We start from the raw sequence: 72,089 nt of genomic DNA, 5'->3' as shown, positions 1-72,089 counted from the left end.
GAGTGTGAGCAGGAGAGGAGCAGAGAGAGAGGGAGACACAGAGTCGGAAGCAGGCTCCAGGCCTTGAGCTGTCAGCACAGAGCCAGATGCAGGGCTCAAATTCATGGACTGTGGAATCACGACCTAAGCTGAAGTCAGACGCTTAACCGACTGAGCCACCCAGGTGCCCCGTATACTTAAATATTCAGTGTAGCATAGTAAGGCTCATGACAATGCAATAGTATTCTAATACTCTATTCATTTGAATTCCATGAATTCAATCATATCGGCTCTACAAAAAACAGAAAGAGAATTTTTCCCGGTTCAAGTTAAACTGATCTCCATTATCCCGCAGGAGACAAAAACTAAAATGCAAAGGGAAACAGAAATAATTTTTGCCTTTCACTTTATAAGGGTTTAAATCCTAAAAGTTTAAAGGCAGCACAATAGATGTTGACTGGTAGTTTTGAGTCTGCAAAATTTTTGTCTTACTTGCTGACTTTAGAACCCACTCCCTGTTTAAATGTAACTTCACTGAAAATGTGTTCCAGAAGCTCAAATATTCCATAGAGTGTCCACTCAAGGAAAGAGATTAAATCCTATTATAGTTAATATCAATATAATCTCTGGATATGCCTACATTTGACTATCAGCACCCTGAATTGCAGCATTCCCCTGCCCCAATGTTGGCAATAAGAGATGTACCTTTTGATTCTTGCATCCATCTAATTAGAGAGAACCCACCTTGCAGATGAGTGTGGTAATGCTTTTCTCTGTTCTGTGCCAACATATTTGTAACATCCTTCTAGTTCTTTTGTTACAAAGACTGTGATCACTAGATGACTTATTATATTGAATTGAACTAGGAATATTTTCCCCCCCAAAGGTGAATAAATACCTAATATTTGCAAGCCAATTCTTTATGATTAGGGATAAAATTGGCTCTGTCTGGCTAGATACACCACTGCATTATCTGATGTCATTTTATTTCTCTTCATACTTTTATTGTGTTCTATACACAGATAATATATGTATCTGTTGATTTGCTTTGTTAGAGACTGTAAATGAAACTTCACAAAACCATCTTGAAAATCATGTAGCGAAATAAGAGTTGGAAACATTTTTTTTTCTCCTTATCATCAATGTTGCTTTCAGTTGAATAAATGTACATTTCTTGCTGACTGCAAAAAAAGCCATTAAAAAGCTGTTGCCAGCTAAAAGGTTTCAACACATAGGGAATTATATCACTTGCTTTATTTTCCCCCCTTAGCAGAGACAGACATGGTTATAACAGCCAAATCAAAGAACATTTGTTGGAATGATCTGTAATCAGCACTGTTGCTGTCCATGGAAGTTGTGAACAGTTCTACTCCCTTAAAAACTTGTACTTGGAAAACAGTGTTGCTTTCAATTGAAGCACAATTATTTTAATGCTAATATTAAAATAAAATAATGGATACATATCATATCATTAAGTCTGTCAACTGAATGCAATATGATGATTGAAAATGCAATCTGAACAACAAATATCAATACAAATGGTAGAAGAGAAACAAACAAAACAATTATTAAGTTCAGTGGAGAACTCAAATTAGTGACATTATCACATGATTCTTTCCCCTCTGAACTGCACAGTTTCCTGATAGAAAATTCAGGTTCATGTTTCTATTTCTAACACACTGCTTAAACTCCAATTTTAAAATAATGAAAGAATTTTATAACCAGTGTATTTCTAATTGTGATTCAGTTACTCAACTTAAGAAAAAAATTAACTTGGGTTGTCAAGCAACTGATCTATTTTTACTCTGCTCCAGATACTGTACTCATGTAAGTTATTCAGAAAGAACAATAGTATTTGCATGGCACTTTAGAGTTTACAAAATGCTTTCACCTAAATTCTCATTGTATCTTCGCAATAATCTTGTGAAGTCGTCAGGGAGGTGGTCAGAGCCATGGCTTTCAGGAGGATAATATGTAATTGATTTATCATCATATACTCTGTTTCTCTGCCAACTTGACTTCTTTGAGCCATTCTTTTTCCTAAAAGGTAGAGACTTTCCTGGAAATGAACATTCATCCATCGGGACAGTTTCCCCTTAGGTTACTTCTCAGTGTGCAGCAACATTGATATATACATTTCTCTTAAAATACAATATGAGCAAAAAAAACCTGTAAGCCAGATCTCTGGGAAAAGTTGAATAACACAAGCACAAGAAATACCTCAGTTGTGCAGATTTGACAGGAAATAGGATATGTTTCTATGCAAGAAATTTTCTAAATTAACACCTTCTAGTTATCAGATATTATGGTGCCATTGAATTTAGGAATGGTAAGAGGAGAAGAACTCAGTATTCTCAATCCATTACAAAACGTATTTATTCTGTTATTTGAATGTTTTTTTAAATTAAAGTGAAATTTGTACTAAGAAAATAAGCAATTGTTTAGAGTAAGAGCTACAGTGCTATGGCTGGATGCCTTATTTTTCATCGTGAACTCAGAATGCTGACCACAATACTTCCCACTCGAGAAAAATAAAATCAAAAGAAGGTTAACTGGTTGGGTTTCATAGAGATTAGTGTGGGTGGAAATGAATGGTTTGGAATTCAGTTTAGGTTTAGGTAAGCAAAACGGCTTATCTTAAGTCTCAGGGGTCGGCTAAATTTGGTTTTCTTTAGCTCCAATTCCATTTGGAATCAGGAAACTTAGAAATAAACGTTTGTATAATCACACACCAACATACATTTAAATTAATTACAAAGGGGAGGCAATATTTTATGAACCTTAAAAGTGGAACTTGAAAGTTTCAGTTTATTCTAGCTTTATTCAAAACTGCTTCCATAGCACGATGAAGAAAAAATACAAAACCAGTTTACAATTAATCACATTTGTCAAAACATAAACAGTATTATTTTTTTCTTTTTACAAAAACAATACATTATTTTGTGAATATTTCAGGGAATATGAAATAAATGTAAGCAAGGTAAGTATATAAAAGTGTAAAGAAGAAGTAAATCACCAATAATCCCACAATGTAGGAATAACTTCTGGTAACATTTTAGTACAGTTCTTCCAACATTTCTGGGGCTCCCACACATTGTAGTTGTCTCACTGAATCACAAGCGTTAATATTCACAAAGCAGTAGAGGACAATAAGAAATAGAAATGGAAGAAGCAGAAGGGAGGCCAGAAGTAGCAGCATTTAAAGCCAAGACAAGTTTATGTTATAAATCAAGCAAGGGTTTAGAAGCAGTTGAAGGTATGGTACCATCTGCTCTTATTCCAGATGTATGCAGGTAAGAAACAAGAAGTTCTACCTTGTGAATGTGAAATGTCAGAGAGCACATAAAGCTTAAGTCAGAGAAAAACTCCAACCTCACAACATTTTAAACAGGGGGGATATACCATTCTATTCCTGCGCATTTTAAAATTCACAAACCACAGACTTAGTAAAGCGTTACCTAATTTTATTTTCCAAAAAACTACCTATGCTTAGCGTTTGTCAATGTATGTAGGTGGAAGCACATGTTCCAGAGAGACAGACAATAGTCTCCTACCTTATGGTAAACTCCTAAGCAAGTGTTTAACTAGATGGCTTTATTCTCAAAGTTTTCATTTTCCCTGTGATAGTCAGCTAGTCCTTTCCTAACTTGTAGTTGGTTTTATCGCTTTCTGGGCACTATACCACCCCCCAGAGTGCCTCAGAAAGGAATTTGCCCTTCTTCACGATGCTCCAGCTGCCTTCACCTGCTCCTCCTTCAGTCATATTGGCAAGTGAACTAATTCTTCCCACTAAATGGGGGTGCATTAATTACTTGAGTTGAAATTGTCAATTAGCTATCCCCTTCACTTTCTACGTAGTATTTTGTGTATGCTAGAGAGGAATAATAGCATAGTGTGGTCACATGGTTTTTCCCATATTTGGTGTCACAACTGGGCAGATCATTAGCTGATATAGAGTATGAGGTCAAATATTGATCCTCGAGGATTACAAAGGATGAATGGACTATCACAAAAGAAAGAGCCTCAGGGAATAGCAGGACGTGGTGGCTAGTTTTGTAATCAGAGACAATTTAAAATGTAGGAAGTCATAGGACTCTTATCAGTCATTGGTGAAGGTTTTTTTTCAGAGCCAACCATAGACTCTTTTGGACTTGGTTTATAACTGGACTTGTGGAAGGAGATACCCTGAATTATTTTACTAGTAATTCCTTGATTCAGATATGTAGCAAAAGTAATAATATTATAAATGCAAATGGCACTAATAGAATGGAAAATCACCATTCTATTATCAAGAAGGCATCTTTTGCCATTGGCACTTTTCAAACTATTATTTACAGATATGTCTGAGAGGAGAATGGACCAACTGAAGGATGCTGTCAGTTTTAAATTCTACAGGTTACAATGTAGTCCATCCCTTTTACCCATTAAAAATACTGTTCACTCCATTTGTGAAGGATGACTTAGTTACAGAAAATGTCTCTGCTCTCTGAATACAATGTGCCCCTCCTCCTTTTTGAAATGAATCCCTCACCTGCACTTTTATTTCAATACCACGTACATCCTTAAAGATTTTGTTCCATGATTGTGCACTTCATTTTGTATCTTTAACCTTTTCCTCTTCACAGGTCCCATTTACTATATCTGTAAATATGTCAGGTTTCCCTTTCCCTAACAAGCCTTTTTCCATAGTTCTCTTGAGGTACTATCTTATGTCTCACCGTGTATTCACCATGCTTCTAAGCAGAATGCTTCACAGTCATTGCTTGGTTCTTGGTCTTCTTTGTGGCTGATGAATTCTTGCTGGTTTTGAGACCTGGCACGGCACTGGATTTGCTCCTCTGAAGGTCACTTATGACTGTTGAACACCAAATTTAAGACTGTACTTGCTCCTCACCCTCTGTGAACTGCTTGTGGTGTTTGACACTTCAACTAACCCCTGCTTTTCTTCTCCCTTGGCTTTCATGAACTCACACCTTTGAGTTCTCCTCCTGTCTCCCTGGTTAGTCCTCTTCTCTATTACTGATTTCTCTGCCAATCCCATACTTGTAAACCTGTAAGAAATCATCACTTGACTCACCTTTATCTTCTGGCTCTCTCGTCTTCCTGGGATATCTTGGACAAAGGATTTTCACCTTTAGCCTTATGTAGATGGCTTCCAAGTCAATAAGTTTAGTTTCATTCTGAACTAGATATGCATGTATGTGTACATACGTGTGTGTGTACAAACATGCCTGCACACACACATACATACACTTCCAACTTTTGGCTACAGTACAGATGTATTATTTTCCAGCTCCCCAGGTCAGCTTACTCTTTCTCTAGGTTCCTAGTCCATCTGTGTTAGGGGCTCCTCTGTCACTCCAATAGCCCACACTTAAAAATTAGGAACTTAAAAATTAGGAACCATTCACTATTATGTAGGCCCCTAAGTACAACCAAGACTAAATCCTGACAACATTCCCTTTCTCTTCTGCTTCCTTTCCATCTCTGTTATAATGCCCTTGTGAAGTCCCTCAGTACTCCTTACATGACCTAAATATTCTGTCAACCACCTAATCAGTCTTTAGGCCACTTTCTTGACCTTTGCTAGTTGGTCCCAAATACCACTAGTAGATCAAGATCTTAAGTGTGACTGGGCTCTCTTCATTTTCCTACTCAAAAATTTTCAACTGTCCTCCATACCTACTGAGTTCTTTAAAATCCTCTCATTTCATGTTATTTACCTCTTCTAACGTTCCCCCTACCTCTTCTGACATTTCATTTGATGATGAGACTCCTATGACAAATATCTCTTTTTACCATGTGTTATAACTATCTATATCTGTGTCTTATTTTTCCTACTAGAATGGAAGTTCCTTAAGGAAAAAGATCAGGATTTTTAAGCTTTTTGATCCCTGACTGTACCTAGCACCATTCCTTATTCAAAGCAAACATTCAATAAATGAGAGATATGTATGAAGAATATTTTACACACCTAGAGAGTGGAAAGTGGACCATAGGCTAGAGAGCCTTTAAGTATGTTCTTTGTCTTATTCATGTCTGAATAAAACTTTGACAAATGGAAAGCAAGTGTATTTTCTGATCTACCTCATTCTATTTATTCTATACCTGATGCCTGAAAATAAGTTCAATTTTTTTCACAATAAAAAAGCAGATTAAAAGGAGATACTTAAAATTTGTTTTTAATGTTTATTTATTTTTGAGAGAAAGAGAGAGAGAGAGAGTGAGCATGATCAGGGGAGGGGGAGAGAGAGACACACACACACAGAATCTGAAGCAGGCTCCAGGCTCCAAGCTGTCAGCACAGAGCCTAATGAAGGGCTTGAACTCATGAACCGTGAGATCATGGCCTGAGCCAAAGTCAGCTGCTTAACCTACTGAGCCATCTAGGCGCCCCACAAAATATTTTTAATTAGAAATAGATAATCCCAGATATTGATGATGATTTCAGAATATGACTACTTTGTTACAATATTGATGGGGAAATGCTTTGGTGTAAATTTCTTGTGTAAATTTATAACAATATATTTGAAAAGCTTTAAATATAAACTCTCTGCTTGACACAGAAAATTCACTTCTATGAATGTGTCCTATGAAAAAAAGATTGTGTTCAAGCATTTACCTTTCAAAATGTTTGGCATAACAATGTCAATAACATAAAATTATAAAGGAAAAATGAGAGGCATAAGGATTGAAAGGGAAGAGATAAAACTGTCATTATTTGCTGGTGACATGATCAGCTATGTAGATAAACTTTTAGTTCCAGTGAAAAAATTGACCAAGCTTACTTAATATAAGATCAGGTAACGAAAATCAATGGCCTTCTTCTCTGGCAATAGTAAAAATCATAACTAGCTAGAAAATATGGTAGACAATGCAATGTCATTAACAACAGCAAGATAAACTGCAACAAAATAATGAGTCAAATGTTTATGGGAGAATTATTTGAAGAAATATAAATATATTATGACTCACCCTCAGATAATGAAGGACTCTACAGTTGTAGTACAGGCACAATACTGGAGAGAATAGACCAAGAAGCAAAACAGAGGATTCAGAAATAGACCCATTTACATGGGAAGTGCTTACTTGTAAAGGTGGCAAGACAACCATAAGGAAAGAAATTATTTAGAAGTTAGTATTGGAAAAGCTGGCAGGGAAAGTTTGAATCCCTTTCTTGTATCATATACAACTGTGTACTCCACATGTTTTAAAGACCTAAGTGTTAAAGAAGAAAATTATGAAATTAAAAGAAGACAATATGGGAGGATATGCTAGCAACCTTGAAGTGAAAAATGATTTCTTAGAAAAGAGTGCAAAATTACACATGTTAAGGAGAAAAAACTAGTTGATTTAGCTATATCAAATTAAATATCTCTATTCAATGAAAGACACCTGACACAAAATTAGTAGATGGTTATAAATAAGGAAAAGTTATTAGTAATGTCTAAGAACAACAAAAGGTAACTACATAAAATACACAAAGAATTGTCTACGAATCAAGAAGATAGTAAACTCAGTCAAAAAATAGAGAAAGGATATGAATTGGCCATTCACAAAAGGAAGATACTAACTGGCTAAGAAGAATGTGAAGACATGTTTAGATGCACCAATAATCCAAACATACAAATTATAGTAATGGTGAAACACCACTTTGTACCTATCAAATTGTAAAACTTTGAAAAATGGACAAAATGAAGAATTATCAAGTATATTTTGAAATAGAGACCTTCCTATACCACTGGCTGTATCGTTCTGGATCACAATCTGGATAGATTTTGTGGTATTGCAATAATCTGTGATCTACAATACATATCGGAGACTCTTGCATAAATCCTTAATGGGATACATAAAGATATGTTCAGCCTGAAATGTTTGTGGAAGCAGGTAATTAGAGGCAACCTAGATTATCCATGACTCCAGGAATAGATAACTAAATAGATGTGGATGGACACTATGGAATACTACAAAGTAAAATTAGAAGGCATTAACTAGAAACACCTACAGTCATATACACAGCTGTAAAACAATGATGTGTGAGTAAAGTTTGAGAACAGATTCTTTAACACCATACCACCTGTATAAATTAATCAGTATATATTTTATAATGATGAAGATATGTCTTAAGATATATAGTAAACAGAGTGAGTACAATGGGAAAATGGGAATAAAAATTGAATTAGGTATAAAATAAATTTTTTTCATTTCCTTTTTTAAATGTTCATTTATTTTTGAGAGAGAGAGAGAGAGAGAGAGAGAGCGCATGTGAGTGGGGAGGGGCAAAGGGGAGAGAGAGAGGCAGAGAATCCGAAGCAGGATCCACACTGTCAGCACAGAGCCTGATGCGGGGCTCGAACTCACGAACTTGAGATTATGACCTGAGCCGAAACCAAGAATCAGATGCCTAACCGACTAAACCACTCAGGTGCTCCTAAAATAATTTTTTTTTGAGAAAGAGGAGTTTTGCATGCATTGGTTAGAACTATGAATGGAGTGTGATAAACTCAATTTTCTAGTTGATGTGCTATGTAATAGAAAATTCAGCTGGCTGTTGCCCCTGGCTTTTGGAAGGTGGACTTCAAATTCTTAGGATTTCCAGAGTGACAGGAGTGTTTGTTATTCATGGTGGGACCCTAGATAGTTTATGCTAATCAGTTGTCAGTAAGATCAGTCATGTGTTTACAGGGTTAGGACTTTGAGCTTTGTGACATGACCTCAACCTCTTGGGTGAGAAGTGGACTGGGGATGGAGTGTAACACCATAGCCATTCATTCAAGCAATCATGCCTATCGAATGAAATCCTGATAAAACTCAGATGAGCTTCCCGGTCAGCATTATTCTGTATATTGTCTCACACTGATATGTCAGGAAGGTCATATGTCCCTGAGGATGACAGAATCTTTGGAGTAATCCCAGATTTTGCTCTATGTGTCTCTCCCTTTGGTTGGTTCTGATTTGTATCCTCTTGTTATAACAAAACTGTAACACTAAGTATGGTGCTTTATGGAGTTCTAGACATCATTAGAGGTGATTATGAAACCTGAGGGGACATTGGGAACTCCTAATCGTGTAGCCTGCTGGTCAGAAGTGAAAGTGGCCTGGAGACCCCAAACTTGCAGCTGGTGCCTGAAATGAGGGCTGTCTCGTGAAGGACTCAGCACTTCTCCTGTGAAGTTTGGCCTAACTTGGGTTGTTGGTGTCAGAAATCATCACAGACATAGACAACAAGCATGCAACCTCCTATTTATTAACAATAGAGTCTTGTTGAAATAGACAGAATATCTTCTTTTGCTCAGAATTAAGATGATATGTAATATTATAGAAGAATCATACCCTTGTTTTTTGCAGCCTTACTGAGATAATATGATACTAGATATGTAAGTTTAAGTGTACAACATAATGATCTAATGCACATATATATTGCAAAATGATTACCACAATAGGGTTAGTTAACATCTCTATCCTCTCATGTAATTATAATTTATCTTTTGTGGTCACAGCGTTTAAGATTTACTCTCAACACATTTTAAGCATATAATAAAGTATTGGCTTTTTAATTTTTTTTATTTAAAAAATCTTTTCAAATGTTTATTTATTTTTGAGAGAGACAGAGACAGAATGTCAGTGGGTTGGGGCAGAGAGAGAGGGAGACACAGAATCGAAAGCAGGCTCCAGGCTCTGAGCTGTCAGCACAGAGCCTGACGCGGGGCTCGAACTCACTGATGCGAGATCATGACCTGAGCCGAAGTCGGATGCTCAACCGACTGAGCCACCCAGGAACCCCTAGCATTGTTAATTATAGTCACCGTGCTGTACACTAGATCCCCAGGTCATAATCATCTTTTAGCTAGAAGTTTGTAATCTTTGACCAACTTCTCCCCATTTCTTTCACGTCCAGTCCCTGATAGCTACCATTCTACTCTCTATTTCTTTGTCTTTTTAAGATTCCACACATAAGTATCATATAGTATTTGTCTTTTCTGTCTGACTTATTTTACTTAGCATAATGCCCTCAAGGTCCATCCATATTGTGGCAAAAGACAAGATTTTCTTTTTCTTTTTTATATATCTGAATGATATCCCATTATATGTGTGTGTGTGTCTGTGTGTGTGTGTGTGTGTGTGTGTGTGTGTGTATAAAATCACACTTTCTTTATCCGTTCATCCCCACTGATGGATACCTACGTTGTTTCCATGTCTTGGCTATTGTGAGTAATGCTGTAATGAACATGGGGGTGCAGATAACTCTTTGAAATAGTGATTTACTCCCTTTGGATGTACCCCTAGAAGTGGGATTGCTGTATCATATGGTAGTTCTAGTTCTAGTTTTTCTGAGGAAACTCTGTATCTTTTTCCATAGTGGTTGCACCAATTACATTCCCATTAACGCAGGGTACCCTTTTCTCCACATCCTTGCCAATACTTGTTGTCTCTCATGTTTTTGATAATAGCTATTTTAACAAGTGTGAGGTGACATCTCATTGTGATTTGGATTTTCATTTCCCTGATGATTAATGATGTTGAGCATCTTTTCATGTACCTATTGACTAGTTGTATGTCTTCTTTGAAAAAATGTCTATTCAAGTCCTTTGTCCCCTTTTCAGTCAGATTTTGTTTTTGTTATGGGTTTGTATGAGTTACTTATATATTTTGGATATTAGCCCCTTATCAAATAGTTGGTTTGCAAATATTTTTTTTTCCATTCTGTATGTTGCCCTTTAAATAAGTATAAGAATGATACGTTAACATGCCATTCTAAATATACTAAGGGACAAAAACAATGAACTATTTCTGTTGATTCTATTTTATTAAAAAATACATATGTATCTCTTGTGGTAGTTTGTGAAATTATTTTTCCTTCTTTTTGTTATGTTCTAGTTTTTCCTCATTAATCTTGTACTTTTCTAGGAAGAATAAAATTCAAATCTCTGAATTTTTAGAAGTACATTGTTATAAGAAAACCCTTCATTGTGTTCCTAATTTTATAACACGTTTTTTTTCCCATATACTGACTATTACTAACATAAGGTCTAACAACACCCTTTGTTGAGCTCTAGGCCCCACCAAAATGTTGCCTGATCGCGGTGCTCAGCCTCAGACCCTTGCTTACTTGTCTGCTGTCAAGCAATTTGGGCTTGTGGCATGATCCACTGGATTTGACCTTTACTCCTTCTGTTTTTTGGGGAACTTGGCTGTCAGCTCTCAGAGCTCCTGCTCAAGATGCACTCTGCCAGTGTGACTGATCTTATTGTTCAGGTGGTGAGAGCCCTCAACAAAAAGGGCAATGGATTCATCTCCGACTACCCACACCTGTGAGGCAGGACTTGACCCCACAGAATCTAGAAAAGGGCTACCATATAACCCAGTGTGAAAGGAATAGTCAAGGGCATGGAAATTCAGGCCTGAATACACCTTGTGACATCATTCCAAGTGACATAAATCCACCTGGGGAAGAGTGGGGCTATGGCCCCAGTTTGTTTGTTTTATTATTGGTATGCTATTCCCATTTAGACAATACTGCTCTGTGTAAATAACAAAAACAACCTAAAATTTAAGGCATCAAATATGAGGTCACTTTTTTCCCTCCACATTTTTTATCTTAAAGACAAACTTGGCTATTAAGGAATCATCTTCACATAGAACCATGTGTAGGCTAATTCTTCTGATTTTGTGAAAATTTTCATTGCCTGATACTAATAAACTTTTACAGTTTCTTAAACAATGACATTCGGTGGTCCATAAACTATCAGGTTTAAACTATTAGCCAGCAGGTAATTATTTTGAATAGCAATGTGGGAAAGGATTCCATAGAACTTCTGTATATGGTGCTTACATCATAGAATTTAATAGGACAAATATATGTATTTCATTTTCTTATCTTTAAAATATCACTTTCTAAAGATACTGTGTGAGAAAACAGAGTCCAGAGGTGTGAGCTTGTGCTGTAATTGGTAATTTCAGACCCCTTTCTGGCCCTTGTTGTAACAAATTGCAGCAGGGGCACTTTTTTTTTTTTTTTTTAAGAAAATGATCTTGGCAAAACTTTTCCTCTCTGTGTTCTGCCCTTTGTTGGTTAATAAGCTATTAATGATAATGAGCACTGTACTAGGTGCTGTGGAGAGTCACAAGAAAGAAAGACTCACTGTCCACCCAGAAGGGGCAACGGTCATGATTTAAATGCTGCCTGAGACAAACAGGCCTTCTTATGTCTCTACAGGATGAACTGTTTTAGTCTGAGTCCATGGATATTCAAGAACTCTTTTTAATGAGAGATCTTTTTCCTTCTATGTTTCTTTTATGCACATCACCCCCCACCTCCAATCCATTCACATTTCGTTTTTCTTATTCATTTCACTCTGCTGCAGGAAGGGATGCATAGAAAAAGAAGAAGGAGGTTTGAAGAAGATGAAGGAATTCATAAAGAAGTATACAAAGTTGTACTCTCATTTTTATATTCCTAAATCAGGATTTGACCACAAATATTAAGTCAGTACTGTAGCTATCTATGCATTTTTTTGGTTGATATGGGTTTCATTCTTTAACACCACCAGGACCTCCAATTCATTGACTCCTCCACATTTTCACTGTCATGTATCCCCTTATCAATCTTGGATTCTATAGTTCACTATTATAAAGATTTCTTTGAATGAACTCTCTTGCTAGTAGTTTCTTCCCAAACAATATCTGCCCAGCAAAATCCCAACTCTAGTTAAATCCAATTCTTAAACTACTTAGTCTTGTGTCTACATGGCTGATGTTGCTACAGAGAAACATATTACTGACCATCTTACATTAAACTCTTGACCTTAAGTGGGACCTTAGTACTTGGTGCCTGAAAGACAACCCCATTGAACATTTCCAGATATCTCATTTTCCCTTGTCCCTTAGACAATAATTTCACATCTCTTCCTTTCTCTTCAAACCTTTAACACTTCCTACTTCTTGACAGTATCAGACAATGACGTATTTCTTGCTTCATTCAGAAAATGAGAGTAACAGGAAAATTTACCTGCTGCTATCATTTTGTTTGCCAAATGTCCAGCATCTATACCTGAAAATACCCTCACTCTTGTTATATGTATGAACTATTAGGCTTCTTATCAAAAGCCAATTCCACTCCTGTTTTCCTCTTACTTATTCAAAGATTTCATGTCTGCACTGTCCCTCCTCCCTCTGAAGTCATTGATTTTCCTTCACTACAGGGTAAGTCCCATCATCTTGCAAACATGTGCCATTATCTTTCATTGTACTCATGTCTTTTTCCATCCATTGCCCTGTTAGTCCTCCTCCACCTCTATGGAAAAACTTCTTGGAAAGATTGTCTAAATCCTAGGTCTTATACCTTTATTCAATCTTAAAAGTTATTTTATTGTGAAACATAGCACACATGTAAAACACTGCAGAAAACATAGTACAAATGAATAATGTATATGAACAGGTATAAGAGAACTACTCCTGTAATCAACACCTAAGATAAGAAATAGAGGAGCACCTGAGTGGCTCAACTGGTTAAGCGTCCAACTCTTGATTTCAGCTCAGGTCATGATCTCTCGGTTTGTGAGATCGAGCCCCAGGTCAGGCTCTGTGCTGACAGTGGGAGCCTGTTTGAGATACTCTCCCTCCCTCTCTCTCTGCCCCTCCACTACTCATTCTCTCTCTCTCCCTCTCAAAATAAATAAAGTATTAAAAAAAAAAGAAAGAAATAGAACATTGTTAGCATCCTGGCAGCTCCTATGTATCCTTCCTTAGTCACTTTCCTTTTCTTCCTCCCAAGAATCACTATATTGACTTTTATGGTAATACTTTTCTTGCTCTTATTTATAGTTTGACTATAATATAGGCATTCATAAATGGTATTATTCTTCATAGCTTTGAACATTTAATACATGAAATCATGTGATACATACTCTTGTCTTGCTTTTTTTTTTCTCAGTATTATAATTAAAAGATCGATCTGTATTCTTGTTTATACCTCTAGTTTGTTCATTTGTATTCCTGTGTAATATCTTACTATCTGGCAATATCCCAACTTACTCTTTTTTTTTTTAGTTAAAAAAATTTTTAACATTTATTCATTTTTGAGAGACACAGACAGGGCATGAGCAAAGAAGGGACAGAGAGAGAGGGAGACACAGTATCTGAAACAGGCTCCAGGCCCTGAGCTGTCAGCACAGAGCCCGACATGGGGCTTGAACTCATGAACCAGGAGATCATGACCTGAGCCAAAGTCGGACACTTAACCAATTGAGCCGCCCAGGCGCCCCTCCCCCCAGCATATTCAATCTGCAATTTATATTTCTGTTGTTTGCTGTTTCTCTTTATGCAGCTGCATCCATCTGGCTGTAGTCTTCATTTTGGCCCCAAACTGCTCTGTTTAAAGTTTCAGGTTTCCAAAGTCAATGATCAATTTCCAACCTGATTTTACTGGACATTTGGGGTAAGATCTGATATGATTTATTAACCTCCCTCTTGAAACAGTGTCTTCTCTTGGCTTCTGGGATATCACTCTGTCAATTTTTCTTCTGTGGCTGCTGTTTATCAGTGCCTTTACCAGTGCTGGCTCCTTCTTATATTCTACATCTTTAAGTGCTGGAATGCCCCAGGAATCAATCCTAGGACACTTCTTTCCTTCTGTTTACACTCATGCTTAAGTAATCTCATAATCTCATGTAGTCTATGACTTTGAATATCAAATATATGATCACCTCCAAATTTATTTCTCCAGCCTGAGTCTCTCACCTGAATATGTGACCTTGCCAATTAAATGACTCTATTATAGAAATTTGTATAGAAGTTTCTAAAATCAGACTCTCCATTCTTACCCTCTACCTCACCCTGCTCCAGTGAGACACTTCCTTAACTCTGAAAATGGTAACAAAATTCTTCTGAATGTTCAGACAATAACCATGATGTTATCCTTGACTTTTGTCTTTCTCTTACTTATGTTGAAGCATAATTTTTCAAAGTAATAGGCATGGCTTTCATGTAAGCATATAATGAACATGTATAAAAGACATATTGATGAAGGAAGCAGTAAGATATAATCTATAAGCATGCTAAATAAGAAATATTAGAAAAAGATTGCCATGTTAGATATAAAAGTAATTAATATCCCACAGAGCATAAACTATAACTTTTGGGGTTATGTTTTCCACTAGAAAGGAACTATTTGTATCTTTTCTGGACAGAAGTCTACAAATTTAACATGTAACTTCACTAAGCCTAGGACCTTTGATCCAAACAAAGCACATACACCTACCTAGGTAACAGTTATGTGGGCCTTTGTCCTCATAAAATACATGCCATCTACTTTCTGCCTTATTTACAAGTTTAAAATTTTTTTCTTAATATGCCACTGACAATTCATCAATAAATCCTGCTGGCTGTAAAATATTGTCAGGATTCAAACACTTCTTACTATTTCTTTAGCTACTGTACTGGTCTAGGTCATCATCATCTCTTGCCTGGATTTTTGCCGTTGCTCCCTAACTAGTCTTTCTCTTCTGCCCTTGCCAGTTTCTCTCTCGCTCTCCTCTCTCTCTCTCTCTCTCTCTCTCTCTCCATCTCTGTATGCCAAAGGCAGCATGAACCCAATCTGTTCAAATCATTCCAATGGTTTCCTATCTCACTCACAACAAAATTCAAAGTGTTTGCCTTGGTCTACAAGACATGATGCTATTTTTCTAGCTAATTCCCTAGTTCTATCTCTTCCATTTTACCTTAGCCTTCTTGCTTATTCTCTAGGAAACAATTATCCTGCCTTGGGGATATTCTTACTTAGACAACTCTATTCCTAGTTTTCTGACTCTCTTCTTCACTTCATTTGGGTTTCTCCCAAATGTTACCTTATAAACTAAGCTTTCTCTGGTTTGCTGCTTAGTGCACTCCCACTCTTGCCCTCATTTATTATTCCTCACAGCATTTATCACTACCAACATATTCTAAAGTTATGTTTGTTTATTGCCCGTTCCTCCTTTCTAGAATGTAGATTTCATGGGAGCAGTGACTATGTCTTGATAACTGTTATAAAACCTATAAAACAGGTCTTCATAAATATCTGTTGAATCAATCGATCAATCAATATATGAATTCTTCCTTGGAAATAATCTCATGGGGAGGCTTTCATGCCTTCAATCACCAAACCTATTGATCACCTATTTTATCCCTTCCCTGTACACACATAATCCCACTTTTGCAACTGTATACCTGTGGATCATAACTATAAAAGCCACCCCTTCCCAAGTAAGTCTCAAAAGAGCCATAGCTTTGGTTTTGGCATAACTCTTAAAGAGGTATTAAAGTCTGGAAAGAAGTAAAAATAATAGTGCTTAGTGTTGAGAAGGGAAAATTTTCCTCTACCCTTTGAAATTCTTCTGGCTGGTCTAAGAATTAAATTGACATGAGACAGATTAACAGGAGGAAAAACCCCCACAAAGTTTAATTATGTGTGGACAGAGGCTCAATAATAGAGCTAAGACCTAAAGAAATGACCAAGACAGGCAGCTTTTATGCTTTTTAGACAAAGAAACAATAGATCTATGAGGAATTGACAAGACAAAGAAAATTTATGTTTGGGAGCTTCGATTAGTAAGGATTTCCAAACAGAATTTGGGTGGAGTTAGTATTTTAATAGAAGCAACGAGGTGTGTCTATAAAGACTTCTTGGCTCTGAATTTCTTGTCTCTAGTGATAAGGATGTCTCTTTACCTCCTGGTATGAAGGGGAGTCCTTTTCACATGGGAGATTTATTCCCTGCTTTTTGGAGACAAAGGAATTAGAGTCTTCTTATGCTGGCTGTTTCTTAAGTAACTTTAATTCAGTATAATTAATATAGTGGCACATTTGGGGTGGCCTGCTCTTGGCCCGCACGCAAAGAAGCAGGGGAGATGACTCCCCTAGTACTTACCAGGATTTCATTAGTCCAAGTATCACCAGCCTGCACTTAAGGAAGTTCCCAACCTCTTGCTGATGAACCTCTATTTCCTCTTCTCCAGCGACATTACTGAGACTAGTGGTTCATAAAGTGCAGTTCCAGAGCCTGCAGCATCTGCATCTCCTGAAATCCTGTTAGAAATGCAAATTTTCTGCCTCAACCCAAATTTAGTAAGTCAGAAATTCAGGGGATTCAGCTCTTCCATCTGTTTTTTAACAACCCTTCCAGGTGATTCTCTTGCTCACTTACAATGAGAACTACTGCCTCGGGTAGTTGGCTTCTATATCTTATGAGGCAGTGGTAAAGTTAACTGGCTTGAGTCAACTGCCTCAAATCAAATCTTGGTTTTACTCCTTCCTGGCTGTGTGACTTAAGCTAAGTTACTTAATTTCTCTGTGTCTCATTTTCTTTGTGCGTGAAGCAGAGATGTTATCAGTACTGTCCTTGTAAGTATATTTTGAGGATTAAATTAATACACCCAAGCAATATAGGACAATGCATGGCACATAATAGGAATCAACTACGAAGTAGGTAAGCATATGTCACTATATTCATTAGTTATCTCTATTACTGACTGCTTTTGGTTATGTTTTCTCTATTAGCTTATAAACTCTTTGAGGGAAAAAATTCTATTTCTATATCCTCATAGAATTGAGCATATAATTATCAATATTACAATTACTGAGTGCCTACTATGTGCCATGGAATGTGCTAAGAGCTGTAATTTCATTTAATTCTTGGAACTCTACTAATTAGATGTCATTATCATTTTATAATAAATATATTTAACTGGTTGTTTGAAGTATTCTGCTGCTTACTTAACTGAACAAAAAATCTGGATTAAATTGTCCTCTGCAATTATTTTTTCATTACTTCAGAAACTTCATAAATAACATAACTGCTAATGAGTCTCAATAGTTACTCTTATAAAGATAAACAAGTTACACAAACTATAGATCTTTTGTAACCTAATAATTTGATTATATAGACTTTCTGTGCACCCATTTATATATCTTATTAATTTGTTACAAAGAGCAAAAAATTATAAATGTTAAGTCAAATTGTCTGTAAATGACTTAAGGAATATGTTAATGATCTTTCTCCAAATGAATAATTATAAAGCAGGTGCACTTGAGATATGATCATTTAACTGACAGCAAACAGCTTCTAATGGCTTCAATAACCAAGATAATGGTGATATCAGAGAAATCTGTTAAGCTCATCGTTCATACCATCCATTTAATACACAAGAGAACTTCAGCTGGAATCTCCCTGTAGACCCATTGTCCTGCTTATTTAAATAGCAGTTAATTTAAACACACACACAAAAGCCAAACTCCATTATTTCTAACACACCTCTTCCTAATAAACTATATTCCCTGTCATAAAATCCTGGCTGAAAGAGACACTTCTATATATTTCTACGGGCATTCATTGTCTTTTGCTGTTGAAATTTATTCCCCAAATTTACAATACCATTAGTGGTGAAAGGCACAGGAAATGTGGAAGCCTGGAAGTACAGGTTTCTGACCAAGGCCCTAAGAGGTTGCTGTTACCATGTCCTCCGGGTTCAAAAGAAAAAGAAGCTAGTGGATATCAGCAAAGTTGACAAAATTTGATTTGCTGTGTCTAGGATGCTTAGTTGAGATAAACATGACTCACATTCTAAAAACAAACTAAATCTAGAACCAATGCTTACAAACATAAATATAGGGGGAAAATTGATGTTGGTTTCTAGCTCATTTCATTTGAACCTCAAACTTTGTGTTCTCAGCAGGACCCTACCTACGACTGAGAGGAATCAAACTCCAAATAGTGAAGCAGAAATGGAAATTTATTGACTCATATCTGAAAAGTCCAGATTGTTTCTCTTCCAGACAGGCTTTCTCATAAATGGGGCAAGATAACTAAAGTGCACCCAACCCATCACCCCAAAGTCCCACATCAAGCAGCTTAACAAGCTCAGTTGAAATATGGTTTCTTCTCTGTTTGATCTGGCAAACGATTCCTGGTGGAGAATCTGATGGCCTAAATTTGGTTGTGAGCCTCTCTCTAATGCAAGAGGGCGGGAAGATAGGATGATCCCTTTTGAGCACAAACATGGAATTAGTACCCCACATGAAAGCAGGATTTTGTTTACCAAAATAAGTGGAAAGTGTTGCTGGGAACCTCATAACAGAGATTCCCTTACATTTCATTGTGTCCAGGATATATGCACCCCCTACCTTTTTTTTTTATATACATACTTTAACAAACATAATACACAACAACTGCCATATAGATTTTGAAATATACACACCCCTTGTCTGGTGTCCAAATTCTACATCTATTTCCAACTTTGAGATTTCTGTAGTTTCTTCATTTGTCCCCTGGTCAGAACATGGCTCTTCATGGTATGGTCAACCATGACTAACGACCCAGTCCTCATTTTAGTCTGTTACTGGCAACACAACATTCATGACATCAGAATTCCTAACTGTAGGTGTCAAGTCCAGTCCACGAGTATGCTATCTTTGTCTTTAAAGAATGTCATCAGAGCTCCATCTTTTTGACAGATTCTCCCAGGTTGGTGGGCTGTTGATCCCCCAAATATTTCATTGTAATAGCTTCTCAGCCTCAATGGAAAAGGAGTTGAAGATTAAGTGAGATTATGCACACAAGGAGCTGATCACAGTGTCTAGCAGATAGAAAGTACTCAATAAGGGATGGCTTTTTATATATGCAACTCTTATTATTATTCTGTCACCATCATTATAATCATTTCCTGATAGCTTCTGGTAGGTATGTCTTGGGATTGACTTGACCTAGGTCATGTGATCATCCTTGTAGTACAAAGGGCAGGAAGATGGAGTCACACTCTCTCTCAAACCTAGAGAATGGGTTACCCCAAGCTTACTGGGCTTTATTTCCAGAAGAAGGAACAATGCCAGGCAAGCAAGAACAACATTTATTCACTACAGTTCCCTTATCAACCATCTGGCCCACTCCTTGAATTTTTTTTTTTTTAAGATCCTTAAACTTGTACAAACTTGTAAATGTTTTCTGATGTCAAAATTTAAACTGTGGATTACTGAACTTAGCTGGGTCATTTTAAGACATGACTACTTAAAGATATTAATGATATGCATAGTGATATAAATATAATAGTGATATTATATTCAGAGACATAGGATTAAAGTGTATGTTTCCAAGTTTGCAAGCTTCAACTAAATTACATGTCAAAGTATTTTTTGTTATTTAAAAGCAGATTTAGAAGTCATTTCAGATATGGGGTGCCTGGATGGCTCAGTTGGTTAGGTGACTGACTTTGGCTCAGGTCATGATCTTGCGGTCCATGGGTTCAAGCCCTGCTTCGGGCTCTGTGCTGACAGCTCAGAGCCTGGAGCCTGCTTTGGATTCTATGTCTCCCATGTTTTACTGCCCCTTCCCCACTCACGTTCTGTCTCACTCTGTCTCTCAAAAATAAATAAATGTTCATTCTTTTAAATAAAAAAAAGAAGTCATTCCAGATAGAGGCATTGGTTTAACTTATTTAAAATTTAATACTATTTTTATAGTTAAGATGAATAGAGGTAATATATATACACATATTCCACTGTCTGTTTTTAGTATTTTCTTTTAAGAGTTACTTAAACTATTATACTGCAAGAAAGGGGCGGGGGGAAGCCAGTGTTGTGAAGATATCTGCTCTAAGCATAATAAAACAGGTGTACCTTAATAGGTCTACCAGGAATGTTTTAGCTGTTAGCATCTTTTAAATGCTTCTGCTGAGAAACCATGTTTTCATAACAAGGTTGGTGAGTATTAAACCTGCGATAGTTCTTTCTGGGATTACTATAATTTACAAAAACAATAAAAACCTGCTAAAAACATTGATGTATTTTTAAATGTTGTAATCTAGGGATCCCACTGATATTTGTGGTGCAAGATTTGCCCAAGGCTACATAACCCTGCTTGTACATTGCCAGGACTGCAATCTGTTTTATGACAAAACAGATTCATTTATCTCCAAATAAATAAATTACTTTTGTGAACATTTAGAAACATTTGCATAATTAGGCCGTAAGATCTTAGCAGTCTTTTTCATAATAATTAAACTAATCTAATCTTGGACAGGGTAAACAGACTTACTAGGATGAGAGCAGCCTTCAGGCAAGGAACTTACCGCATTCTGCAGGAACTGTAAGGCTGATGATGTTTGTTAATTATGCAGAGCTTTTACTCCCTAGTAATAGCAGCGTTTGTATTGCCTGAAGCTCAGATAGCTACTCCCAGGCACATAAAATTAGACTCTGCTTTTTTGACATTCTCTCTTAAAAAAAAAAAAAAAAACAAAGAAGATACTTCAAAATGATTATATGCTTTCAACAAGGAGGGCATTAGCTTTCCACTGATGGATCCTGGATCTGCACACAATTGGCCCATTCTTCGGTCATGTGATCTTGATTATCTTTAGATCTGGAACCTTTCAGACTGTATACAGATACCCGGAGCTGAGGCTTAATAAAAGAACAGCAAAATCAATGACTGTATTTCAGTCTTCAGGAGTTCCTGGATTCCCAAGTTTGAAAAAAGACACCTTAGCAAGTAACTCATTAATAACAAGGCTTATTTTGTTTATAATTATCAAAAGGGAATATTGAAAAAAGTAAAATAAAAATGAATGTCTTTTGAAATTTCAGTGCTATTTCTAAATAGTTTATCAGACAGGTTGGCTCATGTAGTGGTTTTAATGGTGACTTAGTTAGAGGGAACCACTGTTTTACTTTCTGGTGTAACTAGTATATTTAAAATGTAAATGCAAAGCTTAAAAATTGATCTAAAAGATAAGAGATGAATTTCACCAAAGTAATTGACAAAATTTTAATGTAATACTTTTTATAGCTCCTATTGCAAAAGAAACATATTTCTGTACAGATTTTTCAAAAGAAATCTAAATAACTGATGTTTCCAAAACCCAGCCCCTAGAACATTAGCAAATTAAGAATATATAAGTGGAATTCATTGGAGCCACAGGTAACAAAGTAACATTTAATGCATTTATTCTTGTTCATATGAAATGTTAAATAAATGTAGTTGCAATAACACGAGCTCTCAGAAAAGTGATGGTATTATCCATCCTTTACATGTTATCTCTCATTTTTGTCTATAATTTACTTTGTATATAATTTATTCATTTATGCACAATATGTTTTATTTTCACTTGTATTTAGATGGGCTCCTAGAATGATCATTTATTCTTGAAATGTTCAAACCTCAGTGCATTTAATTAAGACATCACAAGCCACTATCTCCATGGGAAGAGATTTGGGATGTCACAAGCATCGGGCATATGAGACTGACAATCAGAAACTAGAAATTAAGGATGGAAAAAAGTGCCATGGCAATTCTAATGTTTTGGGAGGAGAGTGGGAGCGACAAGGCAAAAGAACACAATCCATCAGTCTTTCCTAAAGCAGCTATCCTACAGCAAAAGTGGAAACTATGATTTTTTGCTCAGTCTTTTATAAATTACATTTTTGATAGCTTGGAAGTTCATGAAATATTCACTAAGTTTTTGGTTTATATTCACATTTAGTCATGAAGCATACTTTTAACTGAAATATCCTTTTACTATTCTATTCTATGAAATTTGTATTTCCCCTTTGCCACTTTCAGAATTTCCCTTTTTCTACTTTTAGAAATCACAGACATGAGGTTCAGTAGGTTGAGCATCTGACTCTTGATTTAGACTCAGGTCGTGATCACATGGTTCATGGGTTCAAGCCCTGCATTGGTCGCTGTGCAGACAGTGTGGAGCCTGCTTGAGATTCTGTCTCTCTCTCTCTCTCTCTCTCTCTCTCTGCCCCTCCCCCACTGGCACACGCACATACTCTCTCTCTTTCAAAATAAATTAAAAAAAAAACTTAAAAAAAATCACAGACATAACAGAGTGTATAACCTCTGTTCTCTTTTAGTTTAATTAAATCGATATTCATATAAAATTAAGATTAAAATGGCAACAAATCTTTTTCTAATAATTTTTTTTCTGTCTACAATTGCAATTTTGTTGTACTCTTAAAAATACTAATTTTCTACCTTATTTTAACAGCAGTAGGAGGTATCTTTTATTTTTAAAAAAAATTGTTATATTTTTCCAGAAGTTAAGGGTAACTGAGACATACAGAAATTCATTTGCCTGCCTTTGTTTCAGAGAACTGGTAATGGGACCCAGATCTACTTGATTCCACAGCCTAGGTTCTGTCTTTTACTGTCCTTCTCCTTAATGGAGGCCTTGGCCATTCTCTTCTGAATTGTTTTGCAGCCTAATAGTTGGTTACAATAATAGCAATATGCAAACTTTATTAGTCTTAAACTTTTACTAGTAAGGCTCTTCTTTCCAATTAATACATCCCTAACATATATATTTATACTTATCTTTGAATTAGCTGCATGGACTGCTATCACTAAATATGATTAATAATACTTCACTTTAAGAATTTGAATTTTAAGAATCCTTTGAGCAAAAAGAGAGACAAGGAATCAATCTAATAACAGTTTTGCTCTCACTCTTTCTGTTCCCCCCCACCCCCAAATATGAATTTATATATCTGGGCTACTTGAGTGTTGGGAGATAGACCATTCTCTTTGGATCTCCCATGTTTCTGCACATTGTATGAGCACAGGCACTGGCTATCTTTTGTCCAAGACTATCTTTTCAAGGATGTTTGTATAGTGAATCACCTTGGAAGATAGAGATAGTGTTTCTTTCTGGAGCAGAGAGCAAGTTTGTTGCTATCCAGTATAATAAAGGTAATATCTACCTCCAGGCCAAAGGTCAAGCAATTTTGCTCATAGTCCATTATAAAAGACTGGGGTTTCCCAAGCAGACATACAGAACCACTGAATATGCACCCTCTCCTTGGACTATTCATCCTTGTCCCAGCGGCACTTGGGGAGGAAGGGGGTACTGATTCAAACATGAAGCTTATGCTTGTGTGCTGCACCTTAAGTAATAAAATCCTTTTTCTTTGGGCCAGGAGTCTCATGTCTTCTGCTAACTTCTATAAAACTTTTACCGGCTAATTTTTTAGGGAACAAGTGTAGTAGCACCTCCGACTCTTCTCAATTTTTGACATTGACCCAAGAACCCATGAAGTTTACAGTGCTAGTTAATTTGGCTGGAAGATTGATAGTTACAGTCCACAGGAAGTGGTCCACACTTGGGAGTCCAGTGTGTACAGAAATACTCATCGATCCTTATAAAATGTCATCCTTATGAATAACATCAATCCTTATAAAAAGACATTAAAAGCATTTAAATGAATAGAGAAGAAAATTGGTGGGATATAGGACACAATACAGTGTAAATCTGAAAATTAAGTCCCAATTGGAAAGGTGGGTCTGGTTGTTTACGTTAGTAACAGATTTTTAGTCTAAGTTGTTCTAAAATATGAGTTTTCTTTTTTCTTTTCTTTTCTTTTCTTTTCTTTTCTTTTCTTTTCTTTTCTTTTCTTTTCTTTTATGTTTATTTAGTTTTGAGAGAGAAAGAGAGAGGGAGAGAGAGAGAGAGTGAGTGGGCGAGGGGCAGAGAGAGAGGGAGATACAGAATCCTAAGCAGGCTCCAGGCTCTAAGCTATCAGCACAGCCGACGTGGGGCTCAAGCTCACCAACTGCAAGATCATGACCTGAGCCAGAGTCAGAGACCTAACTTACTGAGCCACCCAGGAGCCATGAAATATGAGTTTTCTTTTAAATTAAATACCTTGAAGTAAATCTTAGTTTGCAATTTTATCATAAGCTATTAAATTTTAGCACTGTTTAAAAATAAAATTTTGGGGGCTCTGAGCTCCATGCTGATAGTATGGAGCCTACTTGGGATTCTCTCCCTCTCTCTCTGTCCTTCTCTCTCTCTCTCTCTCTCTCTCTCAAAATAAATAAATAAAGTTTAAAAAGAAAATGAACATTTCTGGGTAAATAAACTTTATTATAAGAAAAAAAACTCTTTTCACAAATACTATTAAATATAGTTCATAATCTCTCACTCTAACCAGGACTTATTAGCCAGTACCAAAATATCTCTATATCTGTCATCTATCTATCTATCTATCTATCTATCTATAGAATATATATATATAGTATATATTAATATGTATATTAGAAACAAAATTCTTAAAAGAGAGATTAGAATTTTTGTTAAGCAAAATATGTAAGGGTTAAGATCTATCTCTACAATACCAAAATTTGCTAATTTGAAAGGTAAGATATGAACCTAAGGAAAAATTAATTTTTATGAATAATTTAAGTGAGTTTATATTTCAAATAGTCTTTTATATAATTTTGAAATTTGGGGCCATTTTTTTTTTGGTCCATTCTGATTAACTTGTTATGGTTTACCTCATAAAATGGTTGCTGTTGGCTTTCATTAGCTCTATTTCCTATTATTTACCTGTGTTCACATTATTAGAATTATTGTCAATCTTTTTAATTCAGTATCCACTGTATGTGGGTAAGTATAGTCAAAATTAGTAACTGCAACTCATAAATCCAGATACTCAGGCAAAACCCTTGTAGAATTGTGCAGTATGTTAAAAACAGACAAAGAATAAGGCCCCCCACCGCACGTGAACCTACCCTGGGTATTCTGTTTGCTTCACACTCATTTATCACATTACATAAAGGACACATACCCATCTGACGTAGAAACTAAGCGACAATGTCAAGATCAATTCAACTCTTAAATAATAATAAGGTTTGATTTCTTTCTTATCTTAGATAAAAATGAGTAATAAAAGAATGTTTCATATTTTCTTCCTGCAAACCAATAATCAATTTTATATACCTTGGACTGCATCTTATTTGGAAACCACTAAAATTCTGCCAGTTTATTTTTTAATTTTTTTAATGTTTTTATTTTTGAGAGAGAGGAACAGAGTGAGAGTAGGTGATGGGCAAAGAGAGAGGGAGACACAGAATCTGAAGCAGGGTCCAGGCTCTGATCTGTCAGCACAGAGCCTGAGGTGAGGCTCAAACTCAGGAACCATGAGATCATGACTTGAGCCAAGTGGGATGTTTAGCGAACTGAGCCACCCAGATGCCCGTCTGACAATTTCTTACCTGCCCTTTCTTTCATTTCTTTATCACACTGAAATTTATTTCCAAGGCCCTTTACTCCTTCCGAGGGTCCAAGACTTACAAGATAGTCCTGACCATGGGAGGGTGAGAGAAGCCCTTCTTTTGCTGTTCCTAAAAGGACTAATTTTTCTCTGTGACTGTAGATCCTATTGGAAAGCTTCTATCTCCCTTGTTCTGTCATCTAGCAGGGAGGATCTCCTACTTCCAGAATGCACACTCATTCATTAGTCTGCTTCAGGATTCTGGATTTCCTCCTTTTGTCCCCCAGTCTTAGTACTTGTACTGACTTTTTGGTACTACTAATCTCTGGGTTGATTTTCAGCCTACCTTAACAATCTTTCATGTTAAAGTACTTCTTTATAAGATTTAGAGCCATTTCTGTTTTTCTGACCAGTCCTTGAGTGATAAAAAGGGTATATTAATTGAGGGTTATTCTACATCTAGCACATCTGTTCATCTAACATGGAAAGTCCATGAAGAGAACATGACCATCTGAGTTGAAGTTGAAAATGTTTAAATATATTCAACTGAGTGTATTCAGATAACCAAATTGCTTAACTGGGTAACCAGAAGATTTAAACAGTGATCCCCGTTAAGATGAAATCTTGCTCTGATACCAAACCAGGAAAGCGTCCAAAATCTCTCCACTATGAAACCATAGTTCCCAAAGATGAAATAATGTCAAGTTTGCCCTCCACTTCCCCAAACTGGAGAGGTCTTAAACTGAATAAAGACAGGCCCCTTCTGTAACAGGAGGCATCAATATCGATCATTTCATCTCGGTGAATTTAAGAAAGTGAACCAGGTGTCGGGTAAAATTCGAAAATAATGGAGAAACGTGTCCCCATATTCCTGAAGGATAAATGAAAGTTATAATTATAGGTAAACCAAATTGCTGTGCCTTATCTGTTTTAAAAGGTATAGTATTTAAATCTAAAAAGATTTCAGTCAGAGAACCACCAAACTCTATGGATGTCATAAACAGAGGTCTGTCGTTGATTTATACCTGTTTAATTTCTTCCTAGAAACTTGGTCAAGTCAATCAGCTATTTATGGTCATGTGACAAATATCTCTTGTGACCTTCCTTAAAATGAGGATAAGGGAGTAATGGCATTTGAATGCGTGGTGAACAACTTTGCTCTGATATCCTGGTAATGTGCTTTAGTACATTCACCCTCACATTTTATTTGAAGGTCTTCTATATGCGAGTCAGTGTCCTATGTGCTGGAAATATAAAGAGGAAGGAAACAGAATCCTGACTGTTAAGATTCCAGTATGGCGAGGAAGATTCATAGTCTAGTAAATATACATTGAGTTATTCAGTCGGTAACCAAATTTCTTTTTGCGATAGAAATATTCTCCAGTCATGAGACTTACTTGCCGTAGAGGACATGTTTTATTCTCTAAAAAGAAACAGTGTTCACCAGTGTAAAATTACCTTGTAATTTGCGTCTTGCTTTTGTGTCGGCAGGATCTCTGAACATGCCAATATTCCCATTTTTTGGAAGATACAATATTGTGTCTTGTAGCTATCTGACAAAGTTTTATACACATTTGTTTCAGTATTGATTTTATTCTAGAGCTTTTATAGAAATACTGAAGATATTTTCAAATTATCCCTGGCTTTTACCAATATAAAAATTATTCTGTCCTATGGACAAAGATCCCAAAAGAAATGTTGTTCTACTGTATCTGATGTTTGATTTTCTTGGAGAATATCCTAGCAAATTGGCAGTCTAGTTCAATGTTCTCTATTCCCCATAAAAAACTTATTAACCAATGCCTCTGCATTTTAATGTTATTCTCAAGATGTCCCTGCATTTCTGCCCCTACTAATCGAATGTGAGTCCTGTATGTATGTTTCCAGCCTGTATATGTCTGTTATGCTCTTACAATAATTGCAAAATATAACTACACATTATATAAATGAAGCATTATATAAAAAAAACTTGTTGTTTCTATGAAAACTAGTTAGAATGCCATGGAAAGATTTCATAAATAGAATGACTAAAAGGTTTTTGTGGGGTTTTTTGTTTGTTTTTTTTTGAATAAGCAATATTGAAGACAAGATTGTTTTGTTGAGGGGAGGGTACAGGATTAGAAAAGTCTAAAAGGATTCCTTGCTCAGATTTCTTTACAAGCATTTTTAAGTATTTACTTTAAAGCTGTTAAAGAAAACATTAGTCTGATCACCAGATTTAACTCAGAGGAAAGACCTTGGTTCTAAATTAAAAGATTGGTAAATAAAGGTATATCTATGACTTTTTTAATTAATAAGTTTCAAATAAACAAGTAACCACAGGGCTAAATTTTGTGGGATAAGTGGGCTTTTGCTGTAGCTGTCAAAACTAACGCATTTTCTTTTTGTGTCCCACACAATTCTATGCTTTTTGTGTTCTCTTATCTTGGAATCAGTACTTTGCATGTAATGCTTATTTAATAAATGTCTGGTGAATGAATGGACAACTAGTTTCAACCTATCATTTTTAGAGAGAGTTTAAGAAAGCTTGCTTTTGGCAAACTAACTTAGCATTGTTTTGTGTGAAGTTTGCACTCATCGGTTGACATATTATTAATTGCCTTCAATTCACTTTCTCTCCTCTGTCATTTTCCTTAGATGAATGTCCTCATCTTTGTCCTAAATTAAAAGTTAAACTAGAAATGAAGTCTTTGAAGATGAACATTGCCAAGCATAGAAATATTAGTACTTATCAAAGATTTTTTTATACAAAAAATCAGGGGTAATTTTACATATTCCAACACCTGCCATCACTCCTCGTGAAATTAGCAAATGAACTTCCTAAAAAAATCTAGGTTTTTGCAAGATTCCTCCATACCAATTCACTTAAAAAAAAATGAAAGCCTCAGAAAGCAAGTCCATGAATACAGCAAACTAATCAAAATACACTTCTTGGCACTTTTCCTGTGGTCACCCAAGGGAAAATATGTCTGCCACTCCACAGCAAGCATAAAATTTCATCCCGACTTTCAGGCAAAACACCAATGTAATTGACATGTACTACTAATCAGATGAGTATAACACATGATAATATCTTTTCCTCTGTGACTAAGAGTGATATGCTTCAGTGGTTATGGCAGCATGCATGAAGCAACTCTCTTTATATGCACATAGGTGTTCAAGTAATGCATTCTGAAAACCAGCACGCGGCACTCTATCCATATGTGGTTAAATAATTGAAGCAATTGCGACGTGAGTTGCTGGCCACCACATCTGTATATTTCTGTGGGCTGCAAACAGCACCAGATGTTCTACCAGATGATGGTTTATGACGCCACAAGGTATTTCTGACAATCCTAGTGGGGATGCAGGCCCTGTGTTAATGTTGGCCTGCAGTATGACAGTGAGAGCCAAGAGGACACTACCTGGTGACCAACGAGACACTTGCCTAAAGAGCACCACCCATCCTTGCTACTTTGACGCATAGGGAGAAGTGCACCTTCTGTCCACAACCATAGAAGTTGCCAGACTTAATAAAATTCTCTAAGAACATAACATTCTTCAATTTTTAATAATTGAACTGCCAATTACATTAGCCACTGTTGAATATCCTAAAAATTTTGCTTAAACATGTTATTTTACTTATGTGCTAACATCCTAATTTTATAAAGAATATTTGATTTATTGCAGAGTCACTGTAGTTGTCATTCAGAATACATTTCTACAATTTTATTAAATCTTATGTCTACATTTTTAAAGTAAATATATGGCCTGTCTGTTGATATCACTCCAAGTAACTTCCTTTTGAAAAATAGTTTTGGGGCACCTGAGTGGCCCAGATGATTAAACACCTGACTCTTGACTTCACCTCAGGTCATGGTCTCACAGTTGTGAAATCGGACCCCGCATTGGGCTCGGCACTGAGTGTGGAGCCTGCTTAAGATTTTCACTCTCCCACTCTCTCTGCCCCTTCCCTGCTTGCTCTCCCTCTCTAGAAAAAAAAAAGAAAAAAGAAAAAAGAAAAGAAGGAAAGAAAAAGAAAAATAGTTTCTTTTAATGATTAAAAGAATATTTCATAAATATTTGTTGGGTACTCTAATATAGCAGATACTGTCCTAGGCATTGAGAATAAAATAATAAATAAAACAGATAAAGTCTTTTTCCTCATATAGTTAATTTTAAAGCAAAAGAGAGGGGTGACTCAGTTGGTTAAACATCTGACTCCTGATTTCAGCTCAGGTCATGATCTTATGGTTAATGGGATTGAGCCCCATGTGGGGCTCTGTGCTGATGCCTGCTTGGGATTTTCTCTCTCCCTCTCTCTGCCCCTCCCCTGCTTACATGCATGTGTGCGCTCTCTCTCTGCCTCAAAAAATAAATAAATAAACTGAAAATAAATAAAGCAAAAGAGCTCACATTCTCCTGGGAGAGCTTATAATCTATCGAGAAAATGCATTCTAATGATGTATTATGACATTAGCAGCTATGTATCATTGAAGAGTACCAAGATGATGAAACATGACCAAGGCAGGTGACAAGGGCTCCTCTCTGTACAGGAGGAGGACCTGCCTCTTTAAGACAGTGGCTTCAGAAGCCAGAATGACATTGGGAGCAGGTGCTGTTGGCCTGTTGGCTTACTCCCAGTGCTGAAGGAAAGGCAGAGCTGCTGTACTTGTGGAGACGGCCTCTGCTCTGAACCTTCTCTTTCAAGGAGTCTAAGTCTCCATACAGGCCAGAGTCCCTGGAGGCTAGAGACATGTGTGGGCCTTAGTAACGTAACCTTGAGCAGCTCCTACCGGGGATAACTCTAGTTTGTGAGCATGCCCCTGATAGCCTCCTAAGTTTATAAGTAGAGCCTTTCTTAATACATCTCCTGTCTCTAGAATCCAAATGAAATTGACTAAACTGACTTAGACATTGAGTAGACATACCAGTTCTCCCCTTGTCCAAGTCCAGTAAGTTTTCTGGCTCCAGTTCCTTTGTGCCCAGCAAGAACTTGGCCCTCGAATCCCAGATTAGGGAAGCTCCTGGTTCACCAGAGGCCTCAAGCCTGCCTGGCTTGGGATATCCAGGGAAAGCAGGAAACGGGAGAGGTCAGTAATCAGCTGGGCTTGGAATGCCTTTCTACACCTGGGGTGCAAGGCGTGTACCAGGCCTGATTGTTGGCTGGGCCTTCAGTGACACGCTCTGGTGGGCCCTGCTATGGTTCTGTTGAAGATAAGTCATGAGACTACATGAATGTTCCTCAAGGTTTCAGAGTTGTAGTATCTAATTGAGAGGAACCCCAAGAAAGTCACCAGAGCTGTATCCTCGAGGAAGAAGTACTTCTCTAAATAGGAAAGAAGTTACAAAGCATTCCTCAAAGGGTTCTAGAGAATTGGTTAATAATGAGTGAAATTAGTCATATGGTTTTAGGGTTAAGGTGGAGAAAGATCTCAGCTGCTTAACCCCAATTATAGCATGCAGAGCATGCAAAGAACGCCATTCCTAGGTGAAAGGAGTTCATGGTTCTCAGTTCTTCCATATATTACAGTCCTCAGCCTAATGAGCAGTCATGGGGAATAGATGGCTTCCTCACATGCTTTACCCCTCAGAACGGGTTCCCTCCTTTTTGAAGCATTAATTCATTTATTTATTACCTATTGCTGGGAACATCTGGCATAAGGAATGAGATTCAGGTAATTAGGGGCTGCTTCTCCCTGTAACAGAGCCTGGAGCCATGGGCTGTCTGAGACCCAGGACCAGGGGGTTGAAGCATCCATTTTCCTTCTTTAAGCAGAGTAGCAAGCTGGAGAGAAAAGGCCTTGCTCTGGGTTTGCATTTTACTAATCCAACCAGTTCAGGGCTCAATCATGTTAACCTGCCCAAGTTCACAGCAAAATTCCTGGGTCAACAAGAAGTTACTATAGCCTCTTCCTTGATCTCCATCCTGCTCTGTTAGATAGGAAAGTTCTAATACCTTCTGGAACTGCAGAGCTGTATCGTACAAAGGAAACAAAAGGATCTCCATATTTGTGGAGAAATAACAATAAAATAGAATCAAGGATTTTAAAAAGTCATCCCTAATCTTACATCTAGAGGTAAACCTGTTAATATTTTAACATCCTTCCTGCCTTTCTTCTCTGTATATTTTCATGGTTTAATGTTAATAAATATATAATTCCACAGTCTATTTTTTCTACTTGCCATTATCCCTTAAGTATTTCCTCTCCTTACTAAAAGCATTGCATATCCAACATTTTCATAATTGCATTATATTCCCTGTGCCAAGATTTACTTAGTAATTCACCCATTGTTAGAAATTTAGATTGTTTCCAATTTCTATTCTGAATGATATTTTAAGGAGCATTCTTGTATTTCAGTTATTTCCAAGATATGTATATCTCCAGAAGTGAATTATTATGTGAAATAATTTCCCAAGAATAGTGTGTGGTAATTCATTTTTCAAGGAAGTTATTCAAACTCTAGATATTATTGTTATAGAATAACTATGCCAAATGTTAAAATGAAAAAGTATCTTATTTCATCATACATTTAATTAGTTGGTAGTGAAGGTATAGCATTCCAAAATTTCATTAGAGATTTGTACTTCTTATTTTGTTAATTGCTATATAAGCTATACATTAAAGGTAGATAACAGGATGGACTCTGAGACAAAACTGGTTGGATTTGCATCTTGGCTCCTCTACTTACTACCTGTACAACCTCAGTCTCCTCATCTGCAAAATGGGGGTTATTATAATAATACACCTGCTACTTCACAGAGTTGTTGTATTAAATGGGTTAATATCTGCAAAGTGCTTAGGACACATGCATATATACATAGTAGGCATTCTGATAGTATCACAACTAGTGATTTTTAGAGCATATATGTTAGCTTTTGCTGTATAACCAACCCCAATACTAAGCAGCTAAAAAATAAAAATTGTTTCTCGTACTATTGTGGGTTGGCTAGGCATTTTTAGGGTCCCAGCTTGGGTCTGGATGATCTAGTTCCTCAACAGGAATGGCTAGGATGCTGGGGATTTTCTCTACAAATGGTCTCCCAACCTTCAGTAGGCTAGTCTAGGCTTGTTCGTATGGTGGCAGACGGTTTCCTCACAGCAAAAAGGGCAATCTTCAATAAGCAAACACTATTCATGTGTCTCTAACATTCCATTGACCAGAGCAAGTTATAAGGCCAAGCTCAGATGCAAGAGGTGAAAAAAAAGTCTTCACTTAAAAAAAATTTTTTTAATGTTTCTTTATTATTGAGAGAGAGACACACAGACACACACAGTGTATGAGCAAGGAGGGGCAGAGAGAGGGAGACAGAATCCGAAGCAGGATCCAGGCTTCTAGCTGTCAGCACAGAGCCCCATGTAGACCCAAACTCACCAACCATGATATCATGACCTGAGCTGAAGTCGAACGCTTAACTGACTGAGCCACCCAAACACTCCAAAAGTCTTCACTTTTTGATGGGAAAAGCTATAAAGCAACATTGCAAAGGGTATGCATAGAGAGAGAAGAGGGATTTGTGGTCATTTTTTTTTTTGCATCTATCACAAAAGCCAATGAAAAAAATGAAGCTAATGGATATGAACTAACTCACTAATTTCAAACATGACGAGGACAAAATTTATATATATATATATATATATATATATATATATATATATATATATAAACATATATATATATACACACATATCATATGATTTATATGAAAAATATAAATCTCCATCAGATAGTTCATTGAGGAAAAAAAGACTGCTTTTGAGAATCATCTTATTCATATGAGTGAACACAGCTAATTCTAAAGTTAATAAGACCCTTGTGTGTTGCCCCAAGAGCAGAATTTGGCCCATTGTGTATGCCACTCACTGCCTTTATTTACATTATAAATTACTGCATTTTATTATGTCTACTCCCATACCATTCCATTATAGTCTATTATTTTAATATATGTTACAATGGAATTAGCAGTTAAATTACTACACCATTATTCATACAACCTAGAGTGTTTGACCTCAATCTCTAGAAGCAGGGGAATTTGTAATTGACTAAATCTCTATCTATGTGTGTATGGACTCCTTTAATTGTACATGATATTTTTTTGGTGTTGATGCGATCAGAAATTCTGCTTTAATTCTGTTCATCTCTCATGAGAGAGACTAAGTTCTGTTTGGGACATCAATTTTCGTTTACATGAGAAGATTTGAAGATGTGTGCCCCATAGAGTCTCTGTACTCCCTTTAAATTCAAGTATCTCTTCATTTGTTATATTATACAACTATTTGTGATTTCTACCACATATTCATCAAAAAGTAATATGTTCTTGGGCATCTGGGTGACTCAGTTGGTTAAGTGTCTGACTTTGGCTCAGGTCATGATCTCGAGGTCTGTGGGTTCAAGCCCTGGGTCAGGCTCTGTGCTGACAGATCAGATTCTGTGTCTCCCTCTCTCTCTGGCCTTCCCCTGCTTGCTCTCTCTCTCTCTCTCTCTCTCTCTTAAAAAATAAACATAAAAAAGTAATATATTCTTCATTATCCTCAAGTAAATAAATTCATATCTATTGGAAGCCCTTGTGAGGTAAGGAGTATACTTTTTTTTAAAGTTTATTTTTGAGGGTGGGGAAGGGAGACAAGCAGTGAGGGAGGGGCAGACAGAGAGGAGGACAGAAGATCTAAAGCAGGCTCCGGCTCACAGCAGACAGCCAGCTATGGGGCTTGAACTCACGAACCATGAGATCATGACCTGAACCGAAGTTGGACACTCAACTTATTGAGCCACTTAGGTGGCCCAGTAGCATACTTTTTATGTCATCACAATCCTTGTAATGTCAGTCAATTTAATAAGTGCATAGAATAGTGCCTGGTGGTGTTAGTTCTTTAGGGTTCTTGTAATGAAGTGCCACAAACTGGGCAGCTTAAAACCACAGAAATGTATTGTTTCACAGTTCTAGAGAAAAGAAGTCCAAAATCAAGGTATTGTCAAGGCTGAACTCCCTCTGAGAGCTAATAGGAAATCCTTCTTTGCCTCTTCCCAGCTTCTAGTAGTTTGCCAACAAATCTTTGTCATTCCTTGGTTTGTAGCTGCATAACTCCAATCTCCACCTTCCTCATCACATGATGTTCTCCTTGTGTGTTGTTTTGTCTTTACAAGGGATACAGGTTGGATTGCACACAAGTATGATGTCTGCTTACCTTAGTATACCTGCAATGCCCCAATTTCCTATTAAGGGCACGTTATGAGGTATTGGGGATTAGGAATTCGACATATCTGTTGTGAAGGCACACAATTCAACCCACAACTGTAGGTAAATAACACACATTTGTGGAATAATCAGCAAGCATTGAATTTCACGAGGCAGTGTTCTTTACACCTTTCTACTAAGTCTGCAAAAGAAGTACTGGCCCAGGTAGATGAATGAAGATGTTGTCAGAAAGATAACAAAGTAATTTGTGACATTCAGCTCATTAAAAAAGCCTATAGGTAAATGTTGAGACTCACTAGTAGAAAGATACGTGAATTAATACCATTACCGTAGGGGTCAGAAATTTTACTCTAGAATATGGAGGATCATAGCACGTTCCTGTGTGTACTTTCCATCTCGGCTTCACTTCCTTAGGGAAGTTTGTTCTGATCTCTTCTCAGGAGTCACATCTCTCTCCTGTAGGAGTTTATGGACCACCATGTACTTTTACTTGATAAAAACTTGCAACAATTGTGATTTTAACCTTTATTTGTGTAAATATTTGATTATTGCTTTCACCAGTGGACCTTTAAACTCCAAGACTACTGTGCTTATTTTCACTTTTTTTTTTTTTATATCTGCAACATGTAGCACAGTGCATCATGGTAGGTTCTTAACAATGATTTGTTGACTGATTGTATGAATCAATGAATTGGTGAGATGGGCTGAAGTTTACTTTTTCAATGGCTGTAGTAAATATGTATTATTGTATTTGTTGTATGTTCTACATTTACATATGTTATTACATTATAAATGCATAAATTATTATACATTATTAAAATATTTATTTAATAATAGTAAAGAAAACATAAGCAAGATTATAAGGGAAATGTTTATTTAGTTAGTTGAACAAACTGTTTTGAAGCACTTTACCAGCACATAGTTGTGTACAAATATTTAGTATGCTAATTACAAATAGTAATTATGTACTTATTGTATGAGCTCTTTCTCTTCAAAGAACTGTAAGTAATCCCAATTTAAGTTACTATATATACTTGAAAATTATGATGCTAAATGTTATATACATATTTTATATTAGTTTTTAATTAGCATTGACTTGTCTTTTCTCTATTCAGTCCAATTCAGTGTTTCCTGTATCCCTGAGATTAAAATAAGATGTGTTTTACACACACAAAGTGCGCACATACACATACCAGGGCCAAAGTGACACAATGATTCCTCTTCAGTTCCAAGTAAATCATATTCTCCTTAGGATTTATAAAACACCTTCCTAATCCATCCTGCTAAAAATGAGTTAACTTGTTCTGATATTTTAAAGAATGTCTAATTATTTAATTATCTCCATTATGTGAATAAAGCTTTAGTGAATTCCCTTCCTAACATCTTCATGTTCTTCCTTAGGGCTAGGCTTCGTTTGAATGTACAGCAAGTTCATACACACACACACACACACACACACACACACACACACACACGTACCATAATGATATAACATTACAAAGCAATTTTAATTAAAACTATTGAGAATACGTTGTTGTATTTTAAAATCATCTTCCTCTGAGAATGATATAAAATGGTGATGTGTATACTCCAGTGGGAAACCCAGCAAATGTTAGCTTTCAGTCATTTTCCTGAGACCATGCAAGAGTTCATCTCCAGTCCCTGGTCGGGCTCTTGTGGGAATAGAAATACCGTGCTCTTGGCTTGACATCGGTGCCATTTCCAATGTTACCATGGTGATCACCTATGCAGCATCACTAACCCTTCTCACAACAGCTCAATTTGAGATTCAAGTTTCACGTTTCCATGATTATGGGAGGGTAATTATTTCATTACTCAAGGGAAGAAGATTTAAGAGGTAAATAGCTCTTCATTAAATCTTAAATGCTTCTAGTCTTTTTAGGCCACAGAAATGCCAAATATTAAAGTGATGAAATTTAGAAGAGTAAAACGTGACTGGGAATTGAAAAAAAAATCAATTTTTGCATAGTATAACCATAAATATTTTTTCTCTAGTGAAAACATCTCACATAAAGTACAAGTATATTGTGTCAATAATTCATGATTTAAAACAATTTTCATGTAAACTAAATTCATTTAGTTTGTGTGTATGTTTGAATAGAAATACCGATAAAAAGAGAAGGATTTTATGAACTGATCTGGTTTGGGAGGTAGTATCGTATGGTATAAGGCAGACTTTTTTCTATATATCTGAGAATTTTATTGTAAAAGAAAGGATTCTTATTGTGCAGATTACCCTTTTACAAAGTATTGATGCTTTTATTTACTATTGATATTTGAAGATAATGCAGCTGAAAGTAAATATTAATGTGAAATATTTTCAAAGTATACTTGATTTTATGAAATATCACAGGTCACTTGTCAATTGAAAATATTTACAGAATATCTTAAATATAACAATAAGCGGCTGTTTATGCAGCACAGCCCAACTACAGTACAAGAGGTTACCGAGATGTAGCTGAACTGTCCAAACCTCAACTTTCCAGGAAGAGACCTTGAAATTCTATAAAATTTTCAGGCCACAAATGCTTGGCTGCTTTACACTGCATGTTACTTAGGTCATGTCCACTACAAGACAAAAATTTCTAACCACACTATGTTCTTTCTAAGATTTTCTTTCTTTCCTTCTGTCTCTTTTCTCCTGTGTTGCCTCTGACAAAAAGTCCATTAAAGATGTTAAAAGAGAATTAAAGATACATGGATGACTAACTCCTACACGTGAAGGAGGGTGTGCAGCTTAATATTAGTGGTTTAATTTTGAGCTGTGTGAGATTCTGTAGTCATGTGACACACAGACTTAGAGAGGACAAGGAGGAATTCAATCGTAATCATTTTCCCAAACCTGTTTTAAGCCCATTTTCTCCTCTCTTGGTCCTTCGTATTTCCTGACACTGCATCAATTTACCTGTAGTGGTAACAGGTTTCTTTCTTTCTTCCTTTTTCTTTTCTTCCCTTTACTGTTCTTTTTTTTTAGTGGAAGAAAATTAGAACTGATTCTTGGAAGGTTCACTGATTGAGTAATTAATTAAAAATTATTCATTCATAAACCTCTGGAGAGGTGGAATGGGAAGGTTAAGAGGTTCAGAGTGGCTGTAGTCTTCAGCGCCTCTTTGTTTATTATTCATACACAATCTAAAAACTCATCCAAGGTATTCTAGCTTGCATATCTCTCAGAAAACAGAGCCTGGACAGGACAAACAATAACCGTCCACTACCAACAAAAGCATGTACGTCATGGAAACTTTCAATGGATATTAGGTTTTTAAAAGCTATATCCAATGTTTTAATACAAACAGAGTCCGAAAGTTTGTGGACCACTGAGGGGATCATACTCTGGTAGAGAATAGGCAACAATGTAAACAGAGCCCTTGCGGATGAACCTACCCTTCTAATGTTCCTCATTCCTTGTCTCCACCCAGACTGTCTCCTGCAGTCTTCTCACTGAACTTATGTCTCTGTCACAAACTCCCTTCCTGTAACCAATCCAGGGTATCCAGGGTTGTTTCCCCAATCCAGGGTTCTATTGAAGGGACATTCAAAAGTTGAATTACTTTAACTAGAGTAATTTAGACATCTACCATCCAAATGCTGTCTGTTTGTGTGTGTGTTTGTGTGTGAGAGAGTTTGGGGGTGGGAACTTGGCATTCATAACAAAAAGGGCCCTGAAGTTGTTTATTTTCAAACAAAAGCTGTTGTTTCTTTAAAAGAAATTTCTTCTGCTCTATTGGTACAGCCAGGTAAAACTACAGCCTATTTACTTTTTAAAAATTTTTAAAAAATATTTAGAGAGAGAGAGACAGAGAGCAGGGGTAGAGGGAGTGAGAGAGAGAATCCCAAGCAGGCTCCATGCTCAGCATGGAGCCCAACACAGAGTTTGATCCCACCACCCTGGGATCATGACCTGAACTGAAATCAAGAGTTGGATACTCATTGGACTGAACCACCCGGGCACCCCACTACAATCTGTTTTTAAAATAATATGTTTTTCTGTACTTTAAATTTGCTATGTATAAGTTTTTGTTGAAATTTAAAATTTTGTTGAATGTTTATTCTTTTTTTGAGAGAGAAAAGCACAATTGGGGGAGTGGCAGAGAAGTAAGGAGACAGAATCTGAAGCAGGCTCCAGGCTCTGAGCTGCCAGCACAGAACCTGACATGAGGCTCAAACTCACAATCCATGCAATCATGACCTGAGCTCAAGTGGGGACAGCATAGCCACCCAGGTGCCCCTGAAATTTAAAGAGTGCACTTTAGATATCTTAAACAACTTTTGGGGCACCTGGGTGGCTCAGTTGGTTAAGCATCTGACTTCGGCTCAGGTCACGATCTCACGGTTCATGGGTTCTTGCCCTGCATTGGGCTCTGTGCTGACAGCTCAGAGTCTGGAGCGTGCTTCAGATTCTGTGTCTCCTTCTCTCTCTGCTTCTCCCCCACTCATGCTCTGTCTCTCAAAAATAAATAAATGTTTTAAAAAATTAAAAAAAAATAAATATCTTACAATTTTGTCAATTATTCCTCAATAAAGCTGAAACAAATTTGTTGCCATTTATCTGAATTGCAATGAATCTTTGAAGGCGCATTGCACGGTGTTGTGAGTTAGAAACACAAGTAGGTAAGGATCTCCTGCATAAATAAGCCAAGAAGGCACCAGTCTCAGGGTTTCTTGCTTCAAGTTCTTTTCAAGGGGCATTAGTATTAAACTAATTGTGCTGTAATGTTAAATAATCTTAGTGGCTTAACACAGCAACTTTTATTTCTAACTAAGGCAAAGCCCTCTGTGAGTCTGGGTGATGCTTTCGGACAAATATCCTTGTTTGTGATACTTGTGGTACCGCAGCAGACTTGTGGCTTTTCCAGGAGTGCTATGGCAGGCAAGAGGAGAGAATGAAAAGCTGAGCACTGGCCTGCACTGGCTCACCTGGAAAGTCCATATGTCACTTCCATTAACACATATTGTACAGTACTACTAGACTCAGGCCCACCTAACAGCCACGAGCTGGGTCCCAGAGAGGAAATATGAACTGATACTGGAAAATCCTAGATGAATATCTGGAAAAGAGGAGGAGACTATATAAGGAAGTGGAGAAGTCTTGAGCCTCAGAAAGGCATTGCTTTTTTCTCATAAACTACCACTGGGGTTTTGACTGTACTATGCTTCTGTCTGGTGGAGCCTGTAACGAGATGAAAGAAAGAGTTCCTTGAGAAAGAGAAAACAGCCAGTACAGACTCAATGCCTCATAGCTTGGGGAGAAGAGGGAAGAAGGATGTGACAGTAGTTTGAAGGATACCAAGACTTCACACTTTAAATGTAAAAAAGATCTGCTAAATAATACAGTGCCTACCAAAGAGAGGAGTGTGAGAGAAAGAACAGCACTATTCATTTAGTTAGTGTGGATTAATGGCCACTATCATGTCTCCTGAGCAGAAGGATTTACTAAAACAACCTCTTAGTTTCATTTTGTGCTAACAACTCTACCAACTACCTTAATTAATTGCCCAAAAACTGTTAATAACCATGTCATCATAGACCATCATGTAAATGAGCTTTAAAAAGTAAAATCTGAAGAGCAATCTTGCCATTCATTTATCTGAACTAATTATAATGTAGGAATAATTCTCACAGCAGGTGAAAACTGAGAAAAAGCATGCTTTTGCAGGAAAGCAAAAACATTTTAGATTTGACATCAAAATTTTAGAAGAAACAAAGAGCTTCCTTTTTGCAAGGCAGAGTGTTTTAAGTTTGTTCTTTTTGTTACATTCACATTTTTAATGAAGTATTGGTTAAAAAATCAAGAAGATATGGTGTTTGTTTGATAGCACATTTACCAAAATTGGAATAATAGAAAATTATCAGCTTGGCCCCTGTGCAAGAATGACATGCAAATTCATGAAGCGTTTCATCTTTAAAAAGAAAGATATGGAAAAGTGTGTTCAGTTTTCTTTTTAATGTTGAGGAAATAGCATAGCATATTTTGATTTTATCTCTAGGAAGAAATTATTTCCAGAATCAACAAGGCAGAGAAGGCGTTATGCTTGAGAATCAATGGATATTCATAAATTGATTAAATTGATGGGTTGTTTTGTTTTAGTGCCACTGTAATTTGTAGCTATAAAACGTAGACTATATCCTGCCGATGTGTTATTCCAGTGGCGGAGCAGTGGATTACCCTGTACCTGGCAAAATGGAGACAGAGACCATGAGGAGATACACCAGCCAGTGAATCCAGCTGTCTTCCCGGTCTGACCATGGTGCTGTTGGCTACTGGTATGTTCTTTACCTCCTGGTTCTTCGTTTCTTAGGCTACCTCCACCCAGTACACTTGGGGTATCTACAAAGAGCTCCTCATCTCCTTGGTGGCCTTGTTCTTCCTTGGCTTTGGAGTCCTCTTCCTGCTGCTCTGGGGCAGCATCTATGTTACGAGCACCCAAGGGTTCCAGTCAGGTGGCTTCACTGATCCCTCCTTTAAGTAAATTAATTTTTTTACTATTGCTGGAAGTGTCCCACCTGCTGCTCACTATAAAGGCAGATGTGTGACAGTCACAAAAATAGAGAATATATTCTTTCTTAAGAAGGCAGCCTGGTGAGGTAGAAAGTGTTGGATAGTAATTCACATCCTGATACATACTTGTTAGCTGTGTGAGTTTGGGTTTGCTGCTATTTACCTCATGAAGCCATAGGATGCGGAGCTGGTGTGAAGACAAACTATTATGGTATGTAATGGGCCTAACTGTTCTGGCATATGGTTAAACATTATTGTAGCCATATTTTTCCTTATTTTTTACCTTTATAAGTTTTGTTATTTACATTCTCTTAAGTTTTATTACCTTTCTTTTTGAGGAAAAATTCTGTTATTTATAAACTAATTTGTCCTATAATGTTAAAAAGTGTTCAAAAATACTCCAAAGAGGAAAATATTTGGAAACTTTGTGGAATAGTCTCAGTTAGAAGGAACCTTAAAACCCTTTCTAGAAGCAAATGGTAGTTTTAAAGTCTGCATCTAGTGGAATAAACTGTTTAAAAATTTAGTTTTCCACATGTGAGGAGAGTTGCAGCATCAGCACAGATAGAAAAACAGCTCTATGCTCTGGTAATTTAGTTACCTATAAAAGTATATATAAAAGAAGCTAATTAAAATTATTTAAAAGAGGAGGAATCTCATGAACTTCACTTACATGGCTTATTCTGACCTGAGAAAGATAGAGAAGTAGAAGACCACAAGGAATCCTAAGTTACAGAAAGTCCCTTCTTTATTTTTAATAAAATATCAATGGAGATTTTGCTATGATATACTTCTGTAGGATTTTGCCTTCATTTTGATTTCAGTAAATGAAAAATTTGGAGGATGGCATATAGGCTTACTAATGACCTCATCTAGCTCAACTTCATATCCCATAAAGAAAGTTGTCCAAAACTTATAAAACTTACAAATAGAGGATGACTGAATGACTTTTCAATGGCATTGTTTAGTAGACTCATCTGAGAATTATTTAATGTTAAAGGAGAATACACCTGGGACACCTGGGTGGCTCAGTTGGTTAAGGGAATGATTTGGGCTCAGGTCATGATCTCGTGGCCTGTGAGTTCGAGCCCCACGTCATGCTCTGTGCTAACAGCTCAGCTTTGGATTCTGTGTCTCTCTCTCTCTCCTCTGCCCCTCCCCCGATCACATCCTCTCAATCTCTCTCTCTTTCTCTCTCTCTCTCAAAAATAAATAAACATTAAAAAAAATTTAAAGGAGAATACACCTGTATTGACGTATGCATTTGCTACTTCATCATTTTTTACTATTTTCCATTTGCATGTTAACTTGTGTGTTTCTAGCTAGGAGAAAAAATGGTGCTAAATGTTATAGTTTTATTTCTCTATAAGATTTTACGCAGTTTTGTATCTTATTAGCAAATCCATTTTAGCATTCCTTTGACTATTTTGAAATATCATTCTGACACTTGTTAAAAAACAGTAAGGAAGATTTTATTCAGAGTACTGGTGCAATGGCACTTTGCAATAGGGGAGACAGAGATTGGGCTCAATTCTGAACATAAGGAAAAGAGGGGATTTACAGCCAAAGAACAGGGTGGGGGTGTCAGTGGATAGAAAATTACCAAGAGGAGGTATCAAAACTAGTGGGGGAGGTTTTCTGCTAAAAACAGGCTAGGGGAGATCAGATATTATAGGGGTAAGGAGGTATGGAATTTGATCAGGTTTTGTGGGTGATCAAATATTGAAGGTAGCAGCTCCTTCTAAACTGACTTGGCAAAATTCTTCCTGCATTGGGTGATGCAGGCCTGTTCACGAAGAATACTAAAGCCCAAGGTCAAGTCCTAGAGGTCCGAGAGGGGCTTGATGGGGGTCAGATTAAGGAGAGAGTGTCTTTGTCATTATTTGTTTCTCTTTATCAAAATCTCCTTTGAACTAGTTTTCCATCTTACTGGTTCTTTCGTTAATTGTTTAATTAATTAAATCTTTGATATGTGTTCATTTTATATTTATATGAGAGTCATGTTTTGAATTTTTTTTTTGAAAATTGTACTCAATCATGAGCTCATTCGTATGTGAAGGTTTTTGAAATATAATTTTCAAAATTAAGGAGAAGATAATGTCCTTTCTCAGTAGACTGGTCCAACTGTATGCTATCAATCAGTTTTTAAACTACTTAGAGAATTATTGGACACATATAGAAAGAATATCAGCATCTTCAGTAATAATATGTTCAGTTAGGCAGTAGCATATCAAATGTTTCTCTTGAGCATTTCTACATTTTAAGGAGATAAGGATTATCATAAAGGACCTAAGAAAAACCACTTCATGTGCTCTGCAAATGTAACATATGACATGATGCATATGTCATCATTTAGTGCTAAAGTTAAGTGATATGTATTTTTAAACAACATTTTAGTAAGAAGAATGTCACAGTGCTTTGACAAGAAAGTTTATATGCTTATGCATTGCCATTAAACGTGATTTTGGAAAATGAGGCAGGAATAGAGGTGAGGGAGAGATGAGGAGACCACACATTATTTGATATGTCCAATGCTTTATATGCTACTCCTTCTTTTTATTCCTTTCATGCAGTAGTTTGGATCCAAACGAGAAAATGGATAGTTGGAAGGGAATTAGTTGTAAAGGAACCTCTTACAAAGGTGTGAGAATGATATCAAGAAACCACACCTGACAGTGTAGCCTGTAACAGTGGGTGTCTATTACCTACAGAGAGGGCACCCAGTAGGTGCCGTGATCTCGGGTAGAGGGAGTTGACCCTCAGGAATGAATATCATGACTTTACTTTCCTTTTCCCATCCCCTCTGGGTGCTCCCAATTGGCTGAATCTAACCAGAATCCAGAAGATAAAGTTGTGCATTAATGCAACCCATATTCTTTAGCTTCTTGGGGCAGGAGTGGAGTAGGGTGGAGTAGGGTGGAGATGTGTAAAAAAAAATGGACCTATAAGGTAATGTGAAAGATGTCTTGCACATCTGGTAAATATTCAACAGGAATTTTATTTGCTACAATATAGGATAGGAGAGACTGAGACTGGAAGACTTTTCTGGCAGGGATCAGAGGTTTGTGCAATCCATGGTTTCATGCCAAGGGAACATGTGGTATTGCATAAGAGCACTGTCTGTCCAGATATGGAATTAGGTCTGGAGGGTAGTAGGCGTAAGTCCAGGGAGATGCAGATACGTTCTGTGAACACAGGTAGTTGAACTGAATTAACATTCTGGACACAGCTAACTTGGTGACAATGGGACACTCCCTTAACTTATTTTGTTTTCTATTTTTCATGTGTAATAGAATGAATGCTGTATCTTCATTAATTTTGAGTGGGAAAATGAAAATAGGAACAAATGGTTTTTTATCAGTTTTTATATTGTGTTACTTCTAAGTATTGTTTTTCATAAAAGCAGCTAAAACAGCATCTTTTGTGTCCTCATATTATTATTTATCAATGAATTCTCCCTGAAGGAGGCAATCAACACCAGATTGTTAGGGTCACTTTAATCAGAGCTGTAATGGTTTACTCCACTCTATGAAGTTGATATTTACTCTATATATAATGAGGATGCAAGAAGTGATAAAATGGTCAGCTGCAAGAATTAAGCATTTATATCTAAATGAAGGGGAAAATCTTTATTTTAATTAGATATTCCTTTCAAGTATAAAGGAAAAGGTAAGTTAGTGTCTCTATTACAAAAGAAGCAACTCAAGGTTAAGTAATTTGGATGTGCACTAGTTGACCCAAAGAAAAAAATGAGGGGATTGGTATTTAACCTAAGGTTGTGTGCATTTCAGCCTTGGGGACCGGAAGGCCTTTTCTGAATTTCACTGTGGAGATCCGTAAGTACAGCTTGATTGTCCCTGTCAAGTGTGTGCTTGGCTTGCTCTCCAGCTTGCATGGCTCTGCTGATTACTGGCAGCTTGAAATTGTCCTGAAAGAGAATGAGTGCTCTTGATTAATCCCCATGCACAGTATCAACATATTATTGATTCATTATCAGCACGTCGTGTTTCATTTCTCTGCCACAGGGATGGGCTGAAGGCAAATGTGACCTCAAAACAGATGCAACCCAACGAACATCTAGGTTGGGTAGCTAACATTCTTATTTTGGGTAAAGTCCTTTTACTACATAAATTGCCTACTAATTTCTAGCCTGCCTTGTGTAGAAGACAGTCCTGATAGACGCTGACAATGTTCCTCTTTTCTAGAGAAGAACTAGAGTTTAACAACTCCAGCTTAACAACTATAAAGCAGTATGGCTTATTTTATTATGTATGCGCTTCGTTATAAAAAAGCAATAGACAAACAAGTTCTCTAAGTTAGAGTGCATCAGATATTAAGCACTTTATTATTCAGCTTTCTTTTATATCACTGTTAAGTACAAGGCTTAACATTGATTTATTCATTAGTCATTTATTTATTCAACAATCCATTTACTAAGACCTACTATATTTTATGCTGGGCACCAGGAGTATGAAGCTGAAAAGGCATGGTTAGATTCAGAGTTCACAGAAAGAAGAGGAGATAGGTATGTGAAAAAATATATAAAAATTGATATTTACATATATTATGTATAATTTATATAGACTTATATATAACATATAAATATAGTTAGATATAAACTTATATTTACACATATTATATATGTATTTATATATAACATATAAATATATATTTGTATATAAAATTATATTTACATATATTATGTATAATTTATATATACTTATATATAATATATACATATAAATTTATATCAAAATATATGTATATGTTTAGTAATAGAAATATATACAAGGTATTGAAGGGATAATTAATTCTAATGGTAGGATTTCAGAGAAAATTGTGACCATGCCAGGTTTTGGGAAATAAATAGGAGTTCTGGGGAAAAGGTTAAGAAGAGAGTTTGGTGCAGAGGAAACAGTCTGTGAAAGGGAACTACAAGTTTCCCTTGAAGTAGAGTGTTTTTGAAGCATACATTTCAAAAGGGAAGTGATGAGATGTTAGGCTACAAAGGTGGGTGCGGGATGGATTTTTGAGGGACTGTCTTCTATACAAGGCAGGCTAGAATTTAGTAGGCAATAGGGTTCTGAAGAGTGGAATCAGATCTGCATGTTCAAAGACCACCCTGATACACTTGAGTGTTATGTAGTTGCCATTAAGGATCCTAGTCACAGACTTTTAAAATAGGACGCTTGAGGGGTGCCTGGATGGCTTAAGCAACTCTTGATCTCAGCTCGGGTCATGATTTCACAATTTGTGAGGTCAAGCCCCATGTGGGGCTCTGCCTGAGAGCACAGACCCTGCTTGGGATTCTCTCCATTCCCTGTCTCTCTGCCCCTTCCATGCTTCCTCTCTCTTTCTCTCTCAAAATAAATAATAATAATAATAAAATAACTTCAAAATGGGACAGTTGAGGAAGTGCCTTGAGGAAGTGGCAGTGTAATGAAGGGCGAGATTCAGCATGTATCTAAGAGATATAATCAGAGGAACTTAGTTCACACTGGATGTTGGGAATAAAGAACTGTTGAGGATGACTCGCAGGATTCTGTGAGTCTGTTCCCTACCAACTGAGGTAGGGAAAAGCAGTAGAAAAGTATAGTTGCAATGGTAGGAAGGAAGAAATGGTGTGGCAGAATACTAATGATTGGTGATGTTTTCACCAGGTGGACTTTAAGGGGTGTCTCGTGGGCAATGGGATCTTTAAGTCTGACACTCAGGCATAGCTAGATAATGGAAAAAACTCAAACTGTGGGCAGAAATGACAACAGAACGTTTTACTATCAGCTATGTCATAATGGCTGTGTCTCAAAGACCATGCCCAAAATAGTGCAGGCAAAGACAGAAGATTATTCTTCACAATTCTACAAGATAACCATGTCCTTGTAAGTCACTTCTTTTTATTGAGTTGTATTGATCATATCTTCATCTAGAAAAATAAGACCACACATAGTGAACCACTGAAAATGAGGCTCTTGCTAATGTACTTACTATTTCCTACTTTTAAAAAAACTTTTTAAAAATAATTTTAGGCTTTCATGGAAGTTGCAAAAATAGTACAGAGAATTTTTGGTTACCCTTCATCCAGCTTCCCCAACGGATATCATCTTAGCTGATAATAGAATTACCAAAATAAATAAATTGATATTACTGCAACAGTATTAACCGAACTACAGACCTTATTCAAATTTCACCAATGTTCACATGCACTCACTTGTTTGATGCTGTTATTGTTTTGTTGCATAGTCCTAAGAAATTTTAACACATGTACAGGTACATGTAACCACTACTATGGTCGGGATACAGAAGAGTTTCATTACCCTCAAAAGTCTCTCCTATCAATTTAGAGTCACTCCTTTCCCCACCCCATCCCCTAATAACCAGTGATTTTTTTTTCTCCATCTCTATAGTTTTGTCTTTTTGAGAATGGTATAAAAATGGAACCTTATAGTATATAACCTTCTGAAAATGCCTTCCTTTACTCAGCCTAATGCCTTTGTGATTCATCTAAGTTGTTACAGGTATTAGTAGCCAATCTCTTAAATTAAATGTCAAACTCACTTGCAAAGCCTGTCCCTGGCTGCAATTACTTTGGGGATTGTGACCCTCTTATTAGCCATGATTCATAAATGGCAATGTTTCACTTATCTAAGATTGAGATTTGACCATAATATATTCCCACGCAAAGAGCCATGGGGGTCACCCCATGGAGGTAGGCTTAGTGGTACCAGCTAAATGCCTCACCTGGGTCACTCAGAAGCCAAAACAGGGAGTGGGTCACTCAGAATGTCCATACCTCCAAAGTGATGATAGGTCAGGACGCGGGTTTCCCATGACTACAGAAGACAAGGGAAATTTCCTGGCCTAAAGCCCACCGAGATGATAAGATCTGAGTTGCAGAACCCACAAAGGAAGCATTAACCTGTGCTATGGACTGAGACTGCAACATCTCTGGTGCCCCCATAGGTCCTGGTCTTCTCTGAGAAACTGGCAAAAACCTATGAATAGTACCTGTGCTTAGCCTGCAGCAGACAATTTCTTTTGCAAGTATAAACAGTCGTGCTACCATGCAGCAAATGCTTTGTCAACTGATAGAAGTACTGGGCAAGGTTTCCGGCTACCAAGCCATGTGGCCCTCACACTAAATACTGGAGAGCAAGCTCCCATACAGAGAAAGGCCCAATGTTCCATTTGTATGGCTGCCTATTAAGTTGAATAACAGGCTGTCTGCACTTCCATTTTTGCTACCTTTTGAAACTCTTAAAGCCAGGGCTTGAAAGCTTCTGCTTGGGATTAGTCATCAAAAACACGGTATTGATCCAGGTATGGCACAGAATGATCAAAAGAATAGTGAATAGCTCGAATCTTACAAAACATGCCAAACTATTGGTGAAGAACATTGGAAATAGTGGCTCCTGAAAGAAGTGAGTGGAGGTAAGGCTGTAAAAGACCTGTGATTACCTCTTATTTTCTTGTCTTAATACTGAGTGTTGGGATTTGCGAGTGAAGGTTGACATTAACACTAGAAGAACGGCCTGATGGGCGGCACCAAACATCTACAACCCTGTGATCTGCGGAGTTTAGGATATAAGACATCTTCACACACAAACAGCTTTGAAAGATGAAAAACATACTCTGGAATCTGCATTATTTGTTAGCTGTTCACCAGGGGTTACAAATTAATAATTTTAATTTATCATCATTTTATACCTACTGTCAGCAAAGTGCCAAGGTCATAGTAAGAACTCAATAAATATTTTTGAAATAGAATGAGAAAGGATTCTGGATTTCCAAAGACAAGTTCAGGTGGCCCTATAGGCATGTGTTTCAGCTTTGGTGCAGTGATTACATTCTGCTTTAATGCCCCGCTCTTTTTTTTTTTTTTTTAACATTTTTGTGTATCTCTCTAATATTTGGCTTAACAGAAGATAGCTAGGTTTTCTGTGGTTGAAGTATATGAAGAAAATAAGAGACAGTAGAAGGAGAATTTAATAGTCCTTTCAGATAATTATGGATATTCTCTGATACCCAGAAAACTAGACAAGAGGTAGTTTCTAAAAGGTTAGTTGCATTGGGGAATCTGAAATCATATCAAGGAGTCTCTTGTGCTGGTTTTTGGGTTTGTTTGTTTGTTTGTTTGTTTGTTTTCAAGTTGGCTCTATATCCAGCGCAGAGCCCAATGTGGGGCTTAAACTCATGATCCTGAGATCAAGACCTGAGCTGAGATCAAGAGTTGGACACCTAACTGACTAAGCCACACAGGTGCCCCATGTAATGTTTTTTATGCACACACACACACACACACACACACACACACACACACCTATCTCTCCATTGGTCTATCTTACCCTTTGAATGGATCTTTTATCCTTGCATGATTTTGTAACATCCTGCATGGTCATTTGGAAAATATTGGTTCATGGGTCAAGTAATATCTTTACCTGTATATTTCACTAGAACACAGGCATCTTGAAGGCAAGGACTGTATTGTTTTCATTGATAGATTCCCCGTGTCAACCTCAGTGCCTGGTGCATGATAGTCCATAAATATTTCTTGAAGAGATTAATACATAAATGGAAGTCACATGATATATCCACTGAACCACTTTCCAGATTCTCCCTGGCATGTGACACTTTTAAAAAGAAAAGTAACTCATTTATTTAATACATTTATTTGTTAATATACACATAGTTTTATTTCCTGGTTCTATTATTTCTAAATTTTATGATCCTTGGCAAGTGATTAGTACCTCCTAGCCTCAGTTTCCTGTTTTTAATGGGGCCAAAATCCTTGTTCCGCTAACAAATTTTCCAGGAGGACAAACTAGAGCATGAAATTGAAAAGAATGTGTGTATTTTGTTTAAGCTGTATGTGGGGCCTTTATATTTACACCTCATTTCAAGTCTCTATTTGTACTTTATTTTCCTGCCTTGATGAGATTAATGGTTAGCTAAGATAAAAATAGTACTTTTCAACCATTTTCCTATAGCTCCAAACCACAAAATAGCTCCCAATTCTAATTAGACCATCTTATAGCTCATAAATATATACATAAATCAATATTCAAAGCCATCAAAACTGTCACAGTTATTCATTTTTTTTTTTTTTTACTTCATCTGATGTATCAAGTCCCGGGTTATAAGAAGAGGTAAACTTTTTATGCTAGCAAGGGGGTGGTTGGTATTTTCAGAGAACCTATCTGTATGCTTGCAGGAGATGATGACCTGACAGAATTTACATTCCTTCAGAATATTGGACAAAAATAAAATTTTGAAATAATTGACATTTACTAAATACAGCCAATTTGTAAAGAATTACATGGGCAGTGGGAGATAAAGACATGAGGCTCTGTTCCTGAGCCTTTACTATGCATTTAGTTATCTATCATGACTGAAAATAGAGACAAAAGCATACATACCCAGAACGCTTAAATATCAAGGTCCAATTTAGGGCAATTCATTTACTGCTCAGAGAAGTGAGATAGCAAGTCTATGAGAATTCATCAAAGAAAAGTTTATTTTCCAGAATTTCTGCAACATTATAATATACATGCACAATGGATGAAATTATTTAAAAGGACAAAACAAAGAAAGTAGTTTGGGATAAGATTGTGAGTATGAGGAGTCTGGACTCTATTCCATGCACAGTATGAAAATATTGGTGTGTAGAGGGACATGATGAAAACAGTATTTAGTGAGATTAATCTGGCAATAAAGTCCTCAGCTAATGCGAGCTGGAGCTAGTGGATCTGTCACAAGTGATCCATCCAGGCCACTAGTATGACATGAAGATAGGGTCTTGATCTAGATTAAGAGCAGCCAAAAGTAGAGATGACTACATAGCTTATAGGGAAGCATCTGTTGCCAGTTCTGAGAGAGTTAGTGGAATGCTTTGAACTTATAAAAAGTGGGTTACATGTTTTCCTATTTATGATATTTCAAAGTGTGTTGAAAGCTATTTTTTAAGTGTGCACGTGTATGTGCTTCTACCAAGAATGAACTTTAGGTTTTATTTCTATTCTCATGGATTCTTCAAGTTCTTGCACAAATCCTTGCTTACACCGACGTCTCAAGTGTGTATGCTGAAGTCATTTGACACTCTAATGCTATGTGGATGCTGTCTGAGAACAGAAGGGTCACCCTTCAGGTTTACATGTTGACTTGTGCTTAAACACAGCCATCTATGGTGACTGAATACCTACATCAAAATTAACCATACAGAAATAATGCTGCAATTTAATGGGTATGTTGCAAAAACTATCAGTAGACTCAGATCACTCTTGCTTTTGTAGAGTCTTTTTTATTTTTAAATATATGACAATCAAGGAAAAGTTGATAGATTGTGAGAGAAAGAAGAGAGTGTTTGTTGTTTTTGTTGGTGATGCTGTTACAAATTCCAACATATATTATAATCTGTCTTGAGATTCTTATTCCTGATAAAGCAAATATAATTTACTTATCTGTAGTATGATATATGCACCACCAGTGAGCATAGACCTATCTGTTTCTGAAAGTAATAGCTTGCTTGTGATGATCTGTCATGGCAAGGACAAATCTCTTCTGTCCTTGGGTGTCAAGACCACAACTACATTTAAAACAACATGGTCATTCAGGATTACACAAGAATTATTCCTCCTGATGGTTTTAACATAGAAAAAAAAAGCAGTAGAAGAAGTTATCTTGAAGCATGGAGCATGGACATTGAATTAGTTCTAATGGGATCAATAGATAAATAGACCAGTGATACTGTGAGGAAATATATGGATATTAGACTAGCTGTCAGCAAAGGAACAAGAAGTTTTAGTTGAAGGTAAGCTATTAAAGTCAGAGATTCTGGAATGTGAGAAATTATAAGGCAATGGAAACTCACCTTGCATTTTGATGGGGTCTATAGCATGTGGACTCATGTGAAATTACAGTTAGTAGGGTGACTACCTAGTACCAACTTGCCTGGAACTTTCTCAGTTTAGCATTGAAGGCTCCACATCCTGAGAAAACCCTCACTGGTCACCTTAAATCTTAGAACCCTTTCTTGAATAACACAAGCATGGGTCTCCTTCGTCCTTCACTTGACCTTCCTGCATTTTCTTCCCCTCATGGAATTCACCTGCACATCAGCACCATCATTATAATCTTGGATGCCTCTGACTAAAAATGGCTGTTGATGGTTGAAAGTCTTCTAAGTAACAGAAACAACAGGCAATTTTTTGCCCAGACTTTCATACACATGGTACCTTCCAAGTTTCATGGGCCTCACACATGTTCATATAAAAGTCCCTTATCACTATTCAAAACCAATAAAGTAAAAACCACATCGAGTTGTCTTTAATGATATTTAACAGCAGATCGTATTTGTAGCCTTGAGAGGTGAGGTGAGAGGAAGTTTGTTTGCCTGAAATTTATTTTATTTTAAAGATAACTGTGATATATAGTTTCATATTTTAAAATCTATGTTTTTGAAACATCTTCAGATATGCTGGATGTACTAAAATAGATACAATCTGGTAGCCTGTCAGGAAAGCAAACAAAAAAACTGCTAGGTCAGGAGCACAGCTGTTTGTGGAGGGCATTAAATTTTTTTACAGTCTTTCCCATAGGCCAATATGCTTTTATGCATTGATTTATATTTTAATAATGACAGACTCCACTGGTATGAGCATTTCAGTTCCTCAGAAATTAGATAAAATCATAATTTAGACCCAGGATAAAAAGGTGGAGAGAATTAGTATTCTGCAGTATTAATTAGCTTACTTGCCCTCGCTTATTTCTGATCAAATGGAAGATGGTTCGTGCAGCCACAAACGGAGCTGAGTATCCTTCAACTGTATGGTATGACATTGATGTTTCTAATGCATGTAAATTCAATAGCTTTGCCTTGATTTTAAAAGTGTAGCTTTAAAAACAGTGGTTCGTTTTAGATCACTAGGGTAAGCAATGAACAAAGGAAGCGATTGGATGTAAAATATAACATTGAAAGGACTCCTGTTAAAAGAATTTCCAATTCTGAAAACAGTCCTAGAGAATGTGCAATTATGCGAGCGTTCTCCCTGTTCAATCCTCTGAATTTCTTCCCAAGCATTTCACTGTCTCACATCTTCATTATGATTCAAGGTTGCCAGAAGGAACTGGTAACTTCAGCAGGCAGGCATTTCATTTTTAAATAATTGTTTGCATCATTTTTCTGGAGCACGTGACTTCAATCTCACTCAACCAGCTCCTCCCTGCCCCACACCTGCCCCATAGCCACTCCTGCATCCGTCTCAACCTGGGCATTCTCTCCACTGTTGTCTCCCAGCCCTTCGTTTCTCACTTCCCCTTTCCACATGGCTGCTTGGTTTGCAGACGATGCCTTCTTACAGATGTGTTCCCTCCCCTGACAAACAATTACTCCTGTCCCCCCAGCAGGAGGCCATTAGGACATCATCACGGGTTCTGCTAAGTCATCTCACCACCGCAGTTGTGTGCCATCACCTCCCATCTGAGACTCTCTAGGCATATGCCATGCAGGGAAACTAGCAGTCGCAAACGGCCGTACCTCCAGACATATTATTTGTTATTTTGGTCCAGAACTGTAACAGATAATGGCTAATACACTAATGTCTGAGGGTCCCATTGGATGCTTTGACTGACATCATTTGCACCAAACTTGCAAAAGACTGAATGGGTTATCATGTGCTGGCTGAGAGGTAAAAAAAAAAATAAAAAAAAAATTAAAAAAAAGGAGGCATTTTCATATTTCCATAGCAATTACACACAATGGTTTGAAAGAGACATAACAATAGCGATTTTACAAAGTTATTCTATTTGTGCAGATTTTCAGCATTCTGAGCTTTGAATCAGTAAATTATCTGATATTAGTTATTTTCCTGGAAAATGGTTAATCAGTGATAACGTTTATTTTTATTTTTAATCTCACAGACTCAGCTTCTGTGGGTGCACATAGCAAAGACCTATCTAAAATGTATTCCTTTTAAATCAATGAAATACACATGCAACGGAACACTTGTGGTTCTTTGTCTTCAGGTTTCTCTGACAGCTGTACCTATTAAATTCTCTTGTTTTAATAGGTAGCATCTCACAGGAATTTCAGTAAGTCGAAGCTCAATATTTAATATATTATGAAATAAGTGGATTTTGGCACAATGCCACATTAACACTTGGATTGTTTTTTATTGATTCTCAGGTCTAGTTTACTGCTGCACTGGGGTGCACTGTGTCTTTGTGTAAAATCAAACAATGTGCTAATAAGCTAAGACTTCCGCAGAGGCCCAGAAGGCAAATGAGGAAGGGGGCGCTATTCTCCCCATCAGAAACCTCAACAGTTCATTTGTTTCTGTCACTGCTTTGCTCAAACTCCTTAACCTTACTTCCTCAAACCTCCAACATCAAATGTCATCAATATAGGTTCTTTTCAGTGAAATCTAGTCAAGATTAGTGTGAATATCTGAACCACAGGATCTTTGGAAGAAGCAGTTTTATTTTTGTCCAGGACACGTAGGTAATTGAACCAAGCACTCTGAACACAGTCTCCCAGTCTGGCACAACATAGACACTCAATAAATACTTATTTAATTGAATGGGATTGAATCCAAGAGCTGTATAGAAGCCCTGCTTTAATGAGCAGGTGAACATTGTTTGTAATTGGAAAAGCACAGTATCAGCCACAAGAATCCAAGGCTCTCCTTAAATTTTAACCAGCCGCTTGCACTTAGAAAGATGCTCCTGGAGTACTTGAATTCAATGTGTTCTCTTAAGTAGCTAGATAAACATTCCTGTTCCATGTGGTTTGTATTGTTTATTTGCTCAGTTAAACTAGTTGTCCTTGCCTTTTTTTTTTCCGTTCTACTGAGGGGAAGAAGGAGAAAATGTAATCCTAGTTTTTCTCTTCACCTGGATTTTTACAAATTCTAAATGAGGACCTTTTTATTCTCTACTTTATCCCCATCATCTACTGCTTCTAGTAAATAGATTCAGCAAAAAATAAGAAAAATGGAGTTCCAGTTGAGCTAGCCAAAGGCTATCAGTGACATAAAAATGCAGGGGCTTTTGTCCTGTCTTGATGCATCTCATTTCAACTGTCAAATACATCCGACTTCCAAATCCAGTGTCTTTGAAAGACAGAAAGAGAGAGAGAAAGAGAGAATGCACATTGTATTGTTTATTTACTTGGGGAGAATGACGTCTGAAAACACATAAGTGTAGAGACTGACCTGTTCCTTGTAAGTCTCAAATGACTTATTGTCAATTATTCAGTTTGATAAATATTTGCTGAGGTCCTACTGTATTAAAGACATTCTTTTAGCTGCTACAGGTAGAAACAAAATAGAGAAAGATAGGGTACCTGCTTTATGGGGTGCTGTAATGAAGAAATGGGTGAGAAAATTATAGATAAAACAGAATATTCTGTAAATTACAGATGTCAGAGTCAGATGGACTGAATTCGATCCCAGTTCAGTATGACCCTGATCATGCCACTTAACTCCTTAGACTTCAACGTCCATGTCTAAAAATGTAAAGATTAAATGTATAATGCACCTAAAGCACATAGTGTAGTGCCTGGGACACAGTTAAAAGCTCGAAAAAATTGGGGTTTATTTAATGGTTTGAATTGAAGGTTTCCCCAGAAAGATGGTAAATGAGATAGGCCTTGCAATATAAACAGAGTATCAACCAGGTTTACTTAGCTGAAGTGAGTAAAGGGACATCCATATTTGAGGTTACATGCAGAGTTGGCATCATTCATCCCTAGCCTACTGTTGGCGAGGACCACCCCTCCGGGTAATGCACTAAGAGCAAAGGAAAGACAGAGTTGAGGAAGAGGGTAGTGATAGAACCTAAGAGACAGCAGAGTCAAGCCAGGATCCCCTGCTGGCTGTTTGCATAGTGCAACACAAGTTTGCTCTTGATGTAACAGCTTAGTAGTCCAAAGAGATTCATATCAGAGGATGTGAGAAGGGCGTATGGGTTGGGGAGTATAAAGAAGAGATACTAGGATAATTTGTTAAACTGGATGGCGCAAGTGTTGAATCAGAGAAGGCAGGGGACATCAGAAAGGCTCTGAGATCTGCCCCCTGGACTCAGGAGCTGATAGGAATAATGGGAGGACACACACTAACTGGTCTGCCTGGACTCTGCCTTGGTCAGCAGTATTCTGAATTTGAGGTACTAGAGGCAAAGGAAAGAAAAATTAGTCAACTGCACAGCTGTATAGAATTCTATCTGAAGCCAGTTTAAATCTTCATCTGCTACTAAGTGTTGGATTAGGGGGAGCACAGTATATTCTGCAATTTAGGAACATAACATATTCTGCCCAGTTTGTAAGTTTAGTATATTCTGCACCGTTGATATGGGACCAATGCTAAGGAGAAAATAGAGCATATGATTGAAAAGTCATGGAAAAAAATGAACACTCTAGTTTGGGACATAAGCCCCAAAAGACATATAAAGATGATAATGCTAAGAACATTGAATGTCAAGCTGAGGACGTATATTTAATTCAGAAGCAAAAGGGACACTCTTGGATATTATTGAGAGGCATAGGGAAATCATCAGAGCTGTGTTTTGTGGATATGAACCAGAAGGAAAAGAAACTGAAAATCTAGAGGCACAGAAGTGATCTAGAAGCCTCTCAAAAGTGAGGTACTGCTCTAAATCAGTGTTGTTGGAAATGAAAAAAGAAAAATATATGAAAGTAGAACAAACTGGAGTTCATAGTTGGTTCAAGGGTGAAGGAGGGGCAGGAGTCGTGCAGGCAGTGTCTGAAGCAGGTACAGGCAAACCCTCTGAAGTCAGATAGACTTTTGGCCTACATATGACCTTCAAAAAGTTATGTATTTTCTGTGCCTCATTCTTTCTCATCTATATAATTGATGCATTAATAGTACCTACTCAAATAGGGCTATCGAAAGGATTAAAAGAGCAAATACATGTAAAATGTTTTGAAAAGTATCTGGTATACAGTAAGTACAACATGACTCAGAGATATTTGGGGGGACTTTGGGCTTCTCTTCTGAGAAATTGGTCAATATGTTGGTGCCACAAACTAAGAAAAGGAATATGGGAGGAAGGACATTATTTGGGGGTAGAGATGAGGATGAGTTTCAGAAGTCAAGTTGACCAAATTCCACTCTTAGCCACACCACGTTGTAGGTAACTCTGTCAGTGATCTAGCCTGTGAGGGCAAGTTGCTGGCAAAGGACCAGATAGGATAAGGTAGAATCATCCAGATTCACCCTAGGATGTGGTAGTGGGGTTAGCCTTTGAATGGGGAAAGATTGCTTCACTCTCATAGAGAGTGTAGCTACAGAGATGTTTCAAGGTCAAGAGCAGGAAAGTTGAAGAAATTACTTTGAGTGATTTTAGTAGTGAGAGACACTTTGGTCCTTTAGAAGCACAAAGGATCTGGAGCAGTAGTTGGTAACCTGAAGAGTGTGAGGAAATTTAGAAATAATAGTTGAAGGGATTGCAATAGTCACCTAGTGATGAATAAAAGAAATGTAAAATCACCTGCCTATGGAATCTTTCAGCAAAATGTCTTTTTAGACTTCATTTTCCACATGGGTGATAAGTTTTAAAATTTAGATATTTTATGTCAACCATGAAACCCTTAGCTTTGCCCAGATGAATGATAGCAATGCCACTTGGCCAAGTGTTAAAAATGATTTGGGGTTTCCTGAAAGGTATGTGTTGTGCCGTGTGGGAGCTGAAAGTGTGTGTGTGTGTGTGTGTGTGTGTGTGTGTGTGTGTGTGTGTGTGTTGGGGATAGTGGTGTGATGGTATGAAATAATACCATTTTCTGAGTTTAATTAACTTTGAGTTATTTTGAGTTTCCCTAGGTAACATCTAAAAGTTTCTTAAAGATTATGCTAAATAAATGATCAAACAAGTTTTAAATTAGTTAAATGACCTTTATAATATTCTATTGACTGCCCTGAGAAACCTGATCTCACAAATTGTATCCTTCCTCACAATATAGGAAACAGAACAGGGAAGAGTGAAATGTCCTGGCTTTCCCTAAGTATATTGACTAAGGCCCAAAACAGAAATGAGGGATCAATTCCATGTCACTATGATTATCAGTACATGGAGCAACTGTTTGGATTTTAGCCTGATTCATAGTCTAGGATGGCTTTCAGTATCCTGCAGAGTCAGCACTGTTCATTTTGAGGTGTTTTCCATCTACTTTACATGCATAATTGCTCAGCAACTGGTAGATTTGTTGAGTTCAATATGAACTGTCTCAAGGCAAAGAGGCATCCCATGGGCATAAGATCATTTTCTTCTATTTCAGCCTGTGGTGTCAGGAGCAGTTCTGGACTTGTGACTGGCCCTGTGCTCAGCAACCTGCTAGAGCTACTTTTTCCCTCAGCGGGTTTTGAATAGTTCATTTTAGGGAGTTGATACTATTCTATGGGAAAATGGAGTGCCAGCTGGTTTTAAAAATACTCCTTTTCAACTTTCTGTGGCATCTCCAATAAACCCATCCTAAGCAAAGTTTATAAGAAGTAATTTGGGATCATTTAAAACCCTGTAATATAGGGGCGCCTGGGTGGCGCAGTTGGTTGAGCGTCCGACTTCAGCCAGGTCACGATCTCGCGGTCCGTGAGTTCGAAAAAAAAATAAAAAAAAAAAAAACCCTGTAATATAATCCCCCTATTCAGCAATTAACATTGGTATACCACCTGGATGCTAAGGGTTAGGTGTGTATGAACTCTGTGGGAGAACAGCAATGACCCACTGGAATAATAGTGGTAATTATTTGAGTACTACCTATGTGTCTGAGTATCTTCTAACCGTCACAGTAATTCTCCATGTTAGATATAATTATTCCCATTTTATAGTTGATAAACTGGGTCTCTAAAAAAATAAAAGCCCAGTAATCACATATCTAATAAGTGATAAGCTATTTCTGTCTCATTTTAATATATTAGTTATCCTCTTAATAGAAAATATTGGAAAAAAGATTATGTGGCTCCGGTTTTGCATACTAGTGCCAATTTTAGCTTACAGATTGTTTCTCCCTCTTCATTATACCCACTGAGTCTAATACCCCTGGTGAGGTTACTTGAAAGCATTAGAGCTACAGTAACATCAACATGTACAAAAACTTAACCTCAGTAGATTTCCTTCTGACCATATCATTGTGATATTCCTCAGAAATTAGAAGCACAAGCTATTGAGTTGAAAAGGAGTTGGTTATAATTTACAGTGTTTTTAGGATAAGATATTTTTTTTTAAAATTTTTTTTCAACGTTTATTTATTTTTGGGACAGAGAGAGACAGAGCATGAACGGGGGAGGGGCAGAGAGAGAGGGAGACACAGAATCGGAAACAGGCTCCAGGCTCTGAGCCATCAGCCCAGAGCCCGACGCGGGGCTCGAACTCACGGACCGCGAGATCGTGACCTGGCTGAAGTCGGACGCTTAACCGACTGCGCCACCCAGGCGCCCCTAGGATAAGATATTTTTAAGCATTTTATCTACCCAGCTGCCTTCACTTAAATTCAGGAGTCATGCTTTCTGCTATTATTGAACTTACCATGATGCCTAGCAAGTGAGAGGGTTCCTGGTAAATTTTAAGTACATCTGATTTCCTAATTCCTCTTTTTCCAGTATTTACACTTATAAGCCACTTGCTACAGATTTACACCTGCCCCAGCTATGGGATCAGTCAAATAGAATTTGCATGATTTAGGGGCGCCTGGGTGGCGCAGTCGGTTAGGCGTCCGACTTCAGCCAGGTCACGATCTCGCGGTCCGTGAGTTCGAGCCCCGCGTCAGGCTCTGGGCTGATGGCTCAGAGCCTGGAGCCTGTTTCCGATTCTGTGTCTCCCTCTCTCTCTGCCCCTCCCCCGTTCATGCTCTGTCTCTCTCTGTCCCAAAAATAAATAAACGTTGAAAAAAAAAATTTAAAAAAAAAAATAAAAAATAAAAAAAAAAAAGAATTTGCATGATTTAGATGAATGATTTGATGCTTGAATAGCCATTCAAAACTTTTCTACCTTGGTATGACTGTGTACTTGGTTCTAGAAACTGGGCTGTTGCTCTGTTGACTGCATACATATCCCTTGTTGACCTCAGCCTCCTTGGCTAGTTGGTTCTGTTTCTCCCTGAACAGCTTGCTTTTGCTAGTCTTCCAGGATTAAGCCTCATGATTGGCCCTCAGATACCAGGTTCAAGCTTTGTAATTGGTTATCAGATACCTGTGGCAGACCTTTAGCATGCTAATACACTGCCTACCTAGACCTCCATACATTTCCTACTTCACATTTTCTTGATCACAAGCCCTGTCTAAAAACCTACTATTGGCTCTGCCCTGAGGGCTTGGGTCCTATTCTGGGGGAATTGCTTTTAATCTCTGAGTCTTGATTTGAAATAGATGATCTGATCTGAGGTTTAATTTTGGCATGAATTCTAGTTGAAAGATAGACTCCCATTTTTGAAGTTTGTTCATCAGGATGTTGAATTATGTTTTTCTTTGGAAAAGTTGAAGGCAGCTAATTATCCTTCTCAACAGCCAAGTGGTACAGAAAAATGTGGCTACTCTTTCCCCCTTCTTAAAGAGACAAAACTAAGGAAGAGAGCTATGGCTATTCCAGATCTCTTATGCATGTAGATACACAATGAATATGGTCAAAATGAGTCTCCATTAATAGACAGAGTGCCTCTCTGTACTTACCAAAGTTTAGTCCAGTGAGACTAAATCGAAATTATGCAAATTGAGAATAATAGGGAATCCCTCCATAACTGATCTAAAAATCCATGCAGAAGCCCTTCAACAACCAAACACAAATATTTCTCAAGCATTTTCAGTCAGACACTGTACTATGTGTGGGGCGTATACAAACCTTTTCTTCACTGTCAAGAGATTCACCGACTTAAAGAGCTGGTAGCTCATGGATCACACATGACATTCTACCTTGTAGTGCCATGTCATAGTCAGAATGAGGAGGATAGCAAGGGATTATTCTCTTTGAAAACAGGCCAGGAAGAAAAGGGTCTCTTATTGCCACGTGTAGACTTTATGCCTGACATCTAGTGGCCACTCCAGGAATTACAGCACAGGATACCAGACCATGATTGAGTGTTGGTAAAGGACGCACTAAAGATATAAAACAGCTGAAGTGAAAATGCATTGCCTCCAGCTTCTTCTCTCACAGTCTTGGACCTACCATATAGATTCGTCTTTATACCACATTTCCCCAATACGATCCTAAATAATCACTTAATGTTGGAGCTAGGGGCCTCCCACACAACTTTAATTTAATTACATTAAACTTACAATTTCTGACTTTAATGAATGTTTTGTTTAAAAGAAGCCTATTGGAAAGATCAATTTCCCCTTGTTTACTTTGACCATGATATATCATTTTTACTTCTTGAAAAAAAATACTCACTAACCTACTTCATGGGGGATGCCTTTACCTATAAAACAATGAGGATAATTATAATATAACTCATAGTCTTGCTTTGAAGATTTAAGAAGTTACATCATGTAAATAATTTTTTACAGTGCCTTAAACATAACTATTCGTATGACATTGGATATTATTCTTTGGGGGGCTGGGATTCAGGATAAACATTAGACAGTTTTAAATGCATGCACCTTAGTGACCTTATTACCTGTGAAGAGTATTATTCCTCCCAAATATTAAGGTCTAGTTATTTAGAAAACTAAAGAAATTAATGATCAAGAAGGAAAATTAGGCTGTTGGGAAGCAAGAGGCAAAGGAGAATGAGAGAAAAAAATTGGTAGCACTATTGAAATCCCTTTTTCTTCCTTCATTCTTTAAACTTAGACCTTTATGTGCCAGAAAATTTTGTCAGAAAATTGAAGGAAGGCATACCTAGATGAAGATGTACTGACTTGGGCCCTGCTGGGAGAGAAAGTGGAGTGTTCGGTTGAAGGGATATTAAGTAATAAACTTGGAAACATGGGTTCTATAAATGGCAGCAAATGGGTACATTACAGAGTCCAAAGGTTGGAGGGTAAAATATTAAAGAGAGAATAAGACCCCTTATCTCTCCAGTGACGTGGGGCAGGCTTACATATCACTAAGCTTGGTCGGGGCTCTCAGTTTATATACGCCTGTATAAATTTGATATTGGATTATAAATGTACAGACTTTAAATATGCATACATATTCCTTTCCATAACTGTTTCTGAGAACCCAGCAGAGGGCTGACTGGAAAACGCGTGTTTTCACAGGCATGGGGGTCAAAAGCTAACTGAACTTAGACAGTGACTACTCTGGGGTCTGATGAAAAAAAAAATTCTACATAAAGACCAGACACCTGAAACTAATATAACACTGTCCATTAGGTGACCAGAATTAAAATAAGAACTTAAAAAAAATCTACATAAAGTTGGAACTCTCATTCTAAATAGTCCCATGAATTTCCCTATTGTGAGAGAAAAACAAAGAATAATGTCAAATTATATGGGAATATGACAAGAATCAGGGCAGAAGTACATCATTTCTCGTCTTTCTCTGAACCTAATTTTTTTTCATTTCCTTCCATCACATTTTCACAGTTGAGCAAAACTATCCATATGAAGGGATCTGAAAGTTTCCTAGCTCACATTGTTGCTTCCTTTCTTGCATGCCCTTCTACTGATCTTTGTGACCCTTTTGAGTCCAGCATCAAAAATACACATTGTGTATATTTTCCTTATGAAATGTGTTTTTATCACTCAATAGTGCACTCCTCACTTTTTCTGCAATACTAATAGCAAATTATTGAGAACACAAGTAATGCTCCTTGGATCCTGCTGGGTGTATCCACAGGCACTGCCTTTGATCCACATATCTGTCTTGTGTGCAGCCTGTCACAGTGCAAGTGAACAGGGGAAGCTGAGTGCCAAAGGCCCTGTTTGGGGACAGGCGCATTGTGAATGTCCTGCCAACCATGCGGGCCTTGCGGAATTACAGCATGGGTGGACTGTCAGGTCTGCACCTAGTGCGCTGACAGGTGGAAAACACTGGAGAAAAAGTGGCAGTTTGTATCTTCCAGAAGGCAAAGGCATGAAATGCCTTATTCTCTCCCTTTGGAGGAGCACTCCCTATCTCTAAAAGACAAAAGTCAGAATAATAATTATCACCAATAGAAGACTATAGTTTCCCCACCTCTGACATTTTTCTTTGTGCTCCAAATTCAAAATTTTCTTCAATCTAAGAATAAAATTTTCTGGCCACTTTATCAAAAAAAAAATACAATAAGATCACAGGTAAGGATTAGCTATACTGGCAAATAAAGAGTGTTTACTTCTTAAAAAAAAAAAAAAAAAAACTTACTTGCCCTCCATTACTTCCTCTGTTAGAAAGAGGCAGACAGTCCTGCGAGTACAGCATTATTGAAATAGTATTCACACCCATTCCAATAGATGGTTCACACACTTTAATTCCTGTTAAAAAGTTAATTAAATTGCATGATTTATTAGCTTGCATTAAATGTTGAGTAAAGCAGTCTGGAAAACCTATGCATTCTGTGTAAGATCCAGCCAGCTGTCTCAAAGGAAAGACTTTTGGTCTTGTGTAAATTTTGCAAACTACTGAGTCGCTAACAGGCCCTTTGTTGGATGTTCTTAGATTTTTAATAGACTCCACATCACTTGAAAAAAAAAAAGTGGTGTTCTAAGAAAGAAAAGGCAGCATGTATTCTGTTAAACAAATCAGCATAGTCAATAATATTTTTCTTTGATGTCTAACAGATTCTGCTACATCTCTATAACTATTAGCCTATAAAGATATTTCGTAACATAGTCCACCTCTAATTTTACTTTCTCTGAAACCAACTGTCAACTGTATTTATCTCCATGCTTTCAAACGTGCTAGAAATGCACATCTTTCTGTGATTACTTTTAAGAGCACAACCTTAATTCAGGCTTTCTACACGCCTCTGGTTCATGATGATATTACACTCAAGCAAATTCACTCATTGAAATCAATCTGGGGGAAAGAATCCACTGGTCTATAATTTAAGATTATTTGACTGTTCACTGGCAAACGATTAGATAGCATAATCATTTACTGAGCCTCAGTCTGCATCTTCTGACATACTTGTACACACTGTATGATAGATGAGAGTAGAGAAAGGGGAGAGAAAAGGCAGCAAGCACCAGACAACTGAGCCATTCTGCCGCTCTTTAGCTGGAAGTCCAGGTTAAAATGCCAAAACGATTGAAATAAGCCTGATGTAATCATCTAAGGTATTTCATGTCTGTGGATAGTCACACACAGTCACACAAATGTGTGTGTGCGTGCACGCACACACACATACATACACATGTACACTCCCTCCTACGAGCTCATCAGGGAGCTTCTCCCTGATTTAGGCCCAAGCTTGCAAAGAAGTCAGTTGTTATTTCTCTTTCCTGACACTATTACATCAAAACAGTATCCAGGCATTAGACAGTATTTATTAGCTTGTAAGGCCAGAGATAATGATCCCATTCAATCAGAACACATGAATAATTCAAGAGTCCCAACTTCACATAATTTCTGGCTCTACTTTTAAAACCAGTAAAAGAACTATTTGTATCATTTATTTATTTTTGGTGACAATGGGTAAAAGACAAAAGACATTTTGGTGTGTGTGTGTGTGTGTGTGTGTGTGAGACTGTGTGTGTTTGTGTTTCCTGCAAAGAGAGCCTCTTGGCTCTTTCATTTCCAACTGATCAAAGACAGCACCAAAAGAGCATGTATATATATGTAAATATGGAAAAGCATGATACTACAAGGCGTATATACAGTTATTACCTCTATAGATTATTTCTATATAAATTTGTTGACGGTATTTTAATCACTGTGAATAGTTTAATGTTATTTTACACACTACTGCTAGGAAACAATTATGATTCTGTAAGACCGTGGAAGCTATAATTTCAGGGGTCATTTCTGCAGTAGGCAATCTGAAAAGTACATTTGAAAGAGATGGACCGTTTTAAGCAGCAAAGAGAAGTTGAAATAATTTAATCTTACAATGGAAAATATTGCTTCTTCTTTTCTAACAAACAATAAGTCAGTAGGAGAGGGCACCATTTCCCCTCTAAAATAGCTCAGTCCTATAGAACTTTCTGTAACAAAGGTACATTCGATATTTACACTGCCCAGTATGGAAGCCATTAGCCACATGTGGCTATTGAGCACTTGAAATGTGACTAGTGCAACCAAGGAACTGTATTTTAAATCTTATTACTTTTAATTAATTTAAATATAAACAGCCACCTGTGGCTAGTGCCTCCCTGTTGGACATCACAGCCCTTAAGTCCTCAAGGACAACGGCTATTGGATTATAAATATCCACAGGTAGACATTATTATGAAGGCATTTTAATCCTTCTTTTAAATTTATCATTTCTATTGAAACACTCACTTTCTTATTATAGGTTATCTAGGTATTTGTGATTAATCCATCATGTGCTTTCTTTGGCCAAATCGTTTGGCAAAGTTGGAGTGAAGCAGTATTCCAACTGCTGCTTTGGTATGAGTAATATATGATAAAACCATTAGAATGAAGCAAAAAGAAGCAATAGACAAATCAGGTACAAGGGGCATCTGGGTGGCTCAGTGGGTTAAGTGTCCAACTTTGGCTCTGGTCATGATCTCGCAGTCTGTGAGTTCAAGCCCTGCGTCAGGCTCTGTGCTGACAGCCTGGAGCCTGCTTCAGATTTTGTGTCTCCCTCTCTCTCTGCCCAGCCCCCAACCCCCCAACTTGCACTCTATCTCTCTTTCTCTCTCAAAAATAAATAAAACATTAAAATTTTAAAAATAAAAAAAATAAGGAAGAGAAAGCTTTTATTTATACCTCTGTGGCTTAACAATAGGCAAAAATATATTAGCAATGTAAAAGACCTCGAGAAGAAACTTTACTGGGGAAACATTCTCTAAGAAAATATCTGGTCTTCAATAAGCTAATTAGTTTTTCTAAAAATATTAAATGACTGTGCTTTAGGAACTGAAGAAGTGTTGATTGACATTCTGGTCTTTATTATATTCCTATAGTGGGTTTTTCCTCATCCCCACACAGAATATTCTGAAGAAGAGGAATCACAAAAGTAGAAATTAAAGGATAGGAGTCAGTGAGATCTATCAATATACCTACAAGGTTTATTTGAAGTTTGTAAACAACTACTCTATGTGTTGTCTCAATCAGCTGTCCACAGAAGGAAAGTCATTATCAAATCCCAAGGTACAGATGCATTTGTTAACTTCCAGATACAGTCCAAGTGTGTGCTTGTGCATTCATATTAGCCATTAATTAAGGGCCACTTGGGGGGACTTTAAGCTCTTAAACTGGATTAGTGAAAGTGATCAAAAGGACCAATTGAGTTTTGTAAATTGGGTTTTACAAGATAGGGAGTAGACTTTGAAAAGGACTTCCTAAATCAGACATCATTGATTTCTTCATCACAGCCTTAAAATGAGGGCTGTCATTAAGAGGATTTGAGCAAAATCATCAACCTAATGTTGACACTATCTCCAGAGTAGCTGAAATGTGATATGTTGTACCAACAATTAGTATCAAAATTCTGAAAACAAAATCTACTGCACTTTATGATTTCGAAGGTAAGTTTGAGACAAAAGGTTCTTTTCCCTATAATAGCAGCTGATTTAGAAAGAATCTCATTGGTATTCATAAGAGTCATTAATAAATATTTTTATAAACCTACATTAATGGATTTCTGAGTTGGATAATTAGAATGTCGTTAGACAAAAGCATAGTATTGATGTGTATTTTCTTCTATTATTGTTCTTGCTTTGTTAAGAAGTGCCATTTTTGTTTCAATTTTGTATACAGTATTTCTAATGCTCACAAAAGCTTGCAGGGTGTATGTTCATATTTTGAAAATGAGGTGATGGGGGGAGGTTCGAAGAGACCAGTAAAATTCTTTATGTCTATATGGGCAGTAGGTCCTAGAATTAAATCGTCAGAATCATTCAGATCCAAAGCCCCTGTTTATCTTCAACATCATGTTATCTCTCTAATCTCAAATATAAAGTACACAACATTTAAGTTTGTTTCCAAAAGCATAGTCTTTTACAAAAATGAATGTATGGAATCTTTTGTAGAGACCTTTTGTCTAGGGTTAGGATTCTATCTTATTTATGGAATTGGGCTATTGACCATTGGCACGCATTTCCAAGAAGCACAGATTTCTCCAAAGATTAGGCCTAAAGAAACTCTTTTTTTTTTTTTTTTTGGTAAACATTTATCTCCTGGTCATTCTGTGATGTACATTTTCTGATTCAAAATCAATGGGTCTGATATAGCTCATAGACCTCTTTGAGAACTGGATGTGTATTGACTCTTCCTTAGAATAATATATACGTTACTTTACAAGGCTTGAGTATCACATGAGGTACAGATCTGTCTAACATATGACTTTTGGTTTTCTGCCAAGGAAGATAATATTATCAGGTCTTTATAGGAACAAAAGATAGTTAGTGTATTAGATTCCCAGGGTTGCCATAACAAATTACCAAAAATCTGATGGCTTAAAACAACAGAAGTTCATTCTTTCACAGTCTGGAGGCCAGAAGTCTGAAATCCAGGTGTCACCAGGGTTGTGCTTTCTCCAGAAGGCTTCAGGGATGAATCTTTTCTTCCCCCTTCCAGTTTCTGGTGGCTCTGGGTTTCTCTTGTGGCTGCATATTTCTTATCTCTACCTCCGTCTTCACATGGCCTTTTCCTGTACTGACTATCTTCTCTTCTGTCTTTCAGAAGGATACTGGTCATTAAGTTTAGGGCCTACCCAGGTAATCCAGGATCATCTCATCTCAATATCTTTTACTTAATTACATCTACAAAAACCCTTTTTCCAATATCACATTCACAGTTTCTCAGAGTTGAGATGTGCACATACTTTTGGGAGACCACTATTCAACTATAGTCAGTAAGGTCTGTTTTCTTTTTGAACCTCAATGCCCCATACAATTGGTCCAGAAGAGGGCTGAAAATACTCCTACTAAGAAAGGAATTAACTCATAACAATTGAAGGAAATAAAAAATTTTTAAAAAGGAAGGCAAACCATAGGACTAAGTAGGAAGCAGTATGCTGGGTGATTAAAGACACAGACATGAACATTAGACTAACTGCCTAGCTTCATAATCAGTCTCACATGCTCCTTGAAGACAAGGCATGAACCTATGAAATCTTCATTTTCCTCATCTAACAGGATTAGTGTCTCCCTCATGTGGTTGCTATTGAGGTTAAAGTTTAAAAAAACCCACAAAAACATGTCAATAATTTAGCATAAGGGGTGCCTGGGTGGCTCAGTTGGTTAAGTGTCTGACTCTTCATTTTGACTCAGGTCATGATCTCATGGTCATGAGATCAAGCCCCGAGTTCAGCTCCACACCAGTGTGCTTAAGATTCTCTCTCTCTCTCTCTCTCTCTCTCTCTCTCTCTCTCTTTCTTCTGCCCTTCCCCTGCTTGCACATGCTCTCTCTCTCTCTCTCTCTCTCTCTCTCTCTCTCTCAAAAAAATTTAATAATTTAGCATAATGCCCAGCATGGAGCAGATGCTAAGTAATGCTGGCCATCATTATACACTCCCCTGAAGCATCCTTTGTTTCTTAGGCATAGTTATTTATCTATTTCTATATCTATCTACTATCTATCCATCAATCTTTCATTTCTTTGCTCATCTGATTGTTTGTGTGACTGAAATGACTCTAAATAAGAATGAATCAAACTCTTAGAAATATGAGACTTTCTTTCTTAGAAGTCATCTTCATGGGCATGAGCACTCTTTTGCCTATAAAGACTCTGAACATCCACATCCACTTGCCATTATTAATCACTATTGTTTCAGGGTTTGTGATAGAAACAGAAGATTAAAAGATGATTTGAACAATTCTAGCTATCAAACAATTTGCTTTCTATTCAAGGTGACAAATGAGTTCTACAATAATTGCTTTGCAGCATACTTGGAGCTTTAAACATGTATGATCAAGAAACCATTGGAACCAAAGAAAATTCAGGGAGCATGCAACTTAGTAGGGCAGGGAAGAGGCAGGTCAGAAGGCTCCTTCCCAAAGGGTTATACTCTAGTGGGAAGAGCATAGGCCCAGAAGTCTTGGGGAAGTCAGAAGAATGAATCCTATCCTTACCACTAATCAGATGTCCCTTAAACTCTCAGAATTCTCTTCTGTGAAATGAGGCTAATATCTATATCATTAGATTACTGTAGGAATTAGTTAAATAAAGCATTTAGAACAATACCTGGTACCTAGAAAAAGATATATAAATATTCATCATTTAATTGTTGTTTTTATGATCACCATTAATTAGTTTCCAATTGCATAGAACTTCAATAAGTCTTGTGTCCTTTCTTCCCCTGCATGGCAACTCCCACATCAGAACTGTTTCATCAAGGCCATTTGTACCTGTATCACTGCTCCCTGCCTCGTTTTCTGTGCTCTCTGATAATAGTCCATATATGCTGAAAAAATCTTGCTTCTGTTTTTTCTTCTCCACTACACTATAATCTCCTTGAAAACTAGAAACATCTTATTCATACATATTGCTCTAGCATGTAATAAAAAGTTAGTGACTATTTCCTGAAACTGTTAAAATTTCAGGTACATACTTGCCTGCTCCTCGTCCAAAAAATATCTGATAGGCTATGAAGTTGTATTAACACCCTCCAAAATAAATTTCATATAGATAACTTTAGATCAGAACACTAGGACAAGGTCCATTTAGTGTAATTGTATTAGTTTTCTATTTCAATGTAACTAATAACCACAAATGTAGTGATTTAAAATAACATGCATTTTTTTATTTAATAGTTTGGGTTATTCAGGGGCCTGTGAGGTTGGAATCAAAGTGTAGTGTGGGGTTGCAGTCTCATCAGAACAACTGGGAAGAGATATGCTTCCAAGCTCCCTCTGGTTGTTGACAGAATTTATTTCCTTGCAACTTTAGGATTCATGGAAGCTTGCTTCTTAAAAACCAGCAAAGAGGATGGCACTTCTTTTTTTTTAAGTTCATTTATTTATTTTGAGAGAGAGAGAGAGAGAGAGAGAGAGAGAGAATTCCAAGCAGGCTCTGCTCAGTTATCGCAGAGCCTGATGGTGGGCTCGAACTCACGAAACTGGAGGTCACGACCTGAGCCAAAATCAAGAGTTGGACACTCAACTGACTGAGTCACCCAGGCGCCCCAAGGATGGTGCTTCTACACAGCAAGGTTACTGGTAAGGTGGAGTCTTATATATTACAAGGTAATCATAGGAGTGACCTGTGACCTTGGCCATGTAATATAATAATGGCAGTGACATCCCATTATCTTCACCATATTCTGTTGGCCAGACCAATTCCCCACCAATACTCAAGAGGAGGACACTGTCCAAGGGGTAAACAGCAAGAGGTAGAGACCCCCGAGGCCACCTTAAAGTCTGTGCTCCAAGTAATGTTAGGAGTGCCAAAGAGTTCTGAACTTCAGACTTTTATTACTTTTATTGAGGACCTTGGACCCAGGACCAGGATTAGATAAGAACAATAGCATACAAAATGCTCTATGCATTAAGAAGAAAAAAAGCAATGTGAAAAAGAATACAAAAATACTTCTCCTAATATAGTTCTCTGTTATGAAAATTACATAATGCTGAGGCATATTACTCTGTGAACTGGGAAGTATCTACAAGTTGATATATTTTGGTAGAACCATCATTAGGAAGATAATTCATCACACTAGAAGAGCTGTACTGAGCATTATAAATTACTGTAATAATACACTGCACCTGATAGTTATTAATTTTAGTGCCGTCTGATTTATCATAACATTAAACCGTTCTGTATTTGAAGAGAGACAAATAGAAGTTTATTTTCTTGGTGTTCTGAGACATAGTGAGCGTAAGATGCTCAAGAATAATAATTAGAAATTAAGAGTCACTGTATATTCTGGACCAGAATCTGTGATTACATGTATTTGGTAGTTAGATGTGTGTGTGTGTGTGTGTGTGTGTGTGTGTGTGTGTGTGTACGTGCGCGTGTGGGTTTTAAATAGTAAGTCTAGAGGAGCCTGGGTGGCTTAGTGGCTTAAGCATCCCACTCTTGATTTCAGTTCAGAAAACAGTTTGTGAGTTCAAGCCCTGCATCGGGCTCTAGGCTGACAGCATGGAGGCTGCTTGGGAATTCTCTGTCTCCCTCTCTCTCCACCCCTCCCTCTAAACAAACAATCAAACAAACAAACAAACAAGCAAACATTAAAAAAATAGTCAATGTTTTTCCACATGAAGGTGTTTGGGAAGCTTACCTGGATTGTGACATCTGCCTAAGGACACCACATTCACTGCCAGAGTGATGCAGCCAATGTCGCTGCCTGTGCAAGGGACATCTTCTCTGCAGCTTAGTAGAGAAAGACCACCTTCCCAGTGAAGATTACTT

At 37.2% G+C, this 72,089-nt stretch overlaps 1 non-coding gene and 1 pseudogene across 1 annotated transcript; both read left to right on the top strand.

Annotated features, from left to right (window-relative positions):
* The first annotated feature begins 41,007 nt into the window (after positions 1 to 41,007).
* Positions 41,008 to 41,112, top strand: LOC124527387 (U6 spliceosomal RNA). The gene has a single exon (XR_006965847.1). It is a non-coding gene; the product is annotated as a U6 spliceosomal RNA (small nuclear RNA).
* A 275-nt stretch (positions 41,113 to 41,387) lies between these two features.
* LOC124527144 (transmembrane protein 258-like) lies at positions 41,388 to 41,676 on the top strand (annotated as a pseudogene).
* The last annotated feature ends 30,413 nt before the right edge of the window (positions 41,677 to 72,089 follow it).

The sequence above is a fragment of the Lynx rufus genome, unplaced genomic scaffold (genome assembly GCF_022079265.1).
Source record: "Lynx rufus isolate CCGP_SWC_20201006 ecotype Redwood Valley unplaced genomic scaffold, mLynRuf1.p SCAF_5, whole genome shotgun sequence".
In the NCBI taxonomy this organism is placed as follows: Eukaryota; Metazoa; Chordata; class Mammalia; order Carnivora; family Felidae; genus Lynx; species Lynx rufus.
This window is presented reverse-complemented; position numbering and strand designations above follow the sequence as displayed.